This window comes from Oryctolagus cuniculus, chromosome 6, assembly GCF_051225735.1.
Source record: "Oryctolagus cuniculus isolate XC-2025 breed Fujian yellow rabbit chromosome 6, ASM5122573v1, whole genome shotgun sequence".
Taxonomy (NCBI): domain Eukaryota; kingdom Metazoa; phylum Chordata; class Mammalia; order Lagomorpha; family Leporidae; genus Oryctolagus; species Oryctolagus cuniculus.
Genome location: NC_142872.1, coordinates 139,819,619 through 139,891,707, shown reverse-complemented (window position 1 = coordinate 139,891,707; position 72,089 = coordinate 139,819,619). Strand labels below are relative to the sequence as shown.

Here is a 72,089-nt window from a genome sequence, read left to right as displayed (position 1 = left end):
CTTTTTAAAAAAAAATCTTAATTAAAAGCAACTAAGTTTAGGGATATTGTGATTTGACGAAACCTAGTCTTTGATAGATATTGCATGTTTCTAGTGACAGGCGCACATTGATATCTGCAAACTGCTGCTCCTTTCCCAGATGTTGTCTGCCAAATGTCACTGCTACAATGAAGAAAGTCCTCGTCAGTGCCTACTTGACCAACTAACACATCCAGCAAGGCAAACACTTGATGCTTAGCAAAATGTATTGTAGTATCCGAATTACATTGTTGCTTTTACCCCTACCAGAGATTTTTCCTGATTCTGAAATCCATTTGACACTTCATACTTAATTATTGGGATTCCCCTAGGAAATTTGGACTATATTTTTCTAGAAACCAACTGCTGATGCTCTCTGGACTTTTCCTGCAATGTTCCAACTCTTACTGATTTTCTCACACTAACCTTTAAAACCCCAGCCTTAAGCTGAATTTAATTCAGTAAGCTATAAAATCAACTGTATTTGTCTTCTCCATTGACTTTTTAAGTTGTAACTAGGTAAAATTTTAATTTGAAAAGAATTGAAACATCAAATGCTTTGTTATGCAAATGAAAATGTTTCCCAAATCATTTGACATATTTTCTCTAGCATGAAGATAGCTCTAAGCATTTATTGTCCAAAGAAAGAATATTTTACAAGACCAATAAACATAAATTTTAAAATGGCAAAAATGCCTGATCAAGAACCAAAAAACCAAAATGTGCGAATATTCATATAAAATTATCCATGTAAATAGATATAAAATTTTTAAGATATATATGTAATAATAATAAAGTAGTTATAAAGAATATAGTGTAGCTATATGAACAGGTATAGTACCATTTCAAATTTACCTGAAATTTCTGAAGAAAAACTTTTAAAATGTGAGGAAAGGAAATGGAAATGTATATAATCTGATGTCTTAAAAGAAACATTTGTTAAAGTCTATCAGACTCAAGTACTATTTTAAAGCACTCAAGAGAACAAATAGATGCATTTCACCTTCACCCAATAACTACCGTGCTTGCTGTATGCATTCTTTGATACAACAGAGTAAAAATATGGGCTCTGAAGACAGTCTGATAGTTGAAACTATCAGATCTAGCACTTACTGCGTTTTTGATCTTGGGAATGTCTCAGTATTTGTCATGCAAGAGATGAGAATATTTTCTCCCTTATCAGTATGATAAAGACTAAACAAGATAAGCAGTATATGCATGATCTCTGACAAAAAATGGTTTGATCAGTAACGATGATACTTAAGCAATATACATTCAGTGAGAACCATACTTCACATTTAGAATTTTGGAATTTTCCTAGAGAAGTGAGAAGCAGAAGGAAACTCTCAAAATGCTAAACTGTAACAGCCTGAGGCAGTTCCCAGTCAGCCATGGGATCACAAGGGTAACAACTTCTATTCTGCCCTGTCCTTTGTTGATAAGCTTTGTGTTCCATAGGTCGGGCGTGTTAAAAGCATTTGACATAATATTTTTAATTTCCAGTGGGGTTATCTGGAAATACCCACACTGCAAATATTTCTAACTGTACACTTAGTTCAGTGCTTAGAATATAGTAAATATTATTTTGGATAATACAACAAACATTGTACTTGCTATATGAATGGTTTCTAAAATTATGTATATTGCTTTGAGGTTGTATTTAATTATGCTACCTAAATTTGTCAGTACAAACATTATTTTTTGGAATATACAGAATTATATACGTATGTACACACATATATATACATACCAATCAGTAGATCTTTATTCTCACCGTCCCTCTTAACAAAAAAGTTGTTAAATAAGTTTTCCATCCAACAATCTGTTAGCAGTAAAAATAAGTTATAATTGTGATATATACCATGTAGTCTTCTGAAATTTTCAAACAAAACTGTCTTAAACAAAGCCAGTTAGGCTTAATCTAATTAATAATTTAAACCTTGAATTAATATTTAGTGATACATTATATTTTAAATCTTTGGAGGTAATAGAACACATCCAAACACAAATATTAATAATAGCAGCAGTGTTATGCTATTATTGGTTAAATGTAAAGTAGTAAAATTGCCTATATTAAATGTTTTTACAGATTATAAACTTTTGATAAATCTTTTAAGAAAGCTATTTTTCCAAGTGCTTTACCAAGATGAACTGATAACTGTATTCACAGACACAATATAAACATCTTGTTACCTCAATTACTATTAAGTGTTCAATTTAAAGAAGATATATAGAATTACCTACAAACTAGATCAAAGATATTATTTGCTATTTTGGGGCTTCTTTTATTATTGGAGAATGTTTTTAATGCACCACATTGTTAAAAACATTCAATTGCATTAACAAATATAGAAAATACATTTATTTTATATGATTTTTCTTTCTAATTCAGAGTTTGGTTCTGACATAGGGGAGAAGAAATGGCCAGGTTATTACCATAAACTCTATGAAAATTTGGGACTAGTTCATTTCAGAGACCAAATCTCAGGAAATGTACTCTTTTCAGGCAAAGTCCTAAAATGACAACTCATTAAAATTCATTAGTAAAATAGAAATATCTCAGTATTACACAGTATCTCTTGTTGAGACATGAGTACCGTTTTCCTAATTTCCAAGGCATGGCTCTGAATTTGTTTGGAATAACCCAGTCCTGTTAGTGAATGGTCTATGTTCCCACTGTCCACCCAAGAGAAGAATGTGTTTAGGTTAGACAATCTGCCTTTCAACAGGATCACAAATATACAAGTTCAGGGAGCCAAGATGGCGGAATAGTGAGGGCGCGCACCGATAGTCCGGGAAAATTTAGTTTAATAAAAGGGGAGTTACGGTAGCCGCAGAAAAAAGAACCAGGAAAAAATTGCACGGGAATCGTGAATCGGAGGACCTACTGGGAGAACAAGGTCGCCCACTGCGCGGAAGCCAAGTCGCGGGACGGAGCCGCAGAAGCCCCAGTGCTCCAAGGGGAGTGCATGCCACACAGACAACAGCGGGGAGACTTGGGACGCTCCACACATCGGCGCTGGAAGGGGAGGTGAGCTCAATAACCCGAGACATTGGTGGGGAAACGGGGGTCAGAATCTAGAGGGGGGCCGGAAAGTGCAGCAAACTCACTACCAGAAAGAAGGAAAAAAAAAAGCTTCAGGGTTTCTCTTCCCCCTAACCTTGCAAAGGTTACAAGGCTGCAAGGCTTGAAGAATTCCCAAGAGACAAAGAGCAGGCCTCCTCTTTGGATTTACATATCAATGGGGGAGAGTTAAGGAACTGAGTCACTACAATTCAGTAGCCTAGGCAACCCAGTGGGAGTCCAGAGGAGCCAAAGACTGGAAGCTAAATACCATCAATGCTGCACAGCCCTGCCATGCAGTGTTACTTACCCCCTGAATAAATAAAATAAATAAATAAATAAAAAGAGAGAGATTTACCACGCATAACCTGAGGGTGTCACCTTTGCACACCCTTAACCTGGAAGAACCAGGCCGAGCTCTCAGGCCGCACCCATCTCAAGCCTCCAAGGCTCCTCCAACAGCAGGCAGTCCACTTAACACAGACACAGTATAAATAAAAAAAAAAGAAAAGAAAAGAAAAAAAAAAAAAAACGCACAGTGACACAAGAAGAATTAACTATGCCGAGTAACAAACACAGAAATAGAGGGAGCAAGATCAACGATGACACTATGATGCCTCCAAATAAGCAAAACACCCCAAGCCAAGAGTATGAAGATGATGAGATAGAAGAAATGCAAGATACAGATTTCAAAAAATTTATGATAAGAACATTTAGAAGTTTTCAAAAGCAAATCCTTGAACTACAGAAATCCTTAATGGACAAGATTGAAAATCTCTCTCGTGAAAACGAAATTTTAAGGAAGAGTCAAAATGAAACTCAGAAACTAGTAGAACAGGAAAGTGTGATAGTGAAGAGAAATCAAAATGAAATGAAGAGCTCAATAGATCAAATGACAAACACATTAGAAAGCCTTAAAAACAGAATGGGTGAAGCAGAAGAGAGAATATCGGACTTAGAAGATAGAGCACAGGAAAACATACAGTCAAACCAAAGAAAAGAAGAGGAAATTAGAAACCTAAAAAATATTGTTGGGAATCTACAGGATACTATCAAAAAAACCAACATTCGAGTTCTAGGAGTTCCTGAAGGCATGGAGAGAGAGAAAGGATTGGAAGGCCTTTTTAGTGAGATACTAGCAGAGAACTTTCCAGGTTTGGAGAAGGACAGAGATATCCTAGTACAGGAAGCTCATAGAACCCCCAATAAACATGACCAAAAGAGATCCTCACCACGACACGTGGTAATTAAACTTACCACAGTGAAACATAAAGAAAAGATCCTAAAATGTGCAAGAGAGAAACATCAGATTACTCTCAGAGGATCTCCAATCAGACTCACAGCTGACTTCTCATCAGAAACCCTACAAGCTAGGAGGGAATGGCGAGACATAGCACAGGTGCTAAGAGAGAAAAATTGCCAGCCCAGAATATTATATCCTGCCAAGCTCTCATTTGTGAATGAAGGTGAAATAAAGACCTTTCATAGCAAACAGAAATTGAAAGACTTTGTGGCCACTCGTCCGGCCCTGCAAAAGATACTTAAAGATGTGCTACACTCAGAAACACAGAAACACGGCCATCAATATGAAAGAAGGGAAGGGAAGAACACCTACCAGTAAAAGAGCATGGGAAGCTCAAAGCATATACTAGAAAATATTTCCGGGAAAATGGCAGGGCAAAGTCACTACGTATCAATAGTCACATTGAACATTAATGGTCTGAATTCTTCAGTTAAAAGACACCGTTTAGCTGACTGGCTCACAGAACACAACCCAACTATTTGTTGCCTACAAGAAACACATCTCTCTAACAAAGAGGCATGCAGACTGAAAGTGAAAGGTTGGAAAAAGATATTCCATGCCAACAGAAACCAAAAAAAAGCAGGTGTAGCCATATTAATATCAGACAAAATAAACTTTAATACAAAAACTGTTAAGAGAGACAAAGAGGGACACTATATAATGATTAAGGGTTCAATTCAACAGGAAGATGTAACTATTATAAATGTATATGCACCTAATTACAGGGCACCGGTCTATTTAAAAGATATGTTAAGGGACTTAAAGGGAGATTTAGATTCCAATACAATAGTACTGGGGGACTTCAATACTCCACTCTCAGAAATAGACAGATCATCCGGACAGAAGATCAACAAGGAAACAGCAGATTTAAATGACACTATAGCCCAAATGGATCTAACAGATATATACAGAACTTTCAACCCTACATCTACAGACTTCACATTCTTCTCAGCAGCGCATGGAACCTTCTCTAGGATTGACCACATACTAGGCCATAAAGCAAGTCTCAGCAAATTTAAAAGAATTAGAATCATACCCTGCAGCTTCTCAGACCACAGCGGGATGAAGCTGGAAATTAGCAACTCAGGAAACCCCAGAAAGTATGCAAACACATGGAGACTGAACAACATGCTCCTGAATGAACACTGGGTCATTCAAGATATCAAAAGAGAAATCAAAAACTTTCTGGAAGTAAATGAAGACAACAACACAACATATCAAAACTTATGGGATACAGCAAAAGCAGTATTGAGAGGCAAATTTATAGCAATAGGTGCCTATACCAAGAAATTGGAAAGGTACCAAATAAATGAGCTTTCAGCGCACCTCAAGGACCTAGAAAAACTGCAGCAAACCAAACCCAAATCTAGTAGGAGAAGAGAAATAATTAAAACCAGAGAAGAAATTAATAGGATTGAATCCAAAAAAACATTACAAAAAATCAGCCAAGCGAGAAGCTGGTTTTTTGAAAAAATAAACAAAATTGACACCCCATTGGCCCAACTAACTAAAAAAAGAAGAGAAAAGACCCAAATCAATAAAATCAGAGATGAAAAAGGAAACGTAACAACAGACACCACAGAAATAAAAAGAATCATCAGAAATTACTACAAGGACCTGTATGCCAGCAAACAGGAAAACCTATCAGAAATGGATAGATTCCTGGACACATGCAACCTACCTAAATTGAACCATGAAGACATCGAAAACCTAAATAGACCCATAACTGAAACAGAAATTGAAACAGTAATAAAGGCCCTCCCAACAAAGAAAAGCCCAGGACCAGATGGATTCACCGCTGAATTCTACCAGTCATTTAAAGAAGAACTAATCCCATTTCTTCTCAAACTATTCAGAACAATCGAAAAAGAGGGAATCCTCCCAAATTCTTTCTATGAAGCCAGCATCACCTTAATCCCTAAGCCAGAGAAAGATGCAGCACTGAAAGAAAATTACAGACCAATATCCCTGATGAACATAGACGCAAAAATCCTCAATAAAATTCTGGCCAATAGAATACAACAACACATCAGGAAAATCATCCACCCAGACCAAGTGGGATTCATCCCTGGTATGCAGGGATGGTTCAACATTCGCAAATCAATCAATGTGATTCACCACATTAACAGACTGCAGAAGAAAAACCATATGATTATCTCAATTGATGCAGAGAAAGCATTTGATAAAATTCAACACCCTTTCATGATGAAAACTCTAAGCAAATTGGGTATAGAAGGAACATTCCTCAATATAATCAAAGCAATTTATAAAAAACCCACAGCCAGCATCCTATTGAATGGGGAAAAGTTGGAAGCATTTCCACTGAAATCTGGCACCAGGCAGGGATGCCCACTCTCACCACTGCTATTTAACATAGTTCTGGAAGTTTTAGCCAGAGCCATCAGACAAGAAAAAGAAATCAAAGGAATACAAATCAAGAAGGAAGAAGTCAAACTATCCCTCTTTGCAGACGATATGATTCTGTACTTAGAGGATCCAAAGAACTCTACTAAGAGACTATTGGAACTCATAGAGGAGTTTGGCAAAGTGGCAGGATATAAAATCAATGCACAAAAATCAACAGCCTTTGTATACACAAGCAATGCCATGACTGAGAAAGAGCTGCTAAGGTCAATCCCATTCACAATAGCTACAAAAACAATCAAATACCTTGGAATAAACTTAACCAAGGACGTTAAAGATCTCTACGATGAAAATTACAAAACCTTAAAGAAAGAAATAGAAGAGGATACCAAAAAATGGAAAAATCTTCCATGCTCATGGATTGGAAGAATCAACATCATCAAAATGTCCATTCTCCCAAAAGCAATTTATAGATTCAATGCAATCCCAATCAAGATACCAAAGACATTCTTCGCAGATCTAGAAAAAATGATGCTGAAATTCATATGGAGGCACAAGAGACCTCGAATAGCTAAAGCAATCTTGTACAACAAAAACAAAGCCGGAGGCATCACAATACCAGACTTCAGGACATACTACAGGGCAGTTGTAATCAAAACAGCATGGTACTGGTACAGAAACAGATGGATAGACCAATGGAACAGAATTGAAACACCAGAAATCAACCCAAACATCTACAGCCAACTTATATTTGATCAAGGATCTAAAACTAATTCCTGGAGCAAGGACAGTCTATTCAATAAATGGTGCTGGGAAAACTGGATTTCCACGTGCAGAATCATGAAGCAAGACCCCTACCTTACACCTTACACAAAAATCCACTCAACGTGGATTAAAGACCTAAATCTTCGTCCTGACACCATTAAGTTATTAGAGAACATTGGAGAAACCCTTCAAGATATTGGCACAGGCAAAGAATTTCTGGAAAAGACCCGGGAGGCACAGACAGTCAAAGCCAAAATCAACTATTGGGATTGCATCAAATTGAGAAGTTTCTGTACTGCAAAAGAAACAGTCAGGAGAGTGAAGAGACAACCGACAGAATGGGAAAAAATATTTGCAAACTATGCAACAGATAAAGGGTTAATAACCAGAATCTACAAAGAGATCAAGAAACTCCACAAAAACAAAACCAACAACCCACTTAAGAGATGGGCCAAGGACTTCAATAGACATTTTTCAAAAGAGGAAATCCAAATGGCCAACAGGCACATGAAAAAATATTCAAGGTCACTAGCAATCAGGGAAATGCAAATCAAAACCACAATGAGGTTTCACCTCACCCCGGTTAGAATGGCTCACATACAGAAATCTACCAACAACAGATGCTGGCGAGGATGTGGGGAAAAAGGGACACTAACCCACTGTTGGTGGAAATGCAAACTGGTCAAGCCACTATGGAAATCAGTCTGGAGATTCCTCAGAAACCTGAATATAACCCTACCATTCGACCCAGCCATCCCACTCCTTGGAATTTACCCAAAGGAGTTTAAATTGATAAAGAAAAAAGCGGTCTGCACCCTAATGTTTATTGCAGCACAATTCACAATAGCCAAGACCTGGAACCAACCTAAATGCCCATCAACGGTAGACTGGATAAAGAAATTATGGGATATGTATTCTTTAGAGTACTATACCGCAGTAAGAAACAACGAAATCCAGTCATTTGCAACAAAATGGAGGAATCTGGAACACATCATGCTGAGTGAAGTAAGCCAGTCCCAAAGGGACAAATACCATATGTTCTCCCTGATCGGTGACAACTGACTCAACACCAAAAAGGAAACCTCCTGAAGTGAAATGGACACTATGAGAAATGGTGACTTGATCAGCATAGCTCTGACTGCTAATGGACAACTTAATACATTATCCCTCATAGTATTTTTTTTGTCTGTTCTACTTAATATGACTGGTTTAATTCTGTAATTATCACACAGTTATTCTTAAGTGTTAAAAATTAACCGAAATGTGATCCCTGTTAAACATAAGAGTGGGAATAAGAGAGGGAAGAGATGTATAATTTGGGACATGCTCGGGCTGACTTGCCCTAATTGGTAGAGTTGGAAACATACCAGGGGATTCCAATTCAATCCCATCAAGGTGGCATGTGCCAATGCCATCTCACTACTCCAAGTGATCAATTTCAGTTCACAATTGATCATAATGCAAGGACTAAGAGTCAAAGGGAGCACATAAACAAGTCTAGTATCTGCTAACACCAACCGATAGAATAAATAAAGGGGAGAGTGATCCAACATGGGAAGTGAGATACTCAGCAGACTCATAGAATGGCGGATGTCCTAAATAGCACTCTGGCCTCAGAATCAGCCCTAAAGGCACTCGGATCTGGCTGAAAAGCCCATGAGAGTATTTCAGGCATGGAAAGCCAAGACACTCTGGCAAAAAGATCTCTGTGAGTGAGATCCCAGTGGAAAGAACAGGTCTTCAAAGAGGGAGGTGCCTTTCTCTGAAGGGAGGAGAGAACCTCCACTTTGACTATGACCGTGTCTAAACAAGATAAGAGTCGGAGAACTCAAGGGGCTTCCATAGCCTTGGAAACTCATAACTGGTGCATAGGGAGATTACTGATGCCATAAACAGGAGTGTCAATTGGTAAAGTCAACAACAGGAGTCACTGTGCACTTACTCCTCATGTAGGATCTCGGTCCTTAACGTGCTGTACACTGAGGCTTAATGCTATAACGAGTACTCAAACAGTATATTTCACTTTGTGTTTCTATGGGGGTGCAAACGACTGAAATCTTTACTTAATGTACACTAAACTGATCTTCTGTAAAAAAAAAAAAAAAAAAACAAAAAAAAAAAAAGAAAGAAATTTTCAATTCCCAACTTGACTCTCACTGGGATTAAACATGACAATAGGTCTGATCTGATTTCATCATCATTTTAAAAAAATCATCTATTATTTTTCACTTTATGTTTCTGTGTGGGAGCAAACTGTTGAAATACTTACTTAAGGTATACTAAGCTGATCTTCTGTATATTAAGATAATCGAAAATGAATCTTGATGTGAATGGAAGGGGAGAGGGAGTGGGAAAGGGGAGGGTTGTTGGTGGGAGGGACGGTATGGGGGGGGAAGCCATTGTAACCCATGAGTCGTACTTTGGAAATTTATATTCATTAAATAAAAGATAAAAAAAAAAATATACAAGTTCAATGCTCTCTTACTATGGCAGAAAACTGAGAAAATACTTAAATATTTTCCTGAAGGTAACAACAGACTGGCAAAAATTATTTCTTTTCAATGTTCTGGTTCCTTCAAATTCATATAATCTATCTAAAATATCATAACCCACAGACTGTGCATCCAAAAGTGAAGGTAGAGAACAATTTATTCTGGTAATACAAAAGACTAAGGAGAACAATGCAATGGCTCCATTCATTTCCAAACGTATAACTGTTAAATACTAGCTTAATATTTTAAAAACCACATTGTTTTGACAAAATGAATTCTGTAGTAATTTGTGCTGGTTTCACAATGCTATTGTTTGAAATCTTATTTAGCTAAATATCAGCACAGTAAAAAAAAAAAAAAACTATGAAAAGAAGACAAGCATAACTTGAAAAGGATGATCATATTTATATTCATGATTTTTATTCAGCAAATTATCCAATTGACACTATTTATGTAAACAGGAAGCTTTTTTTCAATTAGAACATTATCTATGTAAATATAAATGAAAAGATATTAGGTGGTTGTATTTCTATTACCTGGAGTCACCATACACTAGAAAAGTGAGCACCCTCAGAAAAGCATATCTGAGGTTTTCCAAAGTATTTAGTGGTTGTTTCTCAGACATTAGAAAAGGAAAGGCGATCAGCTGAAGTCAACCCCATATCAATGTGTCTTTGATTTATGGGGGCCAAGACACATTGTTTTCTAATTTTTAATAAATTTTTAAAATAATCTCTACTAATTATTTTACTCCTCATTTTTTTATTTCCTGCTTTAGGTATATATTCATTTTATCTACTTGCCTCCTACGTAAGTGAACTAACCTAGTTTAATGTGAATTTACCAACATCTTAAATAGCTAAGAATTTCTACATTAGCATGCTATCATTTAATTTAGGTGCCATTAATTAAAAAAATCAATGTGGCTCACAGTATGTGAACGACATATCTGCAAACATCAGCCTCTGCAGTCCTCAGTTCCCCTGTGTCCCGCAAGGAACGAATATCTTCCTCTCCAAGGCTGGTCTTTCCATGCCGCCAACCCTGCCATTGGATCTTGTCCTCACTCTCATCTCAGCAATGAGATGCTATTTCCCTGATTGCTCTTTCTCAACATGCTTTCAGCTTCTTCTCTCCAGTTTTTTTTTTTTTTTTTTTTAACATATAAGCACTATTGTATGCCTATTGTCTTAAAAGATCCCTTAGTGTCTGGATTTTGTTTTTAATCATCATTGTTCCTTCATAAACAGCAATTTTAATAAATAATTTATAATTTCCATAACAATGGAAGTATATTAAACATAATAAAATACTTCAAAAAAGTTGCCAGAACAAATTAACCTACACAAGAAAAGCCATTGCTAATATTTATACATAAAATCCATGTGTCCCACTGTACATATACACAAAAATATCTTAACAAAGATGACACAATATTATACATACCTTATGAAGCAGTTATATCATATAGCATTAAATACTGTCTTCAACAGGAAAAGGTTTCCACTATGTACACTGCAATATGTCAATGAAACTGTCCTGAAATGTCACTCCTGCATTTCTATTTTCCTAGAAGAGGCTATTTTCAAAATTTCTAGCTGTGCCTACTATGTTTCCCTTATTCTCCTGATACTCCTTTTAGATACAGTTAACTTCTCTCTGGTGGATCCACATTCACAGTTACAATTTTAAAATGTTTTATCCTAGAATGGCTGTGATTGAAAGTTCCTGGGTCATTTGGGTATGTATGTGTGTGTGTGTGTGTGAATGTGTGACTTCTAAAAGTCTAACAGACCAGGCAATAAGACTCAGCCTAACTAAAATCAGACATCCTTTCACTCAGAAATACTCTCCTGAACGGTTAGCCAACACCCATAGGTGCCATTCCCAACTATTTTCACACCCACCTAACTTCATGGTGTTGCATCAGGTTGATTATTTTAGCAGAAACATTGTCTTCTCACAGCTTTGTTCAGTACAGATCAATATCCATCTCACCTGGGTTATTGCAAAATCCTCCCGACAGCTGTCACTTACCTCTTCACTTTCCGTGTTTGCATCCATTCAGAGTATTCCCATCATTTCCTGTAATGCAAATTAAATCATGTTACTGTCCTGCTAAACGACTGCCAAGGACTCAGTCAGCATCTTTGCAGATTCCACAGCAGCCCTTGTGTTTTGCCTGCCTTTATCATCCTTTATTTCCTGCGCCATCTTGGTGCCCTTCCTTCTCATTTAAACTCATCCATTAGATGCCCTTGACTTGAATCTGCTGCCCATGAGACTTCACATATCCAGTCGCTGCTTCCTGGAATATCCTTCTTTCACGTTCACTTAATTATCTCAAAATGTAATGATCCAACTGATATTTTCTCAGATCAATGAAGTACATTTAATTTTTAGTTCTCAACTAAAAATCAGGATAATCATTTTTTGCACATGCTATATTTTCCCAGAACATTTGAAAATTATTATCAAAGACCTCTGAATTAGGAGTCTCATACCCTATAATGAGTTTAATATGGCCAACTTCACAAGTAAATGGCTAATACATTGCCAATATGAGATTTCAACTCAAGCAGTCCAGTTTTGTACTCCAACATAACACTTGTGTAATGAATAAACGAGTGAATAAATGATTAAATGAAAACATGTTTTACACAAATTCTTCACTTTTTATGAAAATTCTCAACTAGATTTTTTCAGTGTGTCCATATCTAATATTTGCTATGTGATTTCCTGGGCTTTCCACAGATTTCATGATTATATCTGAAATCAGAGTATTTGTCAATTAAAAGCACTAATTAGAATTCTATGTCAGAATAAAAGCAACAAAGTCATCATGTGGCATAATTTATGTTTCTCTCATTCCATCACATTCTGCACTTCAAACACTTATATCTGGAATCTAACAATGGGTCTAGCAAATTTAAGAATGTGTTCCTAGAGGCCAGCATTTGTGGAGCCAAAGGTTAAGCCTCCACTTGTAATGCTTGCATCTCATATGAAAGCGGATTCAAGTACAGATTACTCTGCTTCCATACCTGTATCCTGCTAATGCATCTGGGATAACAGTAGATGAAGGCTTAGTAAGTAGGGCCCCTGCTACTCACATCACACCCAGATAGAGGTCCTGGCTCCTGGCTATTACTGGCATTTGAGGAATGACCTAGCAGATGAAGATAGCTCTCTCTTTCACTTTGGGTTTGAATAAATAATAAATAGGTATATCTTTAAAAAAGGACATTCTCCTAGTTTTTCCAGCCCTAACTATGAAAAACTAAACACACACACACACACACACTCACACCTAAAAGCAAACCAGAGCAGCAATAAAAAAACATGAAAAGATACTGCACAAGGAGTTAGAGGAATTAGCATTTCAGGCACTGTACATGAAGCATTCTCTCCTACTAGAGAATATGTTGCCTTTTTTTAAATATTTATTTTATTTATTTGAAAGATCGAATTACAGAGAGAGGTAGAGACATAGAGAGAGGTCTTCCATCTGCTGGTTCATTCCCCAGATGACTGCAATGGCTGGAGATGAGCCCTTCTGAGGCTAGGAGCCAAAAGCTTTTTCTGGGTCTCCCGCATGGGTGCAGGGGCCCAAGGACTTCTACTGCTTTCCCAGGCCATAGCAGAGAGCTGGATGTGAAGTGGAGCAGCCGGGACTAGAACTGGTGTGCATATAGGATGCTGGCGCTTCAGGCCAGGGCTTTAACCCGCTACGCCACAGCCCTGGCCCCAGAATGTATTGCCTTCTCAACCCCTGTACATTTACAACAATCTCAGAGTGACTAGTAACATTTCACACCAAATATTTGACAGGGACTTAAAATGAAAATATCTTCACAATTAAAGCCTACTGATCTTTTCCCAAACCATTTCAATGAAATTTTAGAAATACCTTAAGTAATTATAAGTTTAGGAGAGGCAGTATTTTATTGTGGCAAACAAACAGGTTTTTGCTTTAAAGATGAGAGTGTTATTTTCTACTCAGGTGTCGTGTATTATGCCATCATGATCCTAAGCCTACCACCTGCAGCTGGAAGAACTCCTTCCTCTGGAAGAAGTTTGTTATGCCCTAAGGTAAGTGATTTTCTCTTGAAAAAGGTATAAAGAGAAAAATATAAAAAAGATAATATTTCAGACTTTAAGCTGCAGTGGCCTGAATATGAATGTCATATTGAATCTTCCTAATGCAGGAGAGGAAGACATCATCCAACATGACAGATGATAACAGGAGCATTGAACATGAGGAATATAATCTTTCAAAACTGGTAATTTTCAGGGCCAGTTATACTGTTTAGAAAATCAAAATATTATGCAGACATTAAAGGAAAAACACTAAATTAGCTGGAAGAAAGATGGGCCCATATGTCCCGTCAGCACATTTATTTTAGTAAGCAACTCTGTGTTCAATCACCAGCATGCCACCAAGAAATGAATCTGAACACGTAGGAGGCTGTGTGGGTAATAACGAAAAACACAACAACCACAGAAATTTATTTACAACATCATTAAAACAGGGGGAAATATGGTAATGGTTTGGTTTCTCTTTAATTGCTATTTTCACAAAAAACGCACATCATAACCTAGTTTAGAACCCATAACCAAGCAGACTGTACATATTTTTGATAATACCAACAATTAAGCAGTGGACGAAGATTGATATAAGTAGTTTAGATACAAAAATACGTATTTTTCTTAGAACTCTGCCTGTAGCTTTTGAAATAGGAATGCAACCTTGTGTCAGGTAAGATTAATTCAGCAGTATGTCTTGAGCACTGTGCACCAAGTACAAGCTGTAAAACCATACAGATAGGTGAAACTGAACATAAATATCTCCCCATCTTTCCCCTGATACATCTCTTCCACCTTCTAATACCCTTCTTTTAATGCTCTTGAAACTGCATATACTTGTATAGGAAGGTACATTTCTTTGACTAACCAAAACTACTCTCTCTCAATTTGAATGGCTTTAACTTCCTCCATTGTATCTGAAATTAAATGCAAGCAAGCTAGCATTTTCCCATCTCTAATAGAAACATACTTAACAAAGCCTATCTTTATTATATGATAAAACATCTATGTATTAATTTATAATATAAATGACTGATGTATTATTTCTCCAGGTGATCTTTGGAGGTAACAATGTTTCATTTGGAGAAATATATAAAGTACATTTAAGTGGAGGTGTATGAATATTTAATTCATAATATACATGGAGAAGAGCTTTTGAATCACAGTGCTATTTAAATTTATTTCCAGTAACACTAATTAACTTTTCTCCATCATGCCAAAATTAACAGACTCAAAAATTTTAGATAGAGATATATTCAAAAAATTCAGAGAGGAGTTCAAGTTTGCAAAAATCAGACTGGTCAGTAGGATATGGTCAGTGGGAAAAGCAGGCTTGTGAACACATGGAAAATACAAATCCTGTTTACTAAATGCTCCAACATTTCAAGAGAAGCTGGAAAGCTGGTATTTAGATTCGTAGGAGAAATCTGCCAATTTTTAAACATTGGCTTTTTTTTTTTAATTCTTCATCAATAAAAACAGAAAACTGCAGTGAGCCTGCAGCCTTGGGCAGCCACAGCTATGAAGTTGAGAAGCTACAGACTGGTGTGTGCTGTCACTCACCCTCACAGCTTAGGCAAATCTTTTCAGCTCACAGTTCTCTCTGACATAAATGAGACCATTATCATGAATCAAAATGTTTCCTTCCAACCAATTGAGTCTTTGCAAGTTATTTCCTAGATTTTTCTAACCTGTGTTTTGTTTGCCTATAGGGTACGTGGATATTTTGGATATTTATCTGGATTAGAGAAATACTGTTAATTTTTCATTCAATGACAAACACTATTTTTCATCACTGAGGATATAAATCTCCCCACCCCAGAACACTTGCATGCCATTTTTATATATATATATATATATATATATATATATATATATATATATATATATATAAAGAAAGACACAGAGAGGAGTCAACTAAGGGAGGATGCCTGATAATGAAGAGTAAAATTCAGTAAAATCAGGATGAAAGAAGATGAAGAATGCTGAATGACACAGTCAATGTTTTAATTTGCCGGTCAGAGAAAGCCTCACTGGAACCTGAGATTCAGAGGCCAAGGGAGAAGAGTTCACAGCCCTGGCACGTATCTGGAAAAAAGGTCATTTCCCAGGGAGAAGACATGGGCAAATCCAAACCCTTGAAACAAGCAGTGATGGCACTGCAGGTCCTACAGCAAGACAGGCAGGTGTGCATCCGAGTACGAGGGAATGTGATGCTTCACAGAGCTCAGGTATCACAGTGAAGAGTTCAGCTTTCCTGTGGAGTGAGAGGAAAATCACTCAGGGTGCTCAGAGGCAGAGGGACTTAGTCTCTTAGGGCTGCTGTAACAAACCACCTATCACTTGGAAATTGATAAACAACAGAAGTGTATTGCTCATGCCATAAACTCATGCAGAAGTTTATTCTGCATGCTGCAAACTCAAAGATCAAGGTGCCAATAGATTCGGTGTCTGGGGAGGGCTCAGTCCGGGTAGGTGGTGCCTTTTGTCACATGGTAGAGGCCAGGGAGACCCGTGAGGCCTGTTTCACATGAGTAATAAGCTCATCCATGAAGGCAAAGCTCAACACCTCCGAAGGCCTCCAACCCTTCTAACCCTTCTAATGGCAACACCTTGGGGCTTGCACTCCAGCAAAATGATTTTGGAGGGCACATCCACTTAGACTATGGCACGTTTTAAAAATATTGGGGAAACAGATTCACCCATAACATTGTAAGACTGCCTGATACTTCCTTCGCTTCTGTCAGCTTTCGCTTTATACACTTTTAAAGTTATTAATATGCTAATTGCCTTTCAGATAGATGGAAAGTCCATCTTTCCCTTTTTTGTTTCTTGCTTTTTCAGGCTTTCAGTGTTCTCATGCTTATTATTTGCCTGATGTATCTTTTTTTTTTTTTTTTTTTTTGACAGGCAGAGTTACACAGTGAGAGAGAGTGAGAGAGAGATAGAGAGAGAGAGAAAGGTCTTCCTTCCGTTGGTTCACTCCCCAAATGGCCGTCATGGCTGGCGCTGCACTGATCTGAAGCCAGGAACCGGGTGCTTCCTCCAGGTCTCCCATGCAGGTGCAGGGCCCTAAGCACTTGGGCCATCCTCCACTGCCTTCCCAGGCCACAGTGCAGAGCTGGACTGGAAGAGGAGCAACCAGGACTAGTACCTGGTGCCCCAACCGGGCCTAGAACCCAGGGTGCCGGCGCCACAGGCAGAGGATTAGCCAAGTGAGCCATGGCACTGGCCGTTTTATGTTTACTTAATATTGTACTTCCTCTTGCCATCTCTTATTTTTCAATCTAAGGATATTTCTTTAGTATTTATTTATATATTTTTATTTATTTTCATTTTATTTGAAAGGCAAAGAGACAGAGATCTTCTCTGTATTGGTTGATTTCCCAAATATCCACGGAAGCGGGAAATAGAACAGGTGGATGCAAGAAATCAAGAACGCAATCCAAGTATCCCATGTAAGTGGCAAGGATCCAAGGACTTTGACCGTCATCTGCTATTTCCCAGGATGAGATTTAGCAAGAACCTGGAATCAGCGACGGGGCTGGCACTTGAACTCTGGGACTGTGCCTTGGAAAGTTGCTATCTGAAGTCACAGAGTAATCTCTGTGCCAAATATCTACTCCTTTAGTGTTTCTTTTGGGAAGACAAACTTCTTCAATCAGAAGTATTTTATTTCACTTTCATGTTTAAATAATATTTCTCTAGATATAGAATTCTAAATTTTGAATATATTCTCTTTTTAAAATACTGCCTCTTAATGTTTACATTTAAATCTTGCCTCTTTGATGATTACATTTCGCTGTGTGCTGAAGTCCGGTGTTTCTGCTAAATCAGCAGTTACCCTTTAAGTAATACAGTTTTCTCCCCTTGCAGTTTGCTTTAGTATTCTGCTAATATTTGTCTTCAGTGTTCAGAATTTAAAGGATGTTTATATTCATTCTGGATCCCATCTTCCATAGCATTCTTTTCTAGAAGTTTTTTTTGCTTCCTCAATTTTCTGATGTAATGGAATTTCTAATATTCTTTTTTCTAAAAAAAATACCTTATTTATTTGAAAGGAAATAAAGAAAGGGATGGAGAACTACACACAGACACACGCAGTGTGCACACACACAAACACACACAGAGAGAGAGAGAGAGAGAGAGAGAGAGAGAGAGAGAATCTTTTATCTGCTAGTTCACTCCCCAAACAGCTGCAGCAGTTGGGGCTGGGCAAAGCTGAACCCAGGAGCCAGGAATTCCATCTGAGTCTTGCATGTGCGCTCAGAAGTCCAAGAACTTAGGCAACCCTCTACTGCTTTCCCAGACACATCTCCAGAGAGCTGGATAGAAAGTGGGGCATCTGGGCCTGGAACAGGTGCTCTGTGATGCCAGAGTCACAGACAGCAGCTTAACCTACTTTGCTGCAATGCCAGTCCCTGGAATTCCTCAATTTCTTGCATCATTTTACCAACTAGTATTCCTGGAGTTTTCTATTATCAGTTATATTTAAAACGTTTATTAAAGAGCACCCACAGGGGCAGGCGCTGTGGCATAGTAGGTTAAGCTCCCATGTGTGGCATCAGCGTGCCATATGGCACTGGTTTGAGTCCTGGCTGTTCTGCTTATAATCCAACTCTCTGCTAATGGCCTGGGAAAGCAAAGGAGGAACTCAAGTGCTTGGACTCCTGTACTCATGTGGGAGAACCAGAGGAAGTCCTGGCTCCTGGCTTTGGATCAACCCAGCCCCGCCATTACAGCCATATGGAGAATGAACCATATGACTTCTCTCCTTGCCTCTCAAATAAATAAATCTTTAAACATACACACACACACACGAGTTTTGCCAAGCTAATGGGTTTCAGCCTAACTTAAAAAGTAAATGACATACAGGGGCCAAATTAAACCCAGTTCTATAATATGATAAAATAGAAATCCTAGTTATAATATACATTCCATGTTTAGAACAAAGGGAAGCTTATAAGTTTTTAAACATTTGCAAGGAAAGTATACATGTGAATTTTCCCTGCATTCCTAACCTGTTAAAATTCCTTTTCCTTCTATCCCTACACCAAATCCTCTCAATAAGTACAGTCCAGTGATGTTGCCACATCCTCAAATAATTGTCCCTTGGAATCGAGTGGTCCATTCCTTTACATTGTTACCTTCACCAAACACTTCAGGACAGCTGGAACCACAGAAAAGCACTGAGTATTCCTTAGCACACATACAGCTTGTTGAAAAATTTCATGATGGTGTACACTGTCACACGAGTTTCATGAATATTTGTTGAGACTTTTTTTTTAATTCTGTGGTATATTTTGTAAAGTATATTTCATATTATAATTATTGATTTTAATTAAAGATCACATTACAAAAAGAACTCAATGTGAAAAATCTTGTCAATTTTAGAGGCTAATAATTGAGTGCTTTCCAAAAAAATCATGATATAGGGGCCATTGCTGTGGTATAGTGGGCTACAGCATCTGCCTGCAGCGCCTATATCCCATATAGGCACCTGTTCTAGTCCTGGCTACTTCGCACCTGATTCAGCTCCCTGCTAAGGCCTGGAAAAGCAGTGCAAGATGGTCCAAGTCTTTGGGCCCTTGAATCCATGTGAGAGGCCTGGAAGAAGTTCCTGGCTGCTGGCTTCTGATTGGCCAAGGTCTGGCCATTGCAGCTATTTGGGGAGAAAACCAGCAAATAGAAGAGTTTTGTCTCTTCTTTTCCTTTGTCTTTAACTCTACCTCTCAATAAATAAAATCTTTAAAAACAAGAAATCTTTATATATTCACACAACTAAAATTTGATCTCAACCTAGGAAAGTGCATACATTTACAAATATTCTGAAAAGTTTGTTTTGGCAATACCTATACATATGTCCTCGACCTTAAAGAAATTGAATTATCAAGTTATAGGTAATGTGTTGCTGTGGATTCATTTCTGAGATGAGGAGCATGGTGGGGGCAAGAGGCGCGGAGTCACCACACAGACCCCAGGAGTCAGGTGAAAGCAGGCCTGAGGCAAGCAGCCTGCAGACTTGTTTATTTCAGTTGCTATGGCAGCTTATATAGCCAAGGCAGCCAATCCGGTCAAGGCACGGTCTATGCCCTAACCAATCACACCCTGTTGCCAGGAAGTTTCCGAAGCCATCCAATCACAGCCTGTTGCCAGGCAGTTTCTGTTGCCAGGGGCCATCTTGGCATGGCCTTCTCATTCCACCACAGTAATGAATTATAGGTGTGGCTTATACTGGAAAATGATGATTTCAGCTACTCATTAAACTATGACTACTAGGCCACTCATCAACAGTTTCATTATTGAATATAATTTAATGTTTAAAATTTCAATTTTCATTTCTTATATTCAATCTATCTAATTTATACCTTATACCCAATTTTGGTTTCAATAACCTATTACATGCTCTGATCATATTAGGTAAGAGAAATTTTATTTTTTGCTAAAAAGAAAACTCTTCCCGAATTATATCCATCTTCAGAGCAACTTCATCTACCATCAAAGGTTGCCAGCTTTCCTTTCTCAGGAAAAGGCACTAAGAATTGGCTTCTACATGCTTTTAATTCCTAGTCTCCTTTCGATTAGAGCAACATTGAGATGGTGTAAAGTCAGTGGGATTACCCAGTTCACTTTATTATAGTTGCTTCTATTTCTTTTTATTAATCCATGATAGGGACTATCAAATTACAATGAGATTCAATTTTTCATCATTACTTCTACTGAAGTGGCTCTAATATTTTTTTTAATTCTTTGGTCCACATAATTTTTAGAAGGTAGTTTTTAGAATTTTTTTTTTTTTTTTTTGACAGGCAGAGTGGATAGTGAGAGAGAGAAACAGAGAGAAAGGTCTTCCTTTGCCGTTGGTTCACCCTCCAATGGCTTCCGTGGCCGACGCACTGTGGCCGGCCCACCGCACTGATCCGATGGCAGGAGCCAGGTACTTATCCTGGTCTCCCATGGGGTGTAGGGCCTAAGTACTCGGGCCATCCTCCTCTGCACTTCCTAGCCACAGCAGAGAGCTGGCCTGGAAGAGGGACAACCGGGACAGAATCCGGCGCCCCGACCGGGACTAGAACCCGGTGTGCCAGCACCTCAAGGCAGAGGATTAGCCTAGTGAGCTGTGGCGCCGACCCTAGATTGTTTTTAAGAACACACATTTACTTCTTTTATAGAGAAAGCAATAAGTAGAATTCAAATTGCATATTTTAACTGGATATTTGTATGAATTTTTTCTTAGGGTTGAATTAGAAATCTTATGTTGAAAACCCATAAGCAGAGTCCTAAAGAATATTCATATTGGGGCCATTAATTTATATTAACTGACTTTACAAGGAGTGACTTGTTTAAACAGACTTAGCATGGTTAGCAGAAAATCCAGCAACAATTTTATAATCTAGCGGTGTAATCCTTAGCGTAGCAATCATTTTACTTCCTCTTTTTAGAGTTACACTCTTACATACACATGGTTGCCAAAGCATTGCTGTACAAGTACCAATGCCTGTGTATATTTTGCTGTTGTCAGAATCTACAAAATGAGGTCTTTGAAGCATGTAAGAATACCTGTTCACATTTGGGAGAAGGGATAGAGTCAGTGGAATGCTGGGCTTCTTGTTCACATAAGATGGAATAGCTTAAGGCAATTTAGAAATCAGACTTAAAAATATAAAGGGTCACGCAAAGTTCACTGAAAACTGTACATTATCTTTCGACTTCACTTTTCCATGAACTATTCAAGTTCCTTCATATGACAGAGTGACCCCAAAAATCAAGATTGCAGGGACACAGACCTCGGAGGGAAAGGAAGACTTCATTCAAGCTACATTTGCCTTCAGGGCTTTTGCTGATTCTTGCAACAGGGCAAAAAGCCAAGAATGAAGAGAAATGATGATAGTTAAACAAAGAAAATCTGACATTGCTTTTGGTAAACTCATGGAACTGGCAAGAATGATACCTTGTTCCCAAGGTGATCAAGAGAGAAAAGATACCCACTATTTATGGTTTCCTCTCCTGATATTTTTCTTTAATTCTTAAACTCTGCAGAGCAAGAAGTTAAACAGCTATGCAGAATTTTCTCAAAAGGACAGTGGACTTTAAGTAGCTTTACAGTGAAAAGAAAGTGGTTCTATTAATTCCAAAGAGCTTTCATTTATGATTCCTGGAGAGCTGTAGCCTTGCAGAAGATGTGAATCAGATATAGACAGAGACTTGAAAGATGTGAACCATGTGTGTCAGTTCAAACCTTTATTGGATAAAGTATACTTCTAATCTTCTGTGAGAGGCTGACTTCTCACTAGAAAAATTAGATAGGCGAATGACAACATTAGAGTCTCTAACATTTTTCACAGGTGCCTGCACTGTGGTGTAGCAGGTAAAGCTGCCACCCACAGTGCCAGCATCCCATATGGGCACCAGTATGAGTCCCTGCTGCTACAATTCCAATCCTGCTCTCTCCTGTGGACTGGGAAAGCAGTAGAAACTGGCCCAGACACTTGGGCCCCTGAACTCAAAATGGAGACCAGGAAGAAACTCCTGGCTCCTGTCTTCGGATCAGCTCAGCTCTGGCCCTTGTGGCCATCTGGGGAGTGAATCAGCAGATGGATGGTTCTGTCTCTGCCTTTGCCTCTCTGTAACTCCGCCTTTCGAATCAGCACCCACATGGGATGCCAACACTGCAGGCGGCGGCTTTACCCATTACGCCACAACACTGGCCACAATAAATAAATAAATCTTTTTAAAAAATTTCACATATGATGATGAAAAATAAAAATTATTCTGATCAAGAAATAGGGATGATAAATAAACTGTCAACAGAAATACAACCAAACTCAGTTACCAGTTTTATATTCAACCTCATTGAACCTCTCTAGTAAAGCCTGAGTGAAAGGCATAGTTTCTCTCCTTAGTGAAAGGAGGTCTAGCAATGTGGCATAAATTTAGCCACGGAATTTTTAAAGATTGCATCATATTACCTTTTGCGTAAGTCCCTCCCTTTAAAATTTCCATGCAATTCCACATTAAAAAATTTGAACATCCTTCATTACTGCTTTCCTTGTTGGATGTTCTGGCTGAAGTGAAGAACTCCTAATTATCTGTAAAGCTTTCCAAGAGAGTGGACTACTCCGAAGTATATCCACTACTGTCTTATATATTAACCTTTTATCTCTACCTAACAGATAAGTTCTGGTGAGTGCAAAGACTGGATCATTTGGGCAGATTTGACTTTCAGTAAGGGGTCACATTCATGAGGGAAATAAATACCATTCATGCTTTCTGATATTCTCCTGTTTTGATGTCGAGCTATCAAGCCAAAGCTAATTCAGCTTTTCTAAAGATATCTTTAATAAATTTATCTGATACAGATGGCACATGAATAGAAGCCAGTAAGTCAGTGTTCTTCCTTCATCCGAAATTGAGAAAAGAGTAACAGGAAGTAAAGTATTACAATAATGAATGAAATTGCATGCAGGAAATAAGAATAGGACTTGATAGGATATAACACTACTTAAAAAGACAGTCATATTTTCTTTGAGTGAAAATGGTTTTACACAATGGAGACTAGCACGTTTAAAGGAGGCCCTAAATTCAAAACTGGCAGGCGCCTCTACCAGTTTATTTTCTGTGCTTAGATGGATGTATTTCTCCCTCAGTGACGTAGCTATTCTTTTGCCACTGCATGAAAGTTAAGCTGCAATATACTATTGTCTTATTATAATCTCCATCTATTAAGTGAAAATTTAAGGATTTATCAAGATTTCTGCCTAAACTGGTAGAAATGTTTATGCCATGTGGGATGTTGTTGATGACCTACTTTTCAATCATAAATGGCTGAATTGACATTCAGGTTTCTAGAGTTGAGATCAGGTACAGACTACTGTGTTAGGTATAGATGAGGTCATACAGCAGTGTGGTGAGTTCAGAAAAGGTGAGAACCTGTTGTGTGCAATAATCAGGAAGATTCTGAAATCCTCAGACTGGCTCATAATTACCGTCTTAAGCAAGTGTTACACTGGTTTGTTAAGAAATTTATTAATGTGGAATCACTTTTAAAGGCCTAAACAATCAATCAATCAAGCTAGAAGGTCAAGAAGAAGGGGACATCTCATGCAGGTATGCCTGATAACAAGAAGTGTTTACAACAGTCTCTGTGAGAACCACACCCTTGCATTAAGGCCAGCAAAACCCTGCACAAAATTTTATAGCCAAAGATTGTTTTAAAATATCGATTTAAATGGGAGAGAGAGGATAAGGGTGGGGGAGAAGGAGCGAAGGAGGGAGGGAGGAATGGAGGGTTAGACAGAAGGGACAGGGGAAGAGAGAGGGGCAAAGAGGGGAGGGGAGGGGAGAGAGGGGAAGGGAGAGGGTGAGAGAGGAGAGAGAGGACTCCATCATTAGTTCACTCTCCAAATACCCTCAATGGTCATGCTTAGGCTGGGCAGAATCAGGGAGCTGGGAACTCATTTCAAGTCTCCCACAGGGGTGGCAAGAACTGAACCTCTTGAGCCATCACTACTACTTCCCACGATTCACATTAGCAGAAAGCTGGGAATAGGAAACAGAGTGACAGAGCTGGATATGGAACCCAGACACTCTAGTATAAAATGTGGGTCCCTCATTCTTTCTCTTTTCACTTCCCTTCCTACTTTTCTCCCTCCCTTCCTCCCTCCCTCCCTCATTCCAAAATAAATTTACACACACACACACACACACACACATACATATATAAAATCTTACATGATTTTCCTTATTTTTATCTTTAAACATTTCCCTTCCATCAACCTCCTGGTATGTACTCAAAGTTTACTGTGGCACAGACATCCCCACTGCACTGCTGTTCTATTCCCAGATCAATATTATTCGTGGGGCAATCTCTCCTGATCGCTAATTTGTGTGACAGCAGTGTATCAGAAGCAAGATATCTAACTCTTCAAGATCAATCCAATCGTGAGCAATATACTTTGACAAAAATTTTACTTTTCTGTGGCAAACATATACCCTGTAAGACTAAAATCATAAGGATCAATCCTATATGTAACTTCTCTGTGGAAAATATCACAAGGCCATCCAGATATTGGTAAAACAATGAGGGAAATTTAAGATTCTTGAGTATTTGGTTAAGGAATTATAATTAATAAGACACTACCTAAGTTCCTGCTGGGATAATATAATCCCAGGGATATTGTTCATTTTCCTAGGAGAAAGCAAAATAATGATTCATCATTTAGGTGGCTCAAAAACAAGCAGAGTTCACATCTGCAATGTCTCATATCCTGCAAAACTGAAATATCTTACAATTTGGCCTGTACAGAACAAATTTCTTGATCTTTGACCAAGGGTAATGAAGGAAAACTTTGTTGATCCAAGATTGTTAGTAACTTATTAAATTTTTAAATGCAATGGTATTAAAACATTTCCAATTATAAATTAAAAAAAGAACAAGTAATTCTGGGGTTTAAACTTTTGTCTGAGCTTCCCAAACAGAAAGAATGAATTTCAAAGAAGAAAATGCTTCTTAAAGAAATTGAATTTAAAGGTTTAACTTTGTCAGAAACATGACCTGAATTCATTCTTCCAACAGAAAGAATAGACAGAAAGTAAGATTATACTTGATGGCAATTCTTCTAAGAATCGCTATATGTCTTAGTTATTTGGCATCAGGGTACTATAAAACACTTTTGAAAAACATTTAATAAACCTCAGAATATCATGAGATTAACATTTCTTAGGAAATACACATCATCTGGTAACTTAATAGAAATTTTCTCTGTCGATTTCCATTATACTTTGATTTACATATATTTTTAATGTGTGGATTTGTTAGTCCCTGTTATTAAAAGACTTAGCAATCATCAGATACTCAAATTAAAATTTCCAATGCTTAAAACACTCTGAAGTTTCACTAAAATGAATAATCAAATTTTAAAAACATGTCTAAGATTTATTGAGTTTTTTATATGCCAGGTACTATAATACTCAACATAAAATAGAGCAATTATTAAGTATCTCACCTAGGTGGTCCCATTTTCAGCTTTCACAGATGAGTAAACATGGTACATCCACAGATATTAAAAGGTAGAATAAAGAGTGAGATACCCTCAAACTACTAGAGGAAAACACTGAAGAACTCTGCAAGAGCCTGGCATAGGCAAAAACTTATTGGATAAGACACCAGACGCACTGGCAATCAAAGCAGAAATGGACAAATGGGATTATATCAAGCCAAGAAGCTTTTGCACGGCAAAAGAAGCAGTCAGCAAAGTGAAGAGGCAATCAACAGAATGGGAGAAAATATTTGCAAACTATGAAACTGATAAAGGATTAATATCCAGAATCTATAAAGATCTCAAGACACTCAACAACAACACAGCAAACAATCCAGTTAAGAAATGGGCAAAGGACTTGAACAGGCATTTTTCAAAATAGGAAATTTAAATGGCCAGCAGACACATGAAAAAAATGCTCAGGATAACTAGCAATTAGGAAAATGCAAAAAAAAAAAAAAAAACACACACACAATGAAACTTCTCCTCACCCCAGTTAAAACGGCTCACATACAGAAATCAACAAATAACAAATGCTGATGAGGATGTGTGGGAAAAGGTACTCTAATCCACTGTTGGTGGGAGTGTAAACTAGTACAACCATTGTAGACAACAGTACAGAGATTCCTCAGAAATCTGAAAATATATCTACCTATGGCCTAGCCATACCACTCCTGGGAATTTACCCAAACAAAATGAATTCAGAATATGAAAGAGTTATCTGTACCACAAGTTGCTTGAAGCTCAATTTCCATTAACTCAGATATGGAATCAAAGGATGACTGGATTAAAAAAAATATATGGTATATATACATAATGGAATACCACTCAGCTGTGAAAAAGGATGAAATTCTGTCTTTTGCAACAAAATGGATCCAACTGGAAACTATTAGTGAAATAAGCCATCCAAAAAAGATGACTATCACATTTTCCATGATCTGTGTTAACTACTAATGTATAAAAATATAATGTATAGGAATGAAATTGACATTTTGAGATTTGATTATTGTTTACAGTCCTTATCTCTACTGTTGAGGAAGAGTGTTTTTTTCCCCCTCCATTTTTTGAATTTTTTATTTAGCAGAGGGTTAAGCTTATGATTATAAAATAATGACGGTGTTTCATTGTAAATATTAAAAGAAAAAATAAGACAGGAAGGAGGAGGGAGGGTTCAGCATGGGCCAGAAGGAGGGTAAGGTGAAAAGTATCACTATACTCCTAAATCTGCATATATTAAACACATGAAATCTGTTCATCTTACATAAATAAAAAATGGAACAAAGTAGGGCTATTCCAAAAAAGATTTATTTATGTCTGAATGGCAAAGTGATGGGGGGAGGGGCAGAGAGAAAGAAATCTTCTATCTGCTGGTTCACTCCCTAAATGCCTGCAAAGGCCAGATCTGGGTCTGGGGCAGGCTGAACATAGGAGCCTGGAACTCCACCTGGCTCTCCCATGTGAATGTCAGGAGCCCAGGTATTTGGGCTTCACTGCTTCCCAATTCTACCAGCCAGATGCTGGAATCTGTGTAATAAGTGCATCAATGGGTTTTCTTGAGTGTGATTTTGTTATAAAAGCCACTTGGCTTGGTTTTGCTCCCTCTCTAGCCATGTAACATCCAGAATGGCCCTGGTATTCTACCAGTGGGAGGGGGGAAGACATCACTGAATATGTTTCTTTGGTCTTGGAACAGACCCATGAACCTACATAATTTTTCTTTGTAAATTACCCAGTCTGTGATATTTTATTATTAAAAACAAAAGTAGACTGAGATAGGTGCCAATAAACAAATGTGAATGAAAGAGGTGGATTTTATTATGAAAATTAGAATAAAGAAAAGCAAAAGATAAACTGTTTATATATTTGTAGACTAATAACTAATTTTTTCATGAGAAACAGACATTCTTTTTTGTTATTAATATTGAATCAGCATGACACTGTGGATGTCATCTTGCTGTCCTAGGAATTACCAGTTAAAATGTATCCTGCTCATAACATCTATGCCAGATAAATAATTCTACTCCAGTGACTGCTGGAGAGATGGGGCTTATCTGAGAGTAATCCCTTTCTTCTTCTGTTTTCTATAACAAGCAAGTACATTAACATTGAGAAAAAAAAGCCCATCTCTAGGATGTGTGTGGGAGTCTCAGGAAAGGGGGAGAAAAGCTACAGGGGATTTTTTTACTTTCACTAGAAATAAATGTTAAGATTATTCATACTCTATTATCTTTACAAAGATTTTGATCATATTTTGGACTTCTACTTCAAGGACACTGTTAGGGATTAGGAACTTATTTAACCATTGTATTTTTGGTAAATAATAATGTACTTAGATGGGCATCTCATGTTTTTTGATTCATGTTAAGCTTCAAAGAAATCTGGACCACTAGTAATATAAATGCAACCTTAGTCATAACAAATGTAGAGTAACGATTTATATCTGCATAGGGTTATATGCCAAAGCACACAAGGTAAGAACTGAGAGGGGACCAGAAGTCATGTCTAAAGTAAAAAGAAAGATTATAGATGTGCAGTTCAAAGACTAGATTTAGACTTGCTTCCAATTGTTGTACATCATTGAAAAGCTTAATTCCTGTGTATGATGCTTTAATTCGAAGACAATATTTTTATATCTGTGGCATAGTAATGCAATTTTGAAAACATGAGAAAAATAACTTTAAATTGAAATGCTTTACTTTAGGAGTTAGTAAATGCTTCATGAATAGATGGATTCAAGAGCTCCATGTTGTTTAACTTCCCTTTAGCTGTTAACATTGAGAATTAGAATAGAAGAAGAGGTTTATTATTCCTTCCGAGAATCACAGTAGATGAGTAGTGTAACATATACACTCTATACTATATATGGATGTGACATTAGAGTTTGGAGAAGGTGGAAATTTTGTTTTATAATATTGAGTAGTCATTCTTTTTTGTTTGTTTGTTTGGTTTTTGACAGGCAGAGTTGACAGTGAGAGAGAGACAGGGAGAAAGGTCTTCCTTTACCGTTGGTTCACCTTCCAATGGCTGCCGTGGCCGGCGAGCTGCACCCAGCGCACTGCGCTGATCCGAAGCCAGGAGCCAGGTGCCTCTCCTGGTCTCCCATGTGGGTGCAGGGCCCAAGGACCTGGACCATCCTCCACTGCACTCCCGGGCCACAGCAGAGAGCTGGACTGGAAGAGGGGCATCCGGGACAGAATCCGGCGCCCCGACCAGGACCAGAAATCAGTGTGCCGCCGCTGCAGGCAGAGGATTAGCCTATTGAGCCGCTGCACCAGCTGAGTAGTCATTCTTTTTCTGTTAATCCCTGAGGCAGTATAGCATGTACTTTAGGAAGACAAATGCTGCAATCAGATTCATGCGTGTTTACATATCTCATGGGGCCAACACTGTGGTGTAGTAGGCTAAGCCTCTGTGGCACTGACATCCCATATGGACAAGGGTTTGTGTCTCGGCTGCTCTTCTTCTGATCCAGTTCCCTGCTGTGGTCTGAGAAAACGGGGCCCTACATCCCTGTGGGAGATAGGGAAGAATCTCTTGGCTTTGGATTGGCCTAGGTCCTGCAGTTGCAGCCATTTGGGGAGTGAACCAGTGGACGAAAGATCTCAATCTCAATCTCTCTCTCTCTCTTTCTCTCTGACACACACACACACACACGCACTCACACAATGTGTCACAAATAAATAAAAAATTTAAATTTAAATAATTCCTCATATGTAAGATCTATGAGCTTGGAAAAATTAAAACTTTTCTTCATATATGGTGCCAAGTATATAAAATAGGAGTGATATTCTTCTAGGATTTTGAGAGGCTTAAACAACATGGTGAATCGAAATCCCAACACGAAGTGGGGGCCATTTAGCCTCGTGGTTATGTCTCCATGTGGGATGCCTACAGCCCGTATGAGAAAACCGGGCTCAATATGTGGCTCCAGCTCCTGATTCCAGCTTGCTGTTAATGCATATCTACTGAGGCAGCAGGTGATAGTCAAGTGGGTCAGTCCCTGTTCCTCACTTGGGACTACTGTATTGCTGCTAATTCCAAGCCCTGGTTTTTTGTGGCATCCATGAAGTGAAGCAGTGAAGGGAAGCTCTCTCTATGTCTGCCTGTCTTGCTCTTTCAAATAAATCAAAATTAATAACAACATATTTTAAAAAATCATGACATGAAAAAAAAGAGCAGCTATTTTAAGACCTGGTATTGGGCTGGCACTGTGGTGTAGCGGGAAAGATGTCGCTGGCATCCCATATGGGCACCCGTTTGAGTCCCGTTTGCTCCGCTTCTGATCCTGCTCTCTGCTGTGGCCTGGGAAAGCAGAAGATGACCCAAGTCCTTGGGTCCCTGCACCCACATGGGAGACCCGGAAGCAGCTCCTGGCTTCGGATCTTTTCAGCTCCAGCCATTGTGGCTATCTGGAGAGTGACCCAGCAGATGGAAGACACCTCCCTCAGCCTCTCCTTCTCTCTCTGTATAACTCTGACATTCAAATAAATAAATAAATCTTTAGGAAAAAAAAGACCTGGTATTATGCACATGTAATATACATTGTCAGTTCTACACTGCTGATTCAGGACCCTTGACACTGAGAAGTCAGAGTAACTATATTCTTTTACATACAAAGGAATCAATTGCCTCATCATTTTCTTCAACACACAAAGTGATAATTTCCTTTCATAATAATCTCACAATAAGGATGTTTGAGCAAATTGGAATTCTCTGACTTGAATACATCTGATTACTTATATTTAAAAAGAATCAAGTCTAATACTAACCCTTCATTCATTCATTTAAATATTCAACACATATTTCCTGACACCATTCTCTATGCCGGACCACAATACATAAAAGTAATTACACAAAATAGTGCACAATCTACTGGTCATTTATGTACAGGCTGACTCCCCCTTCTCCAAAATTCTTGAGACCAGCCTCAGGTGTTGCCCACTCTCGGAGAGTGAAAGGACAGATAGAAGTTTTCTCTCTATGTCTGTATGGCCCTCTTTATTTCGCTGCCTCTCAAGCAAATATAAAGAAAGGTAACTGAACATTGTGTTTTAATTTTTTATGTGAAATTAAACATCAGAAGAGGTAGAAAGGACAAGAAGAATGCTCTCTAGGGGTGAGTATGCATATTGCTGGATTTTTTTTTTTTTTAGAATGTTTCCTTAGAATATCTGCCTCTTTAACTGTGGTATTTGTCTCAGAAGCTTCTTTGATTTTTACAAACTAGTAAAATTTCTTGTTCTGTGATAAATGCATGCTGCTCTATTCCTTCAATTATCACACATTTTCAACATGTTGTCTGTAGGCATTTTTATTATATCATCAGTGTCATCTTAATAGTCACTACTGGTGTGATCAGGATATTCACCACTGTTCTCGATTTTTAACCATTGGTCAATGAATGAACAACTGGAGACTCATTTTCAGTGTTAAAATATTCTTCAATATCAGTTTCGTCCAATATAATGATCAACTCAGAAGGTATATGTTTCTATTCCATAACTCTGCCTTTCTATAAATAAATAAATCTTTAAAAACAAAACTTCCAAGTCACATACAAGAACAAGTAAAGTGCATTTCCTTAACAATATGTATCAGAAACACCCTCATAACTGTTAAACAGCAGATTTAATGGCATACCTTAGTCCCACAATATCTGTGTATAGATGGGTATTCAAATATTTTAAAAAGGGAAACTAAAGAAGTCCTCTTTATTTAAAAAAATGTTCATTTTCATTGTCATCAAAAGGGAGAAAGAAAAAGAGAGATGTTCTGTTGGTTCACTTCCTAAATGCCTACACATCCAGGCTAGGCAAGGCTGCAGCCAGGAGTATGGAATTCAGTGTGGGTCTTCCACATGGGTGGCAAACACCGAAGTGCTTGAGCTGCATATTACTGTCTCTCGGGATGTCCATCAGCAGGATGCTGCATAGGAAGCAGAGTAGCCAGGGCTCAAACCAGGCACTGTGAGATATAGGTTGCAGGTGTCCCTAGTGAGAACTTACCCACTATAACAACTTTCAGCCCTGAATAGGTTCTTATAATTTCACGATATTAATGTTTTATGGTAACTGTAGGGGGAAAATATCGTAAGTGGTTTCAATTTCTTGGTCTCTTCAGAACAGAAAGCTTAGAAACATCATTATATCCATCTTTTCAAATGATTTTATTTATTTTAAGCTCTAAACTTTCATCTATCTCTTCTGTTTCTTTGTACAGAATCTACTTTTCCATTTGTTTCAAGAGTGCTCAGAAGTCCTTGTTGGGACACCTGACATCTTTGTCAAATCATTCTAATATCTGTGCCATATCAACTATGCCAACTCTTGATTGCCTTTTCCCATCTGAGTTGACATTTTCTTGAATCTTTTTTGCAAAACTGGATATTTTAGATCTTGGAATTTGTAATATTTTATTTTTATATTCGAGGTATTAGTTTAAGTCATACGGGGATATTGGTAATTTTATTATAGAAATTAAATTGTCAATAAGTTACATGAGCACTCTGTGGGATATAGGTCCAATGCCAATGCAGTTTTCAAAGACTTTTCAATCCAATTGGGACAAATTGATTTGAAAATTGATGTTAAAATATTTTTTAAAAGAGAAAGCTCACGTATGCATTACTAGATATTTAAATATAGATAATTATAATAGACTCATTGAAAACCCAGAGAGGAAGAAATAATGGGTTATGTGAGGACACATATTATGACATATGTACTTTGATTCAATGGGAAAATATTTAGCAACTTGACTTAAACTAATGGGAAAATATGAATTGCGATCAAATAATATGTATTCAGAGTTCAGAGATATTTAAATGTTTAAGTATATGATTAATTTAATTTATATTCCGGGTAAAATGCAAGATCATAGTAATAAATGAATTTTATACTTTTATGTAAAATGTATTTTCTCAATACCCATACTAGCATTTTATTTTATTTTATTTATCAAAGTAACATATTACACTTATTTGCAAATTGTAATATCTGCAAAATCCAAAGAACTGGTTAGTGTAATAAAATTTGGAATTAATCAGACGTACCAAGCAATACATTAGTGACAGTTTTAAGATAGCCAAAAAGCTTCCAATTTTTCAAATATATTGTGCAAACTATTTCTTTGTCAACACCAACAAGTATATAAAACATTTTAAACTAAGCAAGCAAGAAATGTGTTTAAATGTGTGATAGGAAAACTCTAAAATTTTATGAAGCAATAAAAATTGTGTTACTCCATTTTACCAGAAGACTCAAAACTCTAGTTTTTCTCCCAATTAGTCCTTAAATGCAAAAATTTCAAAAGTAAGGTTGTAATTGAAATTCTTATTTGAAATTTGCCTAGCTGATTATAAATTTAAGGTGGAAAAATCATCAAAATATCCATACAACCCAAAATAATTTACAGATTCAATGTGATTCTCTTTAAAATATAAAGGGCATTCTATCTGATCCAGAAAGAATGTTCTTAAAATTCATATTGCTATACAAGAGACCCAGATTCTAAATTCTAAAACAACAAAAATAAGGCCAGAGGCATCACAATACCAGATTGCAAGATGTACTATGGTACAGTTAAATCAAAACAGTCGGTACTGCACAAAAATAGACAGGTGGACCAATGGAACATATAAGAAGCCCTCGGAAATAATCCATGCATCTGAAATCAATTAGTCTTTGAAGAATGAGCTAAAGTCACTGCTATAGAAAGGACAATCTCTTAAAGAAATGGTGTTGAGCAAACTGGATCTCAGCATGCAGACATATGAAACAGAAACCCTACCTTACACCTGTGGGGAGCAACCCGGACTGGACTAAGTTACTGGAATTAAGACTTATTCTATGCATCTGCTCTCCCACAATATGGCGCTGGGAGAGGAGAAAACAGCTTCTACGCAGCTGCCTCTTGCCAACTTGAGTGATGACCTCCAGGAGCTGATCCTGCTCCTGATTGGAGGAGAGCAGCATCCTCGGCGTGTGGGCAGCCGAGTTGGGATTGGCGGAGGAGGACTATAAAGGAGGAGAGAGACGGCATGCACCAGGAACATCTAAGGGGAACATCTAAGGGGAACACCTGTGCAGCCCCCGAGAGAGCCTGCCGGCGGTGTGTCGCTCCCCCGCGAAAGTGGGGAATGTGGCAGGGGGGAACCGCCCTTCCACGGAGGTGGAAGGGACGGTAGCCAACCCGGGAAAAACCAGTAGCAAACCCGGGGAGGGCCGAGCAGACGAAAGAACAGCGCAGGGTCCTGTGTCGTTCCTCCATGAAGAGGGGGAGCGACATACACCCTATACAAAAATCAAATAACAATGGATCAAAGTTCTATACCAAAGACCTGAAACCATCAAATTACTAGAGGAAAACAAAGGGGAAACACTGCGGAACATCAGCCTAAGCAAAGACTTTTTGGATAAGACACCAGAAGCACAGGCAGTCATAGCAAAAATTGACAAATGAGATTACATTAGGCTAAGAAGCTTCTGTACAGCAAAAGAAACAGCAAAGTGAAGAGGCAACCAATAGAATCAGAGAAAATATTTGTAAATTCTGCAACTGATAAAGGATTAATATCCACGATCTATAAAAACTCAAAAAACTCAACAACAACACAACAAACAATCCTGTTAGGACAAACGACTTGAATAGGCATTTTCAAAAGAGGAAATTCAAATGGACAACAAACACATGAAAAAATGCTCAGGATCAGTAGACATTGGGGAAATGCAAGTGAAAACCACAATGAGATTTCACCTCACCCCTGTTAGAATGGCTATCATCCAAAAATTGAAAAATAAGAAATGCTGGCAAGGATGTGGAGAAAAAGGTACCATAATTCATTGTTGTAAGAATGTTAATTGGTATAACCATTATGGAAGACAGTATGGAGAGTCCTCTGAAATCTGAAAATAGACCTACCATAGGACCCAGTCACCTGACTATTAGGAATTTACAAAAAGAAAATGAAATCATCATGTAAAAGAGGTATCTGTATCCCCATGTTCATAGGAGTTCAGTTCACCAAAGCTAAGATATGGAATCAATCTAGATGTCCATCAATTGATGACTGGATTAAAAAAAGTGATATATATATACATGATAGAATAATACATAGCCATAAAAAAAGAATGAAAACCTCTCTTTCACAACAAAATGGATGCAATTGGAGACCATTATCCCTAGTGAAGTAAGCCAGTCCCCAAAATACATGTTTTCTCTGATTTGTGGTAAATAATACAAGAGACAAAAATTGCAATATATATGAGTGACGTTAACACCTTAAAATTCCATTACTGTTTATAGTCCTTGTCTATATATACTCTTGAGGAACAATTGTCTTTCTACATGCTACTTGAGGAATTCTTTATTTTGTGCAGGAGTAGGTTTGTGATTATAAATTAGATTGAAAGTAAGTCATTGCAAAAAATTAAAAGAAAAATAAGAAAGGGGGGAGGAGGGATGGTGGGCGGTATCCTTATGTTCTTAAATCTGCCTACATGAAACACATAGAATCTGTTCCCTTTAAATAAATAAATTAAATATTTTAAAAACAGAACTCAGCATTGGAATTCTGAACATAAAATTTGAGAGAGTCATTCTAACAAATATTAGCAAACATTTCATTGATCATAAATGGAATGTGATAACTTTCAATAAACTGCTGGAATAGAACATAGAAAGAGATTGTACACCAATCAAGTTATATTTAAGAAATAATGTATAATGAATGCAATAACAAGTTATTAATAAAATGTTTTGAAATACCTATCATGTGCCAGATAGAGGACAAACTAATGAAAAAATGGGATAAATCCCATATAAGGAATGATTTACATTTTAGTGAAGAAATATAGGCCAAAAACAAACAAGCAAATTATAATAGTGTGTGTATGTGGGGGGGTTAGGTTAACACCTAATAATGCCTCTAAAAGGAAAAATTTGACAAAATGGAAAAGGATGATTTAGTGTAATATGGTGGGACAGCCAGTGTTAGAAAGTACATCTTAATTCACTTTAACATTTGTGAAGAAAGGAGCTAGAGAAAACTAAGAGAAGATTTTAGGTATATGTTAAAATGAATTGAATGCCTTCTAATGTGAATCCACACAGTGTATTCCAAGGACAGGGGAAAAAATACAGGTTCGTTGGAACAAAGTGAATGGGTAAGAGGGGAAAGTGAAAGGAAATGAGAACAAGAAAATAGACAGGAGCAGGGACACGGAAAACACTTTAGATTTTTTTCCTAGGTGTCATACAAAGATATTAGAGGACTTTATGCAATAGAGCGTGTAAAAAGAGGGCTAATTTTTTCAGTAAGTGCTCTTTTCTTCCTTATGAATTTAATAATCAACTTCTGTTTACATACATGGCTCCCTGCAAAACAGATTACTTGTTCCAATATCGTTTATAGCTATCTACAACCTGTTTAGTTCTTGCCAACGTTGCTTAAAAAGTGTTCAACCATTTCAGACTATGACATAGAATCCACCTGTTGAAGATGACAGAGAGATGATAGATTCTGAGTTTCTCTTGATTTTGGAACTGCCTCATTTCTAGATTGTGTATATTTATGGAAGAAAAACCTTTCATCTTAAGACATTATTTTTATTATGTCTTGAATATTAGAGTTAGATTTAACCCTAAATGATACAGAATGCCACGGCCTGATTTCTACATTAGTGAGTAGTCTGTGAATGATACTGAGATAGAATAGGGAGAGATGAGGGTGACTGGACTAGGGATGTAGCAGAGGAGATGTTAAAAATGGTTTGATGCCATATATATTTTGCAGATAGAACTTTTGGGACTTGTGGACAGGCTAAATTTATGGTTTGGGAAAATGCATGATTTGGTACTGATGACAATGTTTGGGGCATGAGAAACTGTGTGTACAGATGTCCTGTTTACAAGATGGGAAAGGATTTAAGATAACAAGTGTGTCAAGGACAGAGGTTTGGAAATACAAATATAGTTCTCTTTTGGTGTTGTTAAAGTCGAGATATTTATCGCATCCAAGGCAAGACAACTTGGTGATACCTGGGCTGGAATTTAAAGGGCAAGAGCTGACAAAGTGGAACTGATACTTTAAGGAAGGTACTGGATGCAATCATCCTGGGGAAGAGTTATAGCAGAACTCTTGGACATTTGGCAATTAGAAGAATATTGGCAGAGGGTGGTAGGGCCGGGGTGGGATGGGGTCTTGGGGTTCAATAGGAAAACTACAGCCAGTGAGGTAAGGGTAGTAAATACTGGTGTTTCCTTATATTAAACCAGAGAATGAAGCTTTGTAAGAAAGAGAACTTGATCAATTATGTGAGATACGTTATAGTAAAATAAAATAAATTGAACATTGCTGAAGATATCAATTATATAATAAATGGTGGCATGATCAATAGATAATAAAATACATGATTAAATCCATTAATTACACCTTAAACCAAAATAAATTCCAGATAAATAATATATATCAATACAATGTCAGAACTCAAAGGTTTTGAAGGTTATCAATTTTAGCCTAGAAAGTTGGCCAAGGGTTTTTTTTTTTTTCCTTAAACTGTGTCTTGGCAGTTTATCATAGTAATTATCTTACTTTGCATTTTTTTACTTTGAAGGAGTTGTAAATAACTAAAAAATGTCTGGACATCAAACTAGTAATTTAGAATATTTTGAGTGAGCATGAGTTTGCAGTGTGGAAAGTGGAGGACTATGGAGATGCAATAAGACCAGTATAATAATATAGGCCATATTGAATGCAGCCTCACACAAGAGTGATCATGAGAGATGCTCAGTTTTTTAATCAATTTTTAATAGAAAGAGACCTATCAGAGGTAATATATATATATATATATATATATATACACACACACACACACACAGATACACAAACTTAGAATGCAAAGTATTAGAAGGTCAGACACAAAGAGATCTGGGTTTGACACCTGAGCATAAACACCTTGAGTAGGCAGAAAATGTTAAGATTTTTTATCAAATGCCAATTCATACTAGAAATCATTTCCTTTCGAAGATAAACTAAACAAGTATAACAAAACGATTCGGCCATTTGCCTGCCTGCTTTTGCTACTGACCACCCCCAAACTGGGAAGATTGGTCTGCCAAGATGATGGAGATGGTGCTGATTCCTGGGCCCACTAGGATAAATTCGCCTATAGCTTGATTAATCAATCTCTAAAGTTCTACCTACCAGCAATAGAAACCAATGGTGATCTGCAGTATGACCATTTGTTGTAAATGTTACTACAGGGAGGTCATTCCCTTTCAAAAAAGCAATGATTTTTTTTCTCACAGGCATTGATTCTGGGTACAATATTTTTTCTTGTCTTTAGAATCTCAAGAAATTTGCTGAATAATGGTATTTCAACAAGAAGTCTAGATACATAAATATAAACCCTTTGAGAAGCAGTCCAGAAATTGTTAGTATACTTGAAATCTTTTATACTTTAGAATATACTACAGCAGGGTTTGGCAAAATTTTACTGAAAAGGCCCAGATAGCAAAAATTTTGTTGTTTGTAGGCAAAGAAAAAAATAAAAGATATTTTCTAGAGATTTGCATAATTTGAGAAAAGATAGATAATCAAAAACATTATTGAACTTATCATTCCAATATAAGAATTTTTATTATAAATTACTACAAGTCAGAATAGAATTCTTTTGTAAAGGAATAAAAATTCTCTTAATTAGGGTTCAAAATCTGTGACCCCCATCTTAAAAATTAAAAATGATTACAAATGCTCACATGTTAATTATGAGTGTAGAGAGATGTTACATTATTAATCTGTGAAGTGCATTTTCAGAGTATTTAGTACAATGAACAGCAATGCAAAGCAATGAGACTCTGGTCATCTCAACATAGCAGTTCTGTTGATACAGAGGTGAAAAATCCTCAGACAAGACTTAAATAAGCATGTCTCGATTCTCATAAGGCTGTATTTATGGACACTTATATTACAATTCAATTTTCATACATTTCAAAAACTTATTTTGATTTGTTTTCTCTATTGCAATGTATTGAAGGAATTCTTAACAGCTAAATCACTAAAATTCCAGGAAGAGGTGAAGAAAGGAGGTGGATTAGGCCCATAGGCAGTATTTGGCCAGGTCCTGTTTTAGAGGAAGTATTAAAACAGGTCCTTGTTGAAAATCTAGCAAGGTCAAAACTACTAGCAGAAGAGGCTGGGAGACTGTTGCAAAGCCTAATACACAGCCATGTATTGGCATTCTTCAGAAGAGAAAAAACATGCAAAATACAATAGGCCAACATCGGAACATGTGGAAAGATACATATGAGCTAGGTGTTAACCCAGACTTTTCAGAACTTCAGTCTATCCTCAAATGCAACACTTCTTAATTAGAATGAATTGATCAGTCAGACCTATTTCTGCTTAAGAGGGAAAAATACAAAATCTCTTTAGACAAAGATAATCTTCTTTGAGGCTTCTGTATATTTCATACACAATTATATCATTAAATATAAATTACTAGGTAGGTCAAGTAACAAGATGGTGCCACTGAACACTAAAGAGGATGAAAAGGTAGTTCATACAGACATATGGGTGACTCAGATACTGGAAAGAGTTGATAAGTGCTGTAAATGACTATAATATAAAATTAGAGGCTCTAAATATTTGAAAATACGTAGATTTTCTACAGTTGACTTTTTACAATAATCTGTGAATTTTCTAAAATACAGCATAGCTACATAAAAACTATCATCATGGAGCCAACATTGTAACACAACGGGTTAGTCTGCTACCTGCAGTGCTGTCATCCTATATTCAGTTCCCTGCTAATGTGCCTGGGAGGGCAGCAGAGGATGGAAAGAAGCACCTGGCCCAGGTCTGCGTGGCTATTGCAGCCATCTGGCTAGTGAACAGGCAGATGGAAGATCTTTATCTCTCCCTCTCCCTCTCTGTGACTCTGCCTTTCAAATAAATAAAATCAATTATAAAACAACTAATATCACAGCTTCAGTCGTAGAGTAGGCATAGATAATAGTGTTAGTGTACTGGAAAATGCCTCGAAGAAAAAACACATAGCCAGAAAATAACAAAGGTTGATAAATAAAAATAGTGTAATGTGGGGAAGAACTTGTTCTTTTTGACCATTGTGAGTCTTTACATGACAATTATAAAATTCATATGGGACAAGAAAAGATACAGAATAGCCAAAGTGATCATTGGAAAATAAATGAAGCTGGATGCATCACAATACCTGATTTCAAAGCATACCACCAAGCTACAGTAGTTAAAACAGCATGATACATAAAAACAGCACATGGATCAATGGAACAGAAAGCTCGGGATTTCTTATATGCATTTTTAGATAGAGCAAATACTCTTGAAAATGCAATAACAAAATTTTCTGCTATCAAATCTATCCCACAATTCAACACAATACATACTTCTTTTGAAACAGAAAGTAGAGAAATGTTTATAGAGTATCTACAGATTCTCATTATACTGACATACACAATGGGTAGTTAAAGCTGCTCATGGAACAATGAACATTTTTTAGAAATTCTATTTTTCCATGAACTTTTTGAAGTCCCCTAATAGTATTCTATATTTATTTTGAGGGTTTCTCTTTCCATGGTTTTAGTTATTCCCAAATAACATAAAAACATTAAATAAAAAATTCCAACAAGACTTGCTTAATATGTTTTAGGTAACTTGTTCTTTTTTACATCTAGTTTTACTATTATTCTCTCATTGTACCTAATTCATAAATCAAATTTTATTAATGTATATATATATATTTTTATTATACAATTTTATTAAAGAAATGTATATATATGTATATATGCATTTCTTTAATACAATTTAATTTATTATTTGTGGTACTATCCATGGTGTCAAGTATCCACTGAGTGTCTTAGAATACATTCCACAAAGAAGAGGTATTACTCTGGTAACATTATATGAGCAAATCATGACAGCAGTAAATAAAGTATCTGCTACCTGCTCCATAATTCTCCTTCAGCGACAGGCCAGACTGATCTCTAAGCTATCTGAATTCAAATCCTTACTCATTTCCCTCCTTATACATCCTCCAAATACCTGACTTTTTGGTTAGTAAGAATTTAGGCATATATAGAAGATTTCATTTCATAAGATAAAGAGACAATAGTTTGCTCTCCTGCAAATAAACAAGCCTTATATTCGAGATTATTTTCAAAACTGTCTGCTCTCTGAATAGAAAATTAAATTATAAAATGCCATAATACATTTTTATCTTAGAAAATAAAACTCTTGAAAGCTTTTTTTTTTTAACCCACTTCTGCTATTTGTTGCAGTGAGCAACCCTTCACTTTGATAATTTCCACATTGAAAGTCATTTCCTCAGATGATAAATCCATAGTACAGGAAAGTAATTCAATTTTTGTGCTTATGCAATATCATGTTCCACACCGAGTCCTGGCCACACTTTTGGTTTCATAATACTGCATACTGAATTCTAGGATTAGGTGCTGTGGAAAGTTAGACCGTTCATGTCAGATTTACTAATTGAATCAAATTCTATAAAAAAGAATATTAAGTATTTGCATATTGATTAAATAAAGGCCACCGAACATGTACAACTCCCGCCTGTTGACCTTCATTGTTCCTCACTGAGGAAGTCTTTCCTCTTGCTTTATTGGAAAGGTTACAGAGAAATATCAAAGTCATTATTTTGACTTCTGCTATTCAACAGTGTCCTAATCTTTCTAAGCCTACCAGTCACAAGCTTCCCAGAAAGTTAAAAAATCTTTTGAATTTAATACTAAAGTTGAAAAACAAAAGAAACATAGAAGACCTTCCTTGAATTATTACCAACTATTCTAGATACACTCAAATTTTAGTGAGAAGAAAAATGAAATTCAGTGATTGCCAATATTTTAAATTGGTGATACATTTCACAAGACATATTTCTTTTCCCAGTCCTGGATCTATCTTTGTTAATTCTGACCATTTGTTTCTCTGCATCCTGCACCTCTTCAGCTTCTAAGAGTGAACATTCCACCAATAAACACCAAGTCCATGCTAAAATAATTTTAGTTTTTATTAATGTATTTTAATGAAGCAACAACCACATATGTTAAACAATTGTTTACATCATATAGTTACAACATATTTCTTAACAATTCTATTTTTTAAGACTCTGTGTAAAGTCAAAATGATTTATTTATTTGCTTTCAAATGCTTAACAGTGTCCCTGCAGTTAGAAACCAGCAAAATCAATTACATAATTTATTTGGTTTCATTTTCCTGGAATTATCTGAATGATGAATAGTAAAATTTCTAGGATCCAAATGATGTTTCCAATACAGTTCTTCAATAAAGAAAAGCTAGTCATATTTTAATATAGTTTTTGGTTACTTACCACTATATAGACAGTTTTTACAATACCATAAGGCTTGGAAAATATTTCCTATTTGAAATTCAGTACATATGCATATAAAAACTTGTGGGTAGATAGTCACAGAGTGAGCATCTTGGTGAGAAATATAAAATAGTTTCAAAGATAGGATTTTCAGAAGCTAGAAATAATCACTTAATGATCTAGGAATAAGGATAACTTGTTATTTTCTTGGAATAGTTTGAGATAGCATGGAGGCCTGGATTTTAAAAATAGAGCTTAGAGATGAAAAAATATTGTTTTACAAATTTAAAGACTCTAAATGCAGCCAAACTGTTTGGGGTATTTTGACTAATATTATAAAATTATTTGAAAAATAATAGTCTGTGTACATAAAAAATTGTAAAAATAATTGCAAATTATTACACCCAGGATTAACTTTAAATAAGATTTTGATCGGGGGGCCGGCACCGTGGCTCATTTTGTTAAGTCTCTGCCTGCTGCACTGGCAAACCATATGGGTGCCGGGTTCTAGTCCCGGTTGCTCCTCTTCCAGTCCAGCTCTCTGCTGTGGCCCAGGAAGGCAGTGAAGGATGGCCCAAGTGCTTGGGCCCCTGTACCCTCATGGGAGACCAGGAGGAAACACCTGGCTCCTGGTTTCAGATCGGTGCAGCGCCGGCCATAGTGGCCATTTGGGGGGTGAACCAATGGAAGGAAGACCTTTCTCTCTGTCTCTTTCTGTCTATAACTCTACCTGTCAAATAAGAATCCGTATCTGCTTTAAAAGCTTATATTGATTTGTTAAGTACCTTTATTGTGATGGTATATAAGACAAGAGAATATAAACACATCCTGTGTCCTGTGTCCCTAGATGGCAACTATATAGTCTTTCAGTGCTACTCTCTTTCAGAGCTAAAGTTTAGATTTAATATTGTGGCATTCTGGTATTCACAATTATTCCTTTGATACATTAGGACAATAGCTCAATTCTAACATCTTCAAACACATCAAATTAATAGTCCTAATTTTTTTTAAATTTTTTTTACCTGCAAACCTTTTATTTAAAGTATACAAACTTCATGAATTTCATATATACAAATTTAGGAACATAGTGATTCTTCTCATCCTACCCGCCCTCCCACCTGCACTTCACCCTTCTTCCTCGTCCCTCTCCCATTCACAATCTTATTTTTAATAAGAGCTATTTTCAATTCATTTTATACACATAAGATTAACCCTACACTAAGTAAAGAGTTCAACAAACAGTATGAAAAAAAAAATGTTCTCAACAGTTGACACAAGGGCTGTTCAAAGTCATTGCTCTCAAAGTATCAATTTTACTTCTATAGATTACCTTTAGATTCTCTATTCGTTACCACAAATCAGGGAGAACATATGGTATTTGTCTTTTTGGGATTGACTTATTTCACTAAGTATAATGTTTTCTAGTTCCATCTGTTTTTTTGCAAACAACAGGATTTCATTTTTGATCATTGTGTAGTATTCCACAGAATACATACCCCATAATTTATCCAGTCTGTCCTGGAATTTTATGAGCTAGAATTTTGTTTTCTAATACTGTTTGTATTAAACTTGGATGTTTCTTCAATCTTGTAAGAGATTTATATAAATATATAAGTATATTAGAATAATATAAATGATATAGATTTGCATAGAATTCTTTTTTCCCAAAATGATTTTATAAATGATTTAAAAATTTTTCTTTTCACAAATAAAAAATTATTCATGAGAATCAACTTTGAATAAATACATGGTGAAATTGATAATTTCTTTGAAGATGCATTTGTAAAAGAATTATTATACATAGTAAAATATAAAAGTTACATACAAATTAGTGTTAAGTGAACTATCTTTGCTATCTAGAAATTTATAATTTAACAAGAAAACACAAAAATATTTCTTCATTATATATTTAAAATTGCTTTATTATACATACATATATATTTCAAAGTGTTCATTTAAAATGGAATTAAATATGTTTATTTTGGTGCAAAAATATTTGAAATACATGCAAGTGCTCTTTAAAAAGTTCATAAAAACATAGTGATTAAATATGCATGGATTTCAAAATTTCTTTGCACTAAAATAAACTTATAATTTCATTTTTCCATGTGAAGTACCATTGTGAAATATCCCCATCTGATGTTCCTTAAATGTTTAGTTGTCATCATAGCATTGACATCTTTTTTATGTACCTTGAAGGTCTTTATCCATTGTTACCGGTTTCACCATCCTACTCTCCCCTGTTCTCAGTACCAACCACTCATTGAAAGGTTCTCACATAGCACATATTTCAAACACCTCACAGGTTTCCTTCTCTTCTTCTTTTACTAACTTGTTGTATCCTTTCTACTATTTATGGCATAACTTGTTTATTTAATTAACATTTAATTCTAAATATGTTCCATGCGCTTTCTTAATCTTTATATCATAATTTCCTCTGGTGTTTTTTGATTGGTTAAATGATATATTCTATTTCCTAAGAAGTTCTTTGTGAAAATATTTTATGATTTTGCTTTTGTTTTATGTTTTGTAGCTGCTCAATATGCTTCTCTAGATATATAACACTTAGCGGATTATTTCTTAAATTTAATGTCTTAACCTGAACATATTTTTACCTGGAACAACCTAACCTAATTCTTGATTACTTTTTCTTCTAAGAAATAAATTAAACATTCTGCCTGATTGTCCAAATATGTTGTTCTTTTAATTTGAATATTGATAAATATATTGATACGTACTTGTGGGATTTGAGGGGGATCAAATATTTCTTTCACGTGATATGTTACTTATGCCCTTTTCATGATAGTTTGCTTTTGCGAGAAGGATATAAATGTTGAGAACATATAGTAGATAATAACCCCAAATTTATTTCATTCAGCATGTTTTTGAAATTGATTCAGTTGTATAGCAAGTATGAATTGCTGCTGTCAATTAGTAAAGCACTTCATGGGCATACCACAATATTTTTCACATTAGCAACTGAAGTAAATTTGATTTGTTTTTATTTTGGGATTATTACCAAAGCTGCTATAAACATTAAATTTTCATGGGGCATATATACTCAGTTTTCTTAGGTAAATACTTAGGGCTGAAATTGATGGATTTTGTGGTAAGTATATTTAATTTTATGAGATGCTGGTACATTGCTTTCAAATGGGGGCTCTTCATTTTGCATTTCCATCACCAAGAAAAAAAGAGATCTATTTGTGTTAGCTCCTCACCAACATATGTCATTGCCAATCTTTAGATTTTTGCAGTTAACCTATCATTGTGATGTTCATTGGTCCTTTTCTAACCAGTAATATTAATGAACTTTTGCTACATTTATTTACCAGTGTATCTGCCATATGTTGTTAATGATAGAATGACAGTTGCTCTACATAAGGACTAGAGGTTGAAATTGTCTAATTATTTAAAAATCTCCTATTTAGTATCATTTTGTAAAGTGCTTTGTATTAAATCACTTTTTAAAAAATCTTTTTCTTACTGATACATAAAGGTATTTTCATATTCCAAATAAAAGCTAACTTATGTGTAAAAAAATCTTACTCTAGTCTCTGTCTTGATAATTTACTAACTCAATATTTTCAGACAAATCTTTTTTTTTTTAAATTTACACTTACATCATGAATAATAAATATTTATGTACCTTAAGTTCCTGTCTACTGTATTTCACCTGTAAGTTAAAATATGAACTATTTCATACTTAAATTCCACCCTGAACTTATACATGGTGTGAGAAAGGGATCAATCATGTTTTATTGCATTTTTCCCCTGACATAGGCAATCAACCAAGTACCTAAGAGGAAGTGGAATTGAAGGCATGAGTGAGATGCTTAGCCTTGGATCAGAGCAGAGACAGACAGCTCACGAATGGTAATGGAAGAAGAGAGTACAGCTACAGACACAAAGAGGTTATGTTGCTCAGACCTAGGAAGGTAAGGCAAATCTCATGCCTTAAATCAAGTCCACTAGTAAAGATGAAGAAAGTGTAGGGACTGTTTGTAAGGGAGAGAGTACAAACTTTTAAAATAGCCACCACAGATTTATAAATTAGATTCATTATGAAAATGTTAGGATTGTCAGGACTATCACAGGGTCTTTTGAAGTCATAAATTTAAAATTGAAAAGATTGCACGTGTTGTGCTCCTGTCCCCCTTCTTCCTGTTCTTTCAAGGCATAGTAAGTTTTCTCAAAACATCCAAAAGTAGGCAGATACTTCACTAGATGTCAGTTTTCAGGGTAGCTCCTTTGAATAAAACTAAAGTTGAGCAAAGGATTTGTGTGGGTGTGCATGTAGATATAGTGATAAATGATGCAAGCTCCGTCAAATAAAGGTGAAGTCAGGACTCGGAAGGTACTGATGTAAGCAAAAGGGGGTTAAAGGTAATCAGCCACCCCAGTGATTTGAAGTTTATCAGATCACTCTGTTCGAAGAGGAAATATGCTAGAATTTAGCAAGTGGCACTCAGTACATGAGGCTGTTGAAATAGATGTTGTAACCGTGCATCATCAGAGGCACCGGTGGGTGAAGCTGGGAGGGAGACGAGATCTTCGGGAAAAGCTGAGAAGTACAGCAGATGTACCAGATGGGTTTTCTCCAGGGATATTAAACCTACTCTTAATGAAAATTGGAAATGTGGTGTGAAGAAGTGCAGTTAGGAAGGTACAAAAATAGAATTAAAGGACATGCCTGAGAGCATGATGGTCAAAAATAAATTAGGTGGCTAGTATAAACTGAAGCCCATGTTTTGAAAGAACTGAAGGATGTTAAGACAGAGAGGAAGAGGTCACAGTAAGCAACAAGGAACACATCTTCTCTAATTCTAGGTTGAAAATTTGAGGTGAGCCCTCTGAAAATCATGAAAAATTGCCCCTTTTAGGAGACATTATTTCTGATTTTAAGTTTATTTATTTCACTATGAATACTAGTATTTCAGCTAACTTTGAAGCCTGGATACATTACTGATAATTATGTTGAGAATTTAGGCACCATTTGTGTACTGTTTTCCCTTTGGACAAAATATTACAAGCTTCAGACTTCTGCTTTTCTGAAGATCATAGTAGGTAAAGCCACCACCTGGCAATGTCAGCATCACATACAGACACTGGTTCGAGTCCCAGCTGTTCCATTTCCTAAACAGCTCCCTGGTAATGCATCTCAGAAAGCAGCAGAAGATAGCCCAAGTACTTGGGTCCCTGACACCTTCATGGGAGACCTGGATGAAGATCCTGGCTTGTGGCTTCAGCCTGGCTCAGTGAACTAGTAGACGGAAGTGATCCAGTGGATGGAAAGAACCAGTGGATGGAAGATCTTTCTCTCTGTCTCTCCCTTTCTATCCGTGCCCTCCAAATAAATAATTGTTAAATTTTTTTCTTTTTATTTGAAAAAGAGAATCTTTGGCCCATTTGTTAAATCCCAAATACCCACAAAAACCAATGCTAAGCCAGACTGAAGCCAGGAGCCAGGAAATACATCCTAACTCCATGTAGTTGCTTGAGCCATCATCTGCTTCTTCCTAGGATGTGAATTAGTAGAAAGGGACAGCAAAAGCAGACGTGGAATCCCATCCCAGGCTCTCTGATATGGGATGCAAGAGTCCCAAGATGTGCTATAACACGCTAGTACATAACACTAGCCCAAACTAGGGCTTTTGAAACATACTTTTGTAGACTGGCTTATTTTCTATTTGAATACATTTTTTTCTGCTTGTTTACTCCAGCTTTACTGATAAATAACTGACAAATAAAAATTATATATAACAAAGTCATGACATTTTGTGATATCTCCATATATATGTGTGAATGTATGTATATAGATAGATATATATAGATAGATACATATATATATATATATATACACACACACGTGCATACACATACTCACACACAATGAAATTATTACCATAGCCAAACTAATTTATATACCCATAACCTTACTTCATAATGTTTTTGTGGTGGGAACAATGAAGATATATATTCTTAGTAATTTTCAGGTATACATTATTAATAACTATGGTTATTGGCTATACAACAGTGTTTATTCACCCCAACAGAAACTCTGAACCCTTTGACCAGTATACCACCATATTTCTCCTATACTAACTCCTAAAACACCATTTTATTCACTACTTTTTATGCATTTGAATTTTTAAAATTTCCACATAACATCATATTGGACTTGTCCATGCTTGTCCGATGTCATTTAACAGAATATCTTGCATGTTTCCCTCATTTAACACTGAATACTATTTCATTGTGTTTAAGAATGTTTGTGTGTAGATGCATGTGTTTACATACTTCACTTTCTTTATCCACTTATCTATGAAGTGACACTTAGCTCCATTCCATTTCTTGGGTATTCTGAATAATTCTGCAATGAACATACTGCTTTCATGTCCTTTAGAAATAATCCTAAAAGTGGGACTTCTGATCATATGGTAGTTCAATATTTACCTTTTGAAGACTCTTCACACTGTTTTCCGTAATAGTCATTATTGTTTACATCCCCACCAACAGTGTACAAAGGTTCCCTTTTCTGAAATAGTCTCATCAACATGTGTTACTTGTAGTTCATTGATAATAGTAATCTTAGTAAGCATGAAGTGATATTCAATTGTGGTTTTAATTTGGACTTCCTGATTATTATTGATATTGAACATTTTTTCATACACATGTAAGTCTTTCATATATTTTCTTTTGTTTTTCACATTTTTAAATGATTATGTGTTTCCTTATCACTGAGTTATGTGAGTTCCTATATGGCATGGGTATTAACCCCTGTTGATTGTGCAGTTTACAAATATTTTCATCCATTCTGTAGATGGTCTCTCCCTTTTGTCTGTAGTCACCTTTGCTATGCACAGTATTTTCAGTGTGATGAAATCTTATCTGTTGATTTTTGATTTTTTTGCCTGTACTTATTGTGTCAATTTAAAAAAAATTAACTGCCCTGTTGAAAGTCAAGTAGTGTTTCTGCTATGCTTCATTTTAGTAGTTTCACCGTCTTGGGATTTACATAATGAAAAACCTACACTAACATAATACTCAAAGCTGAAAGGTTTTCCCCTAAGATTGAGAAAAAGACAAGGATAGCCACTCAAGCCGTTTCTATTCAGTATGATATTGAAATGCTAGCCAGAGTTAGGCGAGAAATAGAAATCATCCAAACAGAAAATGACGACGTTAGACATCTCTTTTTGCAGGAGACAGAGTCTTTTATATGGAAATATCCATCCAAAAAGATTGAGAATAATAAATGAATTCAGTAAAGGTGATAGATATAATTATAGTCAGTAATGTTTCCACTCTTTAACACAACTGAAGTCACAAAAATATCAATAGTTTCTACATTTTTAATCTTATGAAATTACAAAAACTGTTCTGACAACCCAAAGTAATTTACATATTCACTCTAATTCATGTAAAAATTCATATAATATTTTTACAGAATCATATAAAAACTCCAAAATTCAAGATATATAAAAAATATGCTGAAGAGTCAAAAATAACACAGCTGAACCATAACATTACTTAACTTCAAAATAAAATTGATTTCACAAATTAAAAAAAAAATAGTAGCCAAAACAGCATGGTCCTGACATTAAAAACATGCATGTAGACAAAAGGAATGGAATAAAATTTCCAAAATTAAATCCACACATTTTTGGGGATTCATCTTTGACAAAGTTGCCAAGAATATTTAATGGTGAAAGCAGGGTCTCATCAATAAGTGATGCAGGGAAAACAGAGTATCCATATACACAAGATTGAAGCTGGCACCTTAACTTACACTGTACACAGAAGTCAACAAAGGACTGAAGTTTTAAACATATGCCATAATGTGACATAATCTTTAAAAAGTGAGGGTAATAGAGATTTTTGAATATATATAGTATATTTCTAATGACAGAGTATGTGTTTTAGAAGTTACTGAGGACAAGATTAAAAGGAATGAGTGGAGGTGCATAAAGTTCTACATTATAGTAAAGAGATGTGAAATTCTTGTGGTAGCCATGCTGAAGTGTGTACTTTGAACTGATTAGATGACTCTTGTTATGTTGATAAAATACTGATAATAGTTCTATTTTATACTTTCTTTTTGAAGTATATTTTGTTGCTGTGTAAGATAGAATTATTCAATTTAGTGTCATGAAATTGTAGAGCTGTGTTTTTGCAGGTGTACCTTAGAGTCTGTGGGCCACCACTGAGTTTTCTTTGTCTAGTATCTGACAAACAGAGAGAAGTATGTTACAAAAAGTCAAGCTGTCAACAAGTATATAAGACTGTATGAAATGTTGGAATTTCTTTCTACACACATAAAATTTCCACATTTTGTCTTTTGTTTTTAATGAAATGCTATATCCCTTATTAGTTTTATCAAAATATTCAGAGATAAAAAATATTGGGACTGGATTGTAGAATCAATCAGGTAGATTAGTTAGGGTCTACTTTACATAAAAGACATGAATTGAAAAGATTAGAAAGAATTAAGCAAATATCAGAAAAAAAAGGCAGTTTTAATTCATGTAACCTGATGAAATGGATACAAAGAAGCAATGCAACTTTTGTTCTTAACATAAGGGACCAAGTTAGAGTATCAGAGTTTCATTATATTTCCCTGGTATTTTTGAATTAATTTTCTAAATGGACCAGTTTGTTTTATGAAATGTTTAAAACTAAAAATTTTATGCATATAATTTATATTTTGATGTTTTACATGTATTTGAGAATATAGAAATAGCTAGAAACCATTGTTAAAAATCATTTTTTTAAATTGTGCTAGAATGGGTAGGGCTTTGGCATGGGCTCTTTTCAGTCCATCCCTGTCTGTTTTATAAGGAACTAAATTAGAAGATCTCCAAATAAACTTCAAATTTAGTGAATTGTTCAAATCCCTGAGAGGAAACTGCTAGGATCAGTCACGTGCTTAATTGTCCTTTTGTAGAGAAATGAATTTTCTCCCTTTTAACTTGTTATTTTTGTGACATATATCATCAATATAGAGCATCAAATGACGGATGTTAAGAATATATCTTTGACCCTTTCTTTATGGTATGGATTCTAATTCATTCAACAGTTAATAAGACACTGAGTTAAAATTGTAAAACATAAAAGCCCTTGATTCTTAGTTATTAGAAAAAATGTACACATTTGGACAGAAAACACCACATTACACTTTTGGAGAAAATAGTTCAAAGGATGAAACTAGAGCAAATAAGTGGTAATTCTGTGAGGTTTCATAGAAAACATGATTTCTATTCCATTCTGCATGGCTGATCTCTATTTTCTGACATAACAGAGATTAAGGTCCAGAACTTTGGGGATTTAAATAAAAAGAGAACTGCTTTAAGTTTTATTTTTGAAGGAAATTGGAAGCCAGTTCAGGTTCCTATGAACAGAATGTTATGTTATCATTATCTTCTTCATAATAAAATAATAAAACACAACTATATTTTCCTACCATCTTTTGTATTTTTAAAGGATTCTGTTAGGAAAGAAATTTCATGAATGAAATATATATATTTCATCATGGCAGAAGATAGAATGTTAGCTGAATTCAGTCAAGTTCTTTGTGTCCTTGTTCATTTTTAAGAATTTAGATATCAGAAGTTCAATTCAGTAATACTATGAGGTATATTTTGAGTAAAATAGCTCTCAAAGTCGCCAAAGTAATAATCTTCACTTTTTTTGTTGAACATTTTTTTACTTTCCTATTAGTAGCAACCTTTCTTTTTGTTTTTTTACACAGTAAATTCTTTTTTGTGTGTGTTGTGATTATTTCTACCTTTTGCATGTACTCAAAATTAATTATTAAATATAATATTAATTTTACTTTCTAGATGGTAAATCAGTATTTAAGCATGTAGGCAATGAAGAAATTTTTGTACTATTTTTGGAATATCATGAATAGGCATGTTACATAAACAGAGTACAGCTTATGTTTATATGTCTTGAATTTCCTTCTGGAAAGCAAGTATGACCTGCTATATCTGGCCTAGTCCTTTGCTTTTTTGTGTGTATGTTTTTTTTAGAAAACTTTTATTTTATAAATATAAATTTCAAAAGTACAACTTTTGGATTATAGAAGTTTTTCCCCCCGTAACCACCCTCCACCCACAAACCTTCTCATCTCTTACTCCCTCTCCCATCCCATTCTTCATTGAGATACACTTTCAATTATCTTTATATACAGAAGATCAACTCAGTATATACTAAGTAAAATTTCAACAGTTTGCACCTACACAGACACACAAACTATAAAGTACTGCTCAAATACTAGTTTACCGTTAATTCTCTTAGTGCAACACATTAAGGACAGAGATCAGTAGCTACCTTTCTTTAAGGCTTCAGTGAATGTATATTTGTTAAAATTATTTTTGAAATTTAAATACAACAGTGAAGTACCAATAGGATGTGTGGCCAAAACTTACCAAACACAGAATGACAATGTAAAAAAATATTTTACATTTATAAAATTTTATATTTCTTTTTATTTTTTAGTGTTAAACATTTGAGAGGCAAAGGGATAGAAAGAGTATGCTAGGGAGTTATAGCAACAGAGCTAGAGCAAGTTAGTTCCCATCTACTGGTTCACTCTCCAGATGCTCACACAGCCTTCAGACAGGTTGAAACCAGGAGCCAGAAAAACAATCCATGTCTCCCTTGTGGGTGGCAAGAAACCAATCTCTTAAGTCATCACAGCTACCTTCCAGAATATGCATTAGTGTGAAGCTGAAGTCAGTGAAAGATCAGATACTCTGATACTGCATGGAGACATCACAACCAGCATCTTCAATGTGGGTCAAATGTCCACTCCAAAGTTTTAAACTTTTATTTGTTCTATGAAATATTCATAATACATCCACTTTAAAATGATCATGAGAATAGTATGTATTTAGTACATATTATTTTATTGTATGCCGCACAAAGAATCCTTGACCCAGATTTAGTGAAATATTCATATATTGTTACTTTTAGTATACATGATCAGACACTGACAATAAGATGCCACTATTCAAAATGATTAATCCATATATTAGCACTGATATTACCATAACAATGTTTTTAATTTTAGATTATCTTCATAAAATGTGCAATGAATATAGTTGAGTAGCAATTACATATTTGACATTTTAAACATGCCGTCAAAAGCCATATACTACAGTATGAATACTGGTGCTACCCCGAATTTATACGTTGAAAATCTATTCCTCAATCTAACAACAGTAAGAGTTCAGAGCTTTGTGAGGTGATTAAATCATGTCGGTTCTGCTCTCATAAACAGGATTCCTGACTTTATAACAGAAGATGAAGGGGGCTGCCATGCCATCTACCTTTCTCTTGCATCCCGAGAGGATGCATTTTTGAAGCAGAGAAACAGACCTCACCAAACATCAAATCTGCTGCTGTTTCCATCCTGTATTTCCCAGCCTTCAGAACTCAGAAATAAAATTTCATTGTTTACAAATTATCCATTCTGAGATATTTTGTTATAGAAATCCCAGTGGATTAGGATGACCACTAGTAAAGTGTTTCTATAGGTTTACATATTATATAAAATGAAAACTTCCCTCCTACATGTTAAACCCATACTAAAATATGTGCACATTTACTGTCACTCCACTTACATTTTACTGGTTGCTATGTATTACATTATAAACGGCTTCTTTAAAAATTAGCGGCCGGCGCCGCGGCTCATTAGGCTAATCCTCCGCCTTGCAGCGCCAGCACACCGGGTTCTAGTCCCAGTCGGGCCCCGGATTCTGTCCCGGTTGCCCCTCTTCCAGGCCAGCTCTCTGCTGTGGCCCGGGAGTGCAGTGGAGGATGGCCCAAGTGCTTGGGCCCTGCACCCCATGGGAGACCAGGAGAAGCACCTGGCTCCTGCCATTGGATCAGCGCGGTGCGCTGGTTACAGCGCGCCGGCCGCGGCGGCCATTGGAGGGTGAACCAACGGCAAAGGAAGACCTTTCTCTCTGTCTCTCTCTCTCACTGTCCACTCCTGCCTGTCAAAAAAAATAAAAAATATAAAAAAAAATAGCAATAATAAAGTTAATGCCCTAATTGATCTGTAGGGTATGTGTGTAGGGGAGGGGGGGAGAGTGAGAAAGTGAGCAAAACAGGCAAAGTCCTATTATTATTGGGACATTACAGACATTAACTAATTTTGAAATATAATGGAACATTTACATTTCCTACATGAATTATAAATTTAGAGCAAATGATAGGAAATTTGTAAATAAGATAAAGCAAAGTATTTTTACTAACCTGAGAATTATAAAATCTTTCTAACAACGGAGAGGAGAAGTTTATAATTCTACTACAAAGGTAGAATTTACAGCAATTTATAATACAATAGTAATGATAAAAGGGCATTTATTTTTCATTTAAAGCCTTTATTTCAAAAATTTCTAATGGATACTCTTTCTTGGAACATGCAATCAAATCATTTGATGGAAGGCATTCATTCTATAAGTAATATTTCTAATTTCTTCTATTTTTTCAGCAGTAAAGCCTTGTCTTTGTAGAACTTAAATTCTCTTTCAGGATTTAGCTTTCCTTAAATGATTCATGTTTTTTTTAAGGGTTATTTATTTATTTGAAAGGCAGAGTTACAGAGAGGCAGAGAGAGAGAGAGAGAGGTCTCTCATCCACTGGCTCACTCCCGAGATGGCCACAATGACTGGAACTGCACTGATCCAAAGCCAGGAGCCAGGAGCTACTTCTGGGTCTTCAACGTGGGTGCAGGGGCCCAAGGACGTGGGCCATCTTCCTCTGCTTTCTCAGGCCATAGCAAAGAGCTGGATTGGAAGTGGAGCAGCCAAGACTCGAACCAGCACCCACATGGGATGCTGTGACTGCAGGTGCTGGCCCTTCATGTGTTTTCAGTAGTATTTCTCCCACTGACTTTGCATTTAATAGTCTCATTTTGTGCCTGAATGTAGAAGCTCCTTAAAGTACCATGAGGCTTTATACAAAGGGAAGGAATATTACAATATACAGTGTCTCCATTATTTGAATATCATAATTCATCTCAAACTCTGTCTTCCCATTAGGTGCTGGAACTCTATATCCACATGGTAATGTATAAAAACTGAAACCTCTGTCTCTCCAGATTTCACATCCAAAACAGATCGCTATGGTGGTTGTTTGGATCTGCTTCTTGATTCTGCTATCCATTATGTCTTGGCCAGAATGTCCAGAAGTTTATAGACCCATTCATAGCTCCAGTCTTTTGAACTGTGGAATTTTGCAGTGCTTCTTAAGTTGGAGGTGGCGTGTTAAGAAACCAAGTCTACCAGGGCTGGCGCTGTGGCTTAGCAGGTAAAACCGCTGGCTGCACTCCCGGCAGCTCCACTTCTGATCCAGCTCTCTGCTATGGCCTGGGAGAGCAGTAGAAGATGGCCCAAGTCTTTGGGACCCTGCACCCATGTGGGAGAATCTGGGAGAAGTTCGTGGCTCCTGGCTTGGATTGGCACAACTCCAGCCATTTGGGAAATGAACCATCAGATGGAAGACTTTCTCTCTCTCTCTCTCTCTCTCTCTGCTTCTCCTCTCTCTGTGTAACTCTTTCAAGTAAATGAAAAAATCTTTAAAAAAAAAAAAAAGAAAAAAGGAAACCAGTTCTACCTTCTTCCAAAAAGTTCTCATAATGACTTTATTCTTCATTTCTCATGTCTCTTCCATAACATGTTTAAGACACATATATTAATATGTTGTTTCCATATGTTGTTGCAATATATAAAGTTAGGTGTTTATATATGTCACTTTGCATACATTTAGCATATATGAGGGATCTTCAAACAGCTCGTGGAAAATGAAATTAAAAGACACTAATTTTGAAGGGGCCAGTGCTGTGGCTTAGTTGGCTAAGCCTCCGCCTGCAATGCAGACATCCCAAAAGGGTGCCAACTCGTGCCCTGGTTACTGCTCTGCCGATTCAAGCTCCCTGCTTATGGCTTGGGAAAGAAGTGGAAGATGGCCCAAGTGCTTGGGCCCCTGCACCCTGGGAGACTGGAAAGAAGCGCCCAGCTCCGGTCTTCGCAGCCATCTGGGGAGTGAACCAGTGGATGGACAACCTTTCTCTGTCTCTCCGTCTTTGTCTATAACTCTACCTCTTAGATAAAAAAATAAAATCTTAAAAAAAGTTTATTTTGATACAAAGTAATTTTTAAATTCATGCATAATGTAAAATGTATATCATGAAGAAGTTATTCATGGATTTAAAATGGTTTTGCACTGGAGTTCTTTCTTTTAACTTCAATTATCCTACGAATGAGAGAAAATATTAAGTAGTTCTTGAAGCTTTTGTTTTAAGTTCATTTTCTTGAAAAATCTCTAATGATCAACTTCTATTGGAAGATCCTGCTTTCCATAATTATTTAATGACAAAGTGTAGATGAATGTATATACTCATATATATGTGGATCACAGGATATTTAGTAGGTAATAGGTCAAAAGTTATTAAGCTATGTGCTACATATTTGCAATAAATATGTTGGTGCTCCAATTGTAAAATCATACTAGTAAAAGTTAAAAACTTAAAGTATTTATATTTTAGCAAAAACAGTTTTTTTCTGATTTTTTTACTCTAACTTTACTTATTTTTTTTCTCCAGAAGTTAATGTTAAGCTGACTTACTTTACACTAAATCATTTTTTATAATGTAGAAAGTAACATATAGGTCTTTAATAAATTACTCCTACCTCCACTATATAGCAATTTAATAATTTGATCTGCTATTGAATATATGTGTTTATCCATTCATTAAGATGTTGCCAGAGTTATATATTTTTTTGTTGTTGTTGTTTTTGACAGGCAGAGTAGACAGTGAGAGAGAGACAGAGAGAAAGGTCTTCCTTTTTCTGTTGGTTCACCCCTCAGTGGCCGCGGCAGCCGGGCACACTGCGCTGATCTGAAGCTAGGAGCCCAGATTTATATTTTTAAATAGTACTTCTTTTTGAATAGAAAAGTAAAATTAAAGTTTTTATTTCAAATAAATAGTGTGTATTATTCTTATATAATTTGATATGAGTTATAACAGGCCATTCAGAACGCGGGCAACATGGACACAATGGCGCTCAGGGCCAAGGAGGCATGGATGGAGCCTCTGCAGCCCACAGTGCACCGGGCATGGTGCCACTGAAGGACTTCATCACCAAGCTCGCGGACATCGAGGAGGAGGAGGAGGAGCTGCACCTGCAGCCGTCTCTGATCTTGCAGGACGCTCTTCATCCACAGGACCAAGGGCAAGGGTCCCCTGGCCACCTCCTTCAAGAAGCTCCACTTCTCCCTCACCACTGAGGCCTTCAGCCATGCCCAGACGCCTGGCTCCAGGAACAGCACCCTCATCAAGCTGACCCACATGCAGGCGGCCGAAAAGGTGGAGGAGAAGAGCTTCGGCAGCTCCCGCATCATGTGGGTCATCTACACGGAGGACACGGGCCTGCCCCAGACCGCCCACCTTCAGTGCAAGTGTGTGAATGAGCTGAGCCAGTGGCTGTCAGTGCTGTGGAAGTGAGCACCAACAACCCAGCCTGCTGGGCTCCTACCACCCCAGCATCTTCCATGGGCACAAGAGGGGCTGTTGCCACCAGAGGGACAAGTCAGCTGGGGGCTGCGACAGGACGTGGTCGCGGGGGACCCTGCGGGAGTGGACCTGGAGGCCCAGCTCCTCTCCCGGCACCTGTGGGGCTTGGAGCCTGCACCACGGGAGAAGTGTCAGGAGCTGTCTGCAATATCCAATAATAAATATGGAATTAAATGTTAATTTTGGTGCAAAAAATTTTTAAATGATAGTTTTTTCATACTAAACATTATCCATTGAATGGTAAGGATCTCTTGTGTTTATGGTCTTAAATATTTTTGAACCAAAATGAGCAGAGTATGTGAAACCTTGTCATATTTGTTTGTCTTAAGTTTCCTCTATGAAGCCCAAAGTTAGGAGCCTTTCTGCCCAGCCATGATGTTTCAAGTGAGTATTCTATGCTTTGTCAGATTTTTGGAGTTCTATGATCATAAGCACAGTCTAATGCATTTTCATTAATCACCAAATTCTTCATTTTGTTTACAATGATTCCTCATCCACCAGTAGCCCCAGACAGGCATTAATTTAAACTCTATCTCCAGAGATTGGTCATTCTTTTGGATATGCTACAGTGTGTGGGGTTTTGCTTCTGATTTCCTCTCTTTCTTAAAATATTTTGACTTTGATTATTTTTGTGGTCTTTTGTTTCTTAATTGATGTGATTGCCAAATAGTATGCCATTATAAAAGATGCATTGCACACTGTTTTTCTTACACATTAGTATTTGGGTTGCTTTCATATTTGGCTTTCATGAATATTTCTGCAGTGAGCCTTTATTGGTATGTGGATTTTGTATCTTTTAGTGGTATACCTGGGAGATAAACTACTAAGGCAATAAACAGTCCCATGTAGAACATGCCAAATTACTGTCCATAGTGGCTGCACTGGAAGTTAATGAGGGTTCCATGCTCTTCATGTCCCTGGCATTTATCTATGGCTGAATCAGTCATTTTACTATATAGGAATTGATATATTTCCCAAGATTTGATTGCATTTCTAATGACTAATAATAATCATATTTTTGCTGTATTAAAATGTCTTACTGAAAAAAAACATTATTAAGATTTAATACAAAACAAGTTGCCATTTTAAATAAGACCCTAAATGTTAGAATGTTTCTAGATTTTATATGCATTTCTTTGGGATAACTCACTAAATATTGGTAATATCTAATACAAACTGCTCAAAATATATTACATGAATTAAGTACATAAAAATTAAAACATATGTTCTTATTTAGAGAGAAAATTATACATCTCATGTTTGGAAGAATGTTTTAAATGTGAAATATAACAGAAAAAGGGCAGTTTCACTCAGGGGGGTAGATCTTATTCAATTTTTCTAATAGATTCATCTTTGAAACTCTTTATGGAGTTAACTTAGACAATACAACAAAATTCAATACATATTTAGGGATCTCAAATATTAGCTTTAATAAACATTTATTTAGGGGCCGGTGCTGTGGTGCAGTGGATTAACCCATTTCCTACAGTACTAGCATCCCAAATGGGCGCTGGATTGAGAACTAACTACTCCATTTCCAATTCAGCTCCCTGCTAATGCACCTGGTAGGGCAGCAGAAGATGGCCCAAGTACTTGGCCCCCTGCACCCATGTGGGAGACCTGGAAGAAGCTCTTAGCTTTGGCCTGGCACAGCCCTGGCTGTTGTGGGTATTTGGGGAGTAAACCAACAGATAGAAGCTCTCTCTCTCTCTTTCCATCCCCTCCCTCCCTCCCTCTTTATTTTTGCTCTCTGTTCTGTAACTATACCTTTCGAATAAATAAAATAGGTCTTTAAAAAATAAGCATTACTTGAGTTCCATAATAGGACTCTAAATCCTTAAAGGCATGGAATGTAGCTTAATTCATTTACAGTCTGCTATGCTATCCAATGTGCACCCAGCAGGTTTCAGTATTGATATTGAATTGCTTTGTAAGCCTTAAATGATGACTCTGTTAAAGCACCTGAGGAAAAAGCAGCTTGCTCTAAGTATGCTTAAAAACAATTACATTTTATCTCTTATAAGTTATAATTTTCATGTTAAATTTTGGACATCGAGTGCAGTATGTTTTGTTTTAATAAACATAAAACAGTATTTAGTACTTACTCTTCTATAATTATTCAATATTAGATTCAAAATATTTTAGCTTTTTGCTTGATCCACATATTTAAGGCTGCTTAGAAAAGGGCAAAGCATCAATTAGCAGAGGGCTGCACAGCTTGTAAAATATTTTTAAAAAGCTGCTGGGAGCTCCAACCTCCACAAAGAAAACCAATTCAATGTTAATGAAGCCATTCCTACAAAAGGCCTAGGGAATGTAACAGAGAAAAAAAGCACAGGAAAAAAAGAATAGACTTTGATTTGCCAAATTAGTAACTTAATCACTCCGGTAGGCAACTAAACCCTCCTTGGACCAGAAATACCATGGGTGGGACAAAGCTCAAAAAGAAATAGTTTTCTACACTCTCTTTTCTTTCTCCTTAGAAGAAAAGGCAACCCATGTGAAAATGCTAATCAGAATTCACCTAAGACACGTTACCCTTGGGTATGCTGCATTTCATTGAAAATACCATCTGGAAAAGCTGTGGGCTCCAAGTTAGGCCTTAATGCCCAAAAGAAGTAGACAATGTTAGAGACCTTTAAGCAAACATTCAGTTAATTCAGAATTACCTGATGGATCTGAGACCCAAGAGATTATAACTTGCTAAAGACGGAAGACACTAAAATGTTTTCTTTCTATGATTGTGGAAGGAGTCTTGTGCCAGAGTCCTCAAAACGTGAAGGAAGGAAAAGACTGAGAGAGGAAGAAACTCAGCAATATTGATCTCCATTACGTCATCCAGCTGAGTCACTGCCATGAGCTTGTAGTCCCCATTCCACTGTCCTTCATAAAGAGGTAACTTGTTAACTGTCCACTTTTTCAGGGTGAATGCTTTTCTATCTGTGCTCTTTGGAATACTGTGGGATACCCCAAGAAGCAGCAAGATGCTGCTATGACACCAAGATTCTACCCTAATCAAAATCCACTTGACAAGAATAATTTAATTTTACAGTCAGACTTCTGGATCATTCTTTTTAAGGTAGAATTTTTTTTAAATGTGTTTTACTTGGGAAACAGAGAAGTATAGAGAAAGGCAGAGAAGGGGAGGTAGAGAGAGAGAGAGAGATCTTCCATTTGCTGGTTCACACTCCAAATGGCTACACCATGCTGAAACCAAGAGCCAGGAAGTCTATCCAGGTCTCCCACATGGTTAGCAGGAGCCCAAGAACTTGGGCTATCATCTGCTTCCTTCCCAGGTGAATTACCAGGAACCTGGATTGGAAACAAAGCAGCAGCCACACTTGAACTGACACTTAAGCATGCGACGCCAGCATCATAAGCAGCTGCTTAATCCTCTGTGCCATGATGACCACCCCATGAATTTTTGATGGTTAGAGAATTCTGAAATGTAACTGGTATATTAATATTATTAACTAAGAATTATGAGCAAGCACTGTGTCTTTAGGCATATGCCATTAAATATTTCCAGATTAAAACCTAAATATTATTATATCCATTTAACAAATCAAGATATTGAGTTGAGAGATGAAGTAATATGGCCAAGATCTTGAAGCTGGTCAGTGGTGAAGAGAGATACAGTTGATATTTTAATAAGTTATTATTCTGCATGTAAAATTTAACACTGGTATATCGTAGTAGGACTACTATAATAAAATGTCATAGACAGGGTAGATTAAACAACAAACATTTACTTCTCATAACTCTGCAGACTGAGAAGTTCAAGGTTAAGGAGCTATAAAACCCTGTGTCTCATGAGAGCCTACGTCCTGTTCTGAAGGTGCCCATATTCTGGTATCTTCATTTGGAGGAAAGCAGAGAGAAATGCTGCAAGCTCTCCCATGTCTCTTCTTTGGGTGTACAGATTACCTCCCAAAAACTAACCTGAAAATACCATCACATCAGGGCTTAGGCCTCAACACAGGAATTTGGGGGAGATACAGCATTCAGTCCATATTATCAGCCGTGACTCATGCACTTGTGTGTGTACGTGTGTGCATAAATGAGGTGTGTGTATAAAATGTACACCATCCTGTCAACATGCTGTTCCCAAAAGTTGATGTTCTGAGTTGGAAACATGTAGTCCATAGGCTTTTTTGCATATCCATGATTTATCCCTTCACCTCATTTACCCCCTTCCACAAAGCACTTGCTAACCCTTTGTCGATTTCTGGCATATGATTAATCACAATGAATAAATCCCTGTAGCAATTGGCCTTAGGGCATATGACATTATATGGGTATAAAAACTGCTGGAATTCATAGCATTTTTCAGAGTAACTATCAATTTTTGTTCCATATTTGAAGTCAGAATCTGCTTGATTTAATTTTTTCTCTGTAAATTCTTACTGCATATGGAATATATATTCAATTCTCCTTTATCTCAATTGGAGATGATACCCCTATCTCTTTCAAAGTGTCTATCACCCCACTCACACTTACTTATACATACCTCTCAAGCAAAATATGAAGATGCATATCCTGTACATTTAAAGTTAAACCATTTTAAAATATTCTCAATATTTTGAAGATCCATTCTGTTTGTTGCTTACTTTTACCTTTTACTTACTGTATCTCAAACCGTAAATATGTTTGAATACTTTGACGTTTTTGAAAATGTCCTGCTGGCCGACGCCGCGGCTCACTAGGCTAATCCTCCGCCTTGTGGCGTCGGCATACCGGGTTCTAGTCCCAGTCGGGGCGCTGGATTCTGTCCCGGTTGCCCCTCTTCCAGGCCAGCTCTCTGCTATGGCCAGGGAGTGCAGTGGAGGATGGCCCAAGTCCTTGGGCCCTGCACCCCATGGGAGACCAGGAAAAGCACCTGGCTCCTGCCATCGGATCAGTGTGGTGTGCCGGCCACAGCGCGCTGGCCGTGGTGGCCATTGGAGGGTGAACCAATGGCAAAGGAAGACCTTTCTCTCTGTCTCTCTCTCACTGTCCACTCTGCCTGTCAAAAAAAATGTCCTGCATCTAGTATAGTGGTTTACAGACACTTTAGGAGGGTTCTGTCCAAATAACATTACCAAAGATCCTCAGGCTTCTTCACTGATTATTTCCCTCCTACCTTTTCATAATAGCATACTGTTCTCTACCATTCTTGTTCTTTTCTTCTTTTTTTAAGGTTTTGTTTGGTCATTTGAGAGGCAGAGTTTCAGATAGGAGAGACAGAAAGTTCCTCCATTCGCTGGTTCACTCCCTAAATGGTTTTAATGGCCTAAACTGGTCCAATTCAAGGCCAGGAGCGTCTTCCGGGTCTCCCACATGGGTGCAGGGCCTATGCACTTCTACTGCATCCTGGGCCTTAGCACAGATGGGAGGAGGAGCAGGCGAGACAGGACCCAGCACCCACATATGATGCCAGCGCTTCAGGTGGAGCCTTAGCCTGCTATGCCACAGAGCTGGCTCTCTTTTACTCTTTTTTTATATAGAAAGCTTTTCTTTAATAAATATAAATTTCAAAAGTACAACTTTTGGATTATAATAGTTCTTCCCCCCATAACCACCCTCCCACCTGCAAACCCTCCCATCTCCTACTCCCTCTCCCATCCCATTCTTCATTAAGATTCATTTTTAATTATCTTTATATACAGAAGATCATCTCTATATTAAGTAAAGATTTCAACAGTTTGCACCCACACAGACATACATCATTCTACAGAACTCCCAGAAAATCTTATCCACTATCAGATTTTTACTCAACAGTTTTGTGACTCCAATTTATCTTCCTATTAGAGTGTGGGGAATCCCACAGGAGTCCAAAAAGAGTTACAGAACACCAATAACCCATAAAGAAAGAGAAAAGGCAAAACCAAATGGAGTTACTTAAGCTAAGTAAAACCAAAATGGAGTTACTTAAGCTAAGGCCACTAAGCACCAGGACCTGCCCAGACCATCTGTCAGAACAGACACAGGTGGTGAGGGATAAGGACTGGGGGACATTACATCATAAGAAGAAGCCAACCAGCTGGCTACTGCATTACTTCACCCTCACCACTGCATGATTGGCCACACCCACAAGACCCCTAAAACACCATTTGTCACACCCAGACATCAACATCTGGTTGGTGACACCTAAAAAGATGAGCATGTGATTGATGACACCCCAGGGCATCTTCACCGCCCACCTACCCCAGAGGAGGGATAAAAAGGCAAGCCTCACAACTGCTCTCATCTCTTAGGGACCCTGGCTCAGTGACACTGCCCGACTCTTCACAGACTAAAGCTCTCCACTCTGCTGGAGCCCACCTCTCCTGGACACCCCAGCTGCTGCCAGACTTGACATTATAGCCGGACTGGACCTCTCAGAAGACCTCTCCACCCTTTCACCTTCATCCGTCTTGGAACTGCGAGCCTACTGCCCAGAGTGCAGTCATCCCATGACTCCTGTCTGTAGTGACTGTTCCGAGATCCTTCTCTCCAAGTGGTAATAGAGACTTTGGACTCTGGACTCTGGACTTTGACTTTTTCGTGACCGTGATACAAACCTTGAGTATGCAGCATTCATATTGTGTCCTTATCCATGAGTGTTTAGATGGGTTATGCTTTTATGCTTTGTATGTGTTATTACAAATGCTGAATATTTCTGGAAATTGCCTTACTCCTAGATGTGTATTATGACCTGTGGACTAGTGACCTATTGAATGGTATTGACCTTTAGATGTGTGTATTGAATATATATTATTCAATAATCAATACCACTCAATAAACTAAAATTAAAAAGACTATCATGATTCTGTGTGATTCTTTCCTGTGCTTCAACACGTCGGATCAGCCTGGTTGAGCTGTGTGACAAGTGGCGCTCACGACAGCAAGCTCCTCATTCTGCAGCTGCACTGGTTCTTTTTCCATTCAATGAAGTTGCCGGGATCAGGTTCTTCCATGGGGCCCTTCCTGTAGCTGCCTATGATAGTGTCTTAATGCAGCATAGTGTTATCATACACATACCAGCAAACACACGCCACTGATGTATTAGCTTGCAAATCTATAGATCAAGAGTCTCACCAGTAGGTTTGTTTCTTTGGTCAGGATATTGTAAGACTGCCATGAGATCCCGGTGGGTTATGCTCTCAGAGGTTTTACAAAGAAAGAATCCATATCTAACCCCGTTTGGGCTGTTTGTAGAATCTATTTCCTTGCAACAGTAGGTCGAGCTCTCATTTCCTGTTTGCTATTACCCTGGTCAGTATCAGTTGCTAAAGACTGCTCACTTTCCTTTACACATGACTCCATCCACCTTCATATCTAATAATGATAAGCCAAATGCTTCTCTAGCTGTAATATCTCTAGTCCTTTTTATCTGACCTCTACAGCTAGATTTAGAAGGCTCATAGGATTAGGCAGGGTCCCTCTGCACCACATACCTCTTTAAATCATTGCGTCACTATAGAAAATCTGATCATAAGAATTAAATTCATCATAATCATATTCCCAAGGATATTCACTACATGTATATAAGGGACAGGGATCCTGGAAGTCACAGCTGAATGACTCCTATAATACTCTTTTCTTTCTTTTTAATGATTTTTCCCTTAGTTTTTCACATTACTGGACCTTTTCAAAGCTACGTGTTTGTTGACCATCAGTCTTAACTTTCTCCTTTTCTAGTCTTTGCTGAAAAAAAAATTACTGACTTTTTGTAATCACAAAATTTTAATTATGTCAAATTTTCTCACATATTCACGTTATGTTTTATTTACATATTTACCAATTTCATATCACTAGAATCAGAGGATTATCTCTGCTAAGCCTCAATGAAGATTCATTCCTAGCATTTGCAATAGTGATAAGTATTCAGTAAAGCCTGACAAAAATCTGCAATTCCCAAAATTAATATTTAAGGAAGAAAGTTGATTCCTGGACTGTAAGCCACTACTTCCAACTGCTGCCTGCACAGATCTACATCTGTGTTCTTCATCAACCTCATATCTAATCTACAATACTTTTATCTATGTCATCTTCTTTAGTTGATGACATGGGAATCATTCCTAACTCATAGCCAAGAAGAAAAGGAGAGAAAATAAAGAGTAACCTGTAGACAGTTTAAGATATACTTAGTCTTTTCACAAAGCCTCACTTTCTGTAAAGCAGAATTTTCTAACTTTTTTTCTGATTTTTAAAATACTATCAGATATTTGATGAAAGTAAACACAATATATTATCTCTTGTATTACTTTTATAACTTGTTTATTACTCACTCAAAATAGGAATTCTAGAGAGGGCAAGCACCGTGGCTCAATAGGCTAATCCCCCGCCTGCAGCGCCGGCACCCCAGGTTCTAGTACCAGTAGGAGTGCCGGTTTCTGTCCCGGTTGCTCCTCTTCCAGTCCAGCTCTCTGCTGTGGCCCAGGAGAGCAGTGGAGGATGGCCCAAGTCCTTGGGCCCTGCCCCCACATGGGAGACCAGGAGGAAGCACCTGGCTCCTGGCTTCGGATCAGCGCGGTGCGCCAGCCGCAGCACGCGGGCAGCAGCACCCACTGTGTGGTGAACCAACGGAAAAAGGAAGACCTTTCTCTCTCTCTCTCTCTCTCTCTCTCACTGTGCACTCTGCCTGTCATAAAAAAAAGGAATTCCATAAAAACATTTGAAGATAAGTTACATGATTACTGTCAAATCTTAGTCCAGTTCTACTTTTAGTATTTTTAACTTACAAAATACTATATATCAAATTTATATGTAGAAATATATAAAGATGTATATTTATGTATATACTTATTTTTTTTAATCTTTTATTTAATGAATATAAATTTCCAAAGTACGACTCATGTGTTACAATGGCTTCCCCCCCCATACCGTCCCTCCCACCCACAACCCTCCCCTTTCCCACTCCCTCTCCCCTTCCATTCACATCAAGATTCATTTTCGATTATCTTAATATACAGAAGATCAGCTTAGTATACCTTAAGTAAGTATTTCAACAGTTTGCTCCCACACAGAAACATAAAGTGAAAAATAATAGATGATTTTTTTAAATGATGATGAAATCAGATCAGACCTATTGTCATGTTTAATCCCAGTGAGAGTCAAGCTGGGAATTGATAATTTCTTTCTTTCTTTTTCTTTTTTTTTTTTTTTTTTACAGAAGATCAGTTTAGTGTACATTAAGCAAAGATTTCAGTCGTTTGCACCCCCATAGAAACACAAAGTGAAATATACTGTTTGAGTACTCGTTATAGCATTAAGCCTCAGTGTACAGCACGTTAAGGACCGAGATCCTACATGAGGAGTAAGTGCACAGTGACTCCTGTTGTTGACTTTACCAATTGACACTCCTGTTTATGGCATCAGTAATCTCCCTATGCACCAGTTATGAGTTTCCAAGGCTATGGAAGCCCCTTGAGTTCTCCGACTCTTATCTTGTTTAGACACGGTCATAGTCAAAGTGGAGGTTCTCTCCTCCCTTCAGAGAAAGGCACCTCCCTCTTTGAAGACCTGTTCTTTCCACTGGGATCTCACTCACAGAGATCTTTTTGCCAGAGTGTCTTGGCTTTCCATGCCTGAAATACTCTCATGGGCTTTTCAGCCAGATCCGAGTGCCTTTAGGGCTGATTCTGAGGCCAGAGTGCTATTTAGGACATCCGCCATTCTATGAGTCTGCTGAGTATCTCACTTCCCATGTTGGATCACTCTCCCCTTTATTTATTCTATCGGTTGGTGTTAGCAGATACTAGACTTGTTTATGTGCTCCCTTTGACTCTTAGTCCTTTCATTATGATCAATTGTGAACTGAAATTGATCACTTGGAGTAGTGAGATGGCATTGGCACATGCCACCTTGATGGGATTGAATTGGAATCCCCTGGTATGTTTCCAACTCTACCAATTGGGGCAAGTCAGCCCAAGCATGCCACAAATTATACATCTCTTCCCTCTCTTATTCCCACTCTTATGTTTAACAGGGATCACATTTCAGTTAATTTTCAACACTTAAGAATAACTGTGTGATAATTACAGAATTAAACCAGTCATATTAAGTAGAACAGACAAAAAAAAAATACTACGAGGGATAATGTATTAAGTTGTCCATTAGCAGTCAGGGCTATGCTGATCAAGTCACCATTTCTCATAGTGCCCATTTCACTTCAGGAGGTTTCCTTTTTGGTGTTCAGTCAGTTGTCACCGATCAGGGAGAACATATGGTATTTGTCCCTTTGGGACTGGCTTACTTCACTCAGCATGATGTGTTCCAGATTCCTCCATTTTGTTGCAAATGACTGGATTTCGTTGTTTCTTACTGCAGTATAGTATTCTACAGAGTACATATCCCATAATTTCTTTATCCAGTCTATCGTTGATGGGCATTTAGGTTGGTTCCAGGTCTTGGCTATTGTGAATTGTGCTGCAATAAACATTAGGGTGCAGACCGCTTTTTTGTTTATCAATTTAAACTCCTTTGGGTAAATTCCAAGGAGTGGGATGGCTGGGTCGAACGCTAGGGTTATCTTCAGGTGTCTGAGGAATCTCCAGACTGACTTCCATAGTGGCTTGACCAGTTTGCATTCCCACCAACAGTGGGTTAGTGTCCCTTTTTCCCCACATCCTCGCCAGCATCTGTTGTTGGTAGATTTCTGTATGTGAGCCATTCTAACCGGGGTGAGGTGAAACCTCATTGTGGTTTTGATTTGCATTTCCCTGATTGCTAGTGACCTTGAACATTTTTTCATGTGCCTGTTGGCCATTTGGATTTCCTCTTTTGAAAAATGTCTATTGAAGTCCTTGGCCCATCTCTTAAGTGGGTTGTTGGTTTTGTTTTTGTGGAGTTTCTTGATCTCTTTGTAGATTCTGGTTATAAACCCTTTATCTGTTGCATAGTTTGCAAATATTTTTTCCCATTCTGTCGGTTGTCTCTTCACTCTCCTGACTGTTTCTTTTGCAGTACAGAAACTTCTCAATTTGATGCCATCCCAATAGTTGATTTTGGCTTTGCCTGCCTGTGCCTCCCGGGTCTTTTCCAGAAATTCTTTGCCTGTGCCAATATCTTGAAGGGTTTCTCCAATGTTCTCTAATAACTTAATGGTGTCAGGATGTAGATTTAGGTCTTTAATCCATGTTGAGTGGATTTTTGTGTAAGGTGTAAGGTAGGGGTCTTGCTTCATGCTTCTGCACGTGGAAATCCAGTTTTCCCAGCACCATTTATTGAATAGACTGTCCTTGCTCCAGGAATTAGTTTTAGATCCTTGATCAAATATAAGTTGGCTGTAGATGTTTGGGTTGATTTCTGGTGTTTCAATTCTGTTCCATTGGTCTATCCATCTGTTTCTGTACCAGTACCATGCTGTTTTGATTACAACTGCCCTGTAGTATGTCCTGAAGTCTGGTATTGTGATGCCTCCGGCTTTGTTTTTGTCGTACAAGATTGCTTTAGCTATTCGAGGTCTCTTGTGCCTCCATATGAATTTCAGCATCATTTTTTCTAGATCTGCGAAGAATGTCTTTGGTCTCTTGATTGGGATTGCATTGAATCTATAAATTGCTTTTGGGAGAATGGACATTTTGATGATGCTGATTCTTCCAATCCATGAGCATGGAAGATTTTTCCATTTTTTGGTATCCTCTTCTATTTCTTTCTTTAAGGTTTTGTAGTTTTCATCGTAGAGATCTTGAACGTCCTTGGTTAAGTTTATTCCAAGGTATCTGATTGTTTTTGTAGCTATTGTGAATGGGATTGATCTTAGCAGCTCTTTCTCAGTCATGGCATTGCTTGTGTATACAAAGGCTGTTGATTTTTGTGCATTGATTTTATATCCTGCCACTTTGCCAAACTCCTCTATGAGTTCCAATAGTCTCTTAGTAGAGTTCTTTGGATCCTCTAAGTACAGAATCATATCGTCTGCAAAGAGGGATAGTTTGACTTCTTCCTTCTTGATTTGTATTCCTTTGATTTCTTTTTCTTGTCTGATGGCTCTGGCTAAAACTTCCAGAACTATGTTAAATAGCAGTGGTGAGAGTGGGCATCCCTGCCTGGTGCCAGATTTCAGTGGAAATGCTTCCAACTTTTCCCCATTCAATAGGATGCTGGCTGTGGGTTTTTTATAAATTGCTTTGATTATATTGAGGAATGTTCCTTCTATACCCAATTTGCTTAGAGTTTTCATCATGAAAGGGTGTTGAATTTTATCAAATGCTTTCTCTGCATCAATTGAGATAATCATATGGTTTTTCTTCTGCAGTCTGTTAATGTGGTGAATCACATTGATTGATTTGCGAATGTTGAACCATCCCTGCATACCAGGGATGAATCCCACTTGGTCTGGGTGGATGATTTTCCTGATGTGTTGTTGTATTCTATTGGCCAGAATTTTATTGAGGATTTTTGCGTCTATGTTCATCAGGGATATTGGTCTGTAATTTTCTTTCAGTGCTGCATCTTTCTCTGGCTTAGGGATTAAGGTGATGCTGGCTTCATAGAAAGAATTTGGGAGGATTCCCTCTTTTTCAATTGTTCTGAATAGTTTGAGAAGAAATGGGATTAGTTCTTCTTTAAATGTCTGGTAGAATTCAGCAGTGAATCCATCTGGTCCTGGGCTTTTCTTTGTTGGGAGGGCCTTTATTACTGTTTCAATTTCTGTTTCAGTTATGGGTCTATTTAGGTTTTCGATGTCTTCATGGTTCAATTTTGGTAGATTGCATGTGTCCAGGAATCTATCCATTTCTGATAGGTTTTCCTGTTTGCTGGCATACAGGTCCTTGTAGTAATTTCTGATGATTCTTTTTATTTCTGTGGTGTCTGTTGTTACGTTTCCTTTTTCATCTCTGATTTTATTGATCTGGGTCTTTTCTTTTTTTAGTTAGTTGGGCCAATGGGGTGTCAATTTTGTTTATTTTTTCAAAAAACCAGCTTCTTGCTTGGCTGATTTTTTGTAATGTTTTTTTGGATTCAATCCTGTTAATTTCTTCTCTGGTTTTAATTATTTCTCTTCTCCTACTAGATTTGGGTTTGGTTTGCTGCAGTTTTTCTAGGTCCTTGAGGTGCGCTGAAAGCTCATTTATTTGGTACCTTTCCAATTTCTTGGTATAGGCACCTATTGTTATAAATTTGCCTCTCAATACTGCTTTTGCTGTATCCCATAAGTTTTGATATGTTGTGTTGTTGTCTTCATTTACTTCCAGAAAGTTTTTGATTTCTCTTTTGATTTCTTGAATGACCCATTGTTCATTCAGGAGCATGTTGTTCAGTCTCCATGTGTTTGCATACTTTCTGGGGTTTCCTGAGTTGCTAATTTCCAACTTCATCCCGCTGTGGTCTGAGAAGCTGCATGGTATGATTCTAATTCTTTTAAATTTGCTGAGCCTTGCTTTATGGCCTAGTATGTGGTCAATCCTAGAGAAGGTTCCATGCGCTGCTGAGAAGAATGTGAAGTCTGTAGATGTAGGGTTGAAAGTTCTGTAGATATCTGTTAGATCCATTTGGGCAATAGTGTCAATTAAATCTGCTGTTTCCTTGTTGATCTTCTGTCCGGATGATCTGTCTATTTCTGAGAGTGGAGTATTGAAGTCCCCCAGTACTATTGTATTGGAATCTAAATCTCCCTTTAAGTCCCTTAACATATCTTTTAAATAGACCGGTGCCCTGTAATTAGGTGCATATACATTTATAATAGTTACATCTTCCTGTTGAATTGAACCCTTAATCATTATATAGTGTCCCTCTTTGTCTCTCTTAACAGTTTTTGTATTAAAGTTTATTTTGTCTGATATTAATATGGCTACACCTGCTTTTTTTTGGTTTCTGTTGGCATGGAATATCTTTTTCCAACCTTTCACTTTCAGTCTGCATGCCTCTTTGTTAGAGAGATGTGTTTCTTGTAGGCAACAAATAGTTGGGTTGTGTTCTGTGAGCCAGTCAGCTAAACGGTGTCTTTTAACTGAAGAATTCAGACCATTAATGTTCAATGTGACTATTGATACGTAGTGACTTTGCCCTGCCATTTTCCCGGA

The 72,089-nt window shown here is 37.1% G+C and overlaps 1 pseudogene; it reads left to right on the top strand.

The window, feature by feature from the left end:
• The first annotated feature begins 16,212 nt into the window (after nt 1-16,212).
• LOC149126310 (ras GTPase-activating protein 4B pseudogene) lies at nt 16,213-58,278 on the top strand (annotated as a pseudogene).
• Nucleotides 58,279-72,089: the final 13,811 nt, after the last annotated feature.